The sequence below is a fragment of the Bos indicus genome, chromosome 1 (genome assembly GCF_029378745.1).
Source record: "Bos indicus isolate NIAB-ARS_2022 breed Sahiwal x Tharparkar chromosome 1, NIAB-ARS_B.indTharparkar_mat_pri_1.0, whole genome shotgun sequence".
Taxonomy (NCBI): domain Eukaryota; kingdom Metazoa; phylum Chordata; class Mammalia; order Artiodactyla; family Bovidae; genus Bos; species Bos indicus.
Genome location: NC_091760.1, coordinates 23,440,310 through 23,512,398, shown reverse-complemented (window position 1 = coordinate 23,512,398; position 72,089 = coordinate 23,440,310). Strand labels below are relative to the sequence as shown.

General features: G+C 38.1%; 1 long non-coding RNA gene across 1 annotated transcript; it reads right to left on the bottom strand.

Annotated features, from left to right (window-relative positions):
• Nucleotides 1-28,959: 28,959 nt before the first annotated feature.
• LOC139178239 (uncharacterized) lies at nt 28,960-58,071 on the bottom strand. Its single transcript, XR_011562684.1, has 3 exons — nt 57,969-58,071; nt 57,532-57,664; nt 28,960-30,793 (listed from the first exon to the last, which is right to left on the bottom strand). It is a non-coding gene; the product is annotated as an uncharacterized lncRNA (long non-coding RNA).
• Between the last annotated feature and the right edge of the window lie 14,018 nt (nt 58,072-72,089).

Sequence of the window (72,089 nt, the reverse complement as noted above, 5' to 3'; positions counted from 1 at the left end):
CCAAACTAAGGCAAGAAAATTATGCTCTTAATTAGTGTTTGTTCTCTTAATAAATTAAACGCACTTTCAATTTAGTGATTAGAGGTAGGTACTATTTAAAAATACTAGGTAGAGTGAACAGAAACGGCAATGGCACCCCACTCCAGTACTGTTGCCTGGAAAATCCCATGGATGGAGGAGCCTGGTAGGCTGCGGTCCATGGGGTCACTAAGAGTCAGACACGATTGAGCGACTTCACTTTCACTTTTCACTTTCATGTATTGGAGAAGGAAATGGCAACCCACTCCAGTGTTCTTTCCTGGAGAATCCCAGGTACGGGGGAACCTGGTGGGCTGCCGTCTATGGGGTTGCACAGAGTGGGACACGACTGAAGTGACTTAGCAGCAGCAGTAGCAGCAGGTAGAGTGAAAATTGTCTACATATCCCAATAATTCACATTATTACTTCATGAATGTGCATTAGGAAAATCATTGCAAATAATAAACTGTTACAACATATCAATGTAATTCAAAAGACAAATAGCCCTTGTTGTTGTTTAATCCATACTTATTTCTCTCTCCCCTCATCTATATAAGAAAAATTCATTGAGTGGAAAATCGATCCAGTTCTCTGCACATTTATTAAAAGAGTAAGTGTATTGAAATTACAACCTAGTGTGTATAACATTTTTACATTGTATGAAACACTATAATATTTGAATATAAAAGATTATTCCTATGTTAAAAGTATGCTGTTAACAGGACAAGTCTCATTTAATGAACCAGAGTATGCATATCTTTTTTTCCTTGTGCTATACTGTTATGGTTCCATTTATTTCTATCTTCTGGGCACTAAAAATTTATTACATGAAGGTTTTTCATGTAGAGATATTGGTAAGGAATAAATTTGGTTTGTAACTATTAATAAAAAGTTGATGCCAATGTTTTTTTTTTCTAAGAATCTAATTATTATACTTCATGAGTTTTGAAGGATAAATATATTTCCTAATGAGTTTTAAAATATCTCATATTCTGGATATTGGCTGTAAGTTTTAAATGAATTTAAGTGGAAATATATGTTACATATGTCTGTAGTAAGTAATAAATATATTGCCTTTTAAAAATACGTTTCTGAGTAAAGCAAAGTGTAACAAAAACTTAAAGGCATAAGAACACATTAATACTTCTCACATGATCAAAAATATATTCCAAACAATAAATCAGTTCAAGACTTAGAATTATTACCAGTATAATTGAGAATGAGACAAGCATACCCATTACCTATTATAGAGCATTGCTCTGGAGTTAACAGCTAGTGCAAGAAAATAAAATAGAGATATAAGTTGGGAGAAGAAAATAAAGAAGCAACTTTCTGATTATTTTCTAATTATGTAACTATTGTATTAATTTAGACATTCTAACAAAATACCATAGACTGGCTAACTCAAACAATTTATTTCTCACAGTTCTGGAGACCGGGAAGTCCAAGGTCAAGGCACTGGCAGATTTGATGTCTGGAAAATGCCTGATTTCTGGTTCATAGACAGCTGTCCTGTCTTAACACAGAGTGCAAGGGACAAGGGAACTCTCTAGAGTCTCTTTTAAAGGGTATTAAGGCTTCTGTGATAGCTCAGTTGGTAAAGAATCTGCCTGCAATGCAGGAGACCCAGGTTCAATACCTGGGTGGAGAAGAGCCCCTGGAAAAGGGATAGGCTGCCCACTTCAGTATACTTGGACTTCCCTTGTGGCTCAGCTGGTAAAGAATCTGCTCGTAATGTAGGAGACCTGGGTTAAGTCCCTGGGTTGGGAAGATACCCTGGAGAAGGGAAAGGATACACACTCCAGTATTCTGGCCTAGAGAATTCCATAGACTGTATAGTCCATAGCGTCACAAAAAGTAGGACATGACTGAGAAACTTTCACTTTCACTTTTTCACTTTCAACCCCACTCAGAAGGATTCTATTCTGAAGATCTAATCACCTCCTAAAGTCCCACTTCATAGTACCATCACACTGGGGTTTAGTTTCTATATTTGAATGGGTGGGAGTGGTGCACAAACATTCAGTTTATAGCAATTATATATGAGCACACCAAAAATATCTGTGAAATAATAGGAATTGAATAGGTGGGTCCCTTTAATAATATTGCACACAAATACATTTTCTATTTGCAAACAATAGCAAGTTAGAAAAATATGGCAGGAAAGATCCCAGTTAGAGTAGAAACAAACAAACAAAAAAAGATAAAATCCTAATAGCCAGGACATGGAAGCAACCTAGATGTCCATCAGCAGATGAATGGATAAGAATGCTATGGTACATATACACAATGGAGTATTACTCAGCCATCAAAAAGAATACATTTGAATCAGTTCTAATGAGGTGGATGAAACTGGAGCCTATTATACAGAGTGAAGTAAGCCAGAAAGAAAAACACCAATACAGTACACTAACGCATATATATGGAGTTTAGAAAGATGGTAACAATAACTCTGTATACGAGACAGCAAAAGAGACACTGATGTATAGAATAGTCTTTTGGACTCTGTGGGAGAGGGAGAGGGTGGGATGATTTGGGAGAATGGCATTGAAATACGAATAATATCATATATGAAATGAGTCGCCAATCCAAGTTCAATGCACGATACTGGATGCTTGGGGCTAGTGCACTGGGATGACCCAGAGGGATGGTATGGGGAGGAGGGAGGAGGGTTCAGGATGGAGAACACATGTATACCTGTGGCGGATTCATTTTGATATTTGGCAAAACCAATACAATATTGTAAAGTTTAAAAATAAAATAAAATTAAAAAAAAATAAAAATAAAAGGAGAAACTTTCAAATTTCCCTAAGACTAGAACAGTGTATTTAAGTAAATGAAAAGACAGTACTTTCTTGGACAGGAAAACTCAATCAGTTTATGATAGAAAATTTTAAACATATATAAATTGATTATCATGTACCTCATCCCAGGTGGTACTAGTCGTGAAGAATCCACTTGCCAATGTAGGAGACACAAGACGTGTGAATTTGATACATGAGTTGGGCAGATCCACTGGAGTAAGAAGTGGCAACTCACTCCAGTATTCTTGCCTGGAAAATTTCATGGACAGAGGAGCCTGGTGGGGTATGATCCATGGGCTCACAAAGAGTCGGACACAACTAAGCACACACACACACCTCATCCAGTTTCAGTAACTATCAGCTAGCGACTAATCATGTTTCATATCTGTTTCCACCCATTTCCCATCTCATATTAGCTTGAAGCATATAGGAGATAGATACATCGTTTTATCTTTAAATATTTCAATGCTCCTCTGTCCATGGAATTCTGCAGGTAAGAATACTGGAGTGGTTAGCTGTTCCCTTCCCCAGGGGATCTTCCCATCCTAGGAATTGAACTCCAGACTCCTGCATTGCAGGCAAATTCTTTACTGTCTGAGCCACCAGGGAAGCCCTAGTATTTCAATATGTCTTTAAAAATTAATAATTTTCAAATATACACAAAATAATGTCATTTTTGTTGTTCAGTCGCTATGTTGTGTGCAACTCTTTGTGACCCCATGGATTGTCGCTCATCAGGTTACTCTGTCCATGGGATTTCCCAAACAAGAATACTAATACTGGAGTGGGTTGCCATTTCCTTCTCCAGGGGATCTTCCCAACCCAGGAATCAAACCCACGTCTCCTGCATTGGCAGGAGAATTCTTTACCACTGAGCCATGAGGATACCTGAATATTAAAATAATTCTCTATTATTAAGAATATAGCTAGTACTCAGTGGCAGCCTCTTCAAAATTCATACTTGAGTGTTTTTAGCACAACCCTAGTAGGCTTTGCTTGTTTCCTTGCTATTTGCTCTGAAAAGATGCCTTGGAATCCCCTTATTCATTTTTTCCCCATACTAATTATTAGTCATACCTCCAAGCCATACCTGCACCTTTTGCTTGGATTTGATAGAGACATAACTTGTGTGCTAGGGGGTTATTACTTAAAGATGCCAGTTCTTCTTATATTTTTAATTTCAATGAAATATCAAATACAATGCTAGATGGATATTTTATAACTTGACAAAGTGAAAGGAAATCATTTGGAATATAAGAATAAGAGTTTAATGAGAAAATAACCTTTCCACATGTTAAAACAAATGACAAATCTACAAAAATCAAAACAAATTTGTACTACAGAGGAAATAGAAAATAGACCAAAGACGAAAGAGGCATTTCCTTTAAAAGGAGGGGAAAGGGAGAGATGGATTATACATTAAGGTTTATTGGAACAATTGGTTATTTATGTCATTAACCATAAAAAGAGATATTTAACATTAAGATAAATTGGAATTGGATGAAAGATTTAATTCAAAAAGTAGATGTAATTTTTTTCATTAAGTTGAGGTTGGAAGAGATATTTCAAATTAAAACTCGGTAATTATAAAGCAAAATGAAAATGACCAAAAAAAAAAGAGAAATTTGATTTAGAGAATTTAAAATTATTCATATATAAATATCAATTCAGTTCAGTTGCTCAGAAATGTCCAACTTTTTGCAATGCCATGAAATGAGTCAGGCTTCCCTGTTCATCACCAACTCCCGGAGCTTGCTCAAACTCATGTCCATCGAAGTCAGTGATGCCATCCAACCATCTCATCCTCTGTCATCCTCTTCTACTCCTGCCTTCAATCTTTCCCAGCATCAGGGTCTTTTCCAATCAGTCAGTTCTCTCATCAGGTGGGCAAAGTATTGGAGTTTCAGCTTCAGCATCAGTCCTTCCAATGAATATTCAGGACTGATTTCCTTTAGGACTGACTGATTTGATCTCCTTGCAGTCCAAGGGACTCTCAAGATTCTTCTCCAACACCATAGTTCACAAGCATCAGTTCTTTGGTGCTTGGCTATCTTTATAGTCCAACTCTCATATCCATACATGACTACTGGAAAAATCATAGCTTTGACTAGATGGACCTTTGTCAGCAGATTAATGTCTCTGCCTTTTAATTTGCTGTCTAGTTTGGTCAGAGCTTTTCCTCCAAGGAGAAAGCATCTTTTAATTTCATGGCTGCAAACACCATCTGCAGTGATTTTGGAGAAAAAAAAAAAAAAAGCCTGTCACTGTTTCCCCACCTATTTGCCATGAAGTGATGGGACTGGATGCCATGATCTTAGTTTTCTGAATATTGATCTTTAAACCAACTTTTCACTCTCCTCTTTCACTTTCATCAAGAAGCTCTTTAGTTCTTCTTTACTTTCTGCCATAAGGGTGGTGTCATCTGCATATCTGAGGTTATTGATATTTCTCCCAGCAATCTTGATTCCAGTTTTTGCCTCATCCAGCCCAGCATTTCACATGGTGTACTCTGCACATGAGGTAAATAAGAAGGATGACAATATACAACCTTGACATACTCCTTTCCCAATTTGGAATCAGTCTGTTGTTCCATGTCTGGTTCTAACTGTTGCATCTTGACCTGCATACAGATTTCTTAAGAGGCAAGTAAGGTGATCTGGTATTCCCATCTCTTTAAGAATTTTCCACAGTTTATTGTGATTCACACAATCAAAGGCTTTAGTGTAGCCAATAAAGCAGAAGTAGATGTTTCTCTGGAACTCTCTTGCTTTTCTGATGATACAACGGATGTTGGCAATTTGATTTCTGGTTCCTCTGCCTTTTCTAAATCCAGCTTGAACATCTGGAAGTTCATGGTTCATATATTGTTGAAGCCTGGCTTGGAGAATTTTGAGCGTTACTTTGCTAGTGTGTGAGATGAGTACAACTGTGTGGTAGTTTGAGCCTTCTTTGGCATTGCCTTGCTTTGGGATTGGAGTGAAAACTGACTTTTTCCAGTCCTGTGGCCACTGCTGAGTTTTCCTAATTTGCTGGCATATTGAGTGCAGCACTTTCACAACATCATCTTTCAGGATTTGAAATAGCTCAACTGGAATTCCATCACCTCCACTAGCTTTGTTCCTTGTGATGATTCCTAAGGCCCACTTGACTTCACATTCCAGAATGTCTTTCTCTAGGTGAGTGTTCACACCTTCATGATTATGTGGGTCATGAAGATCTGTTTTGTGTAGTTCTTCTGTGTATTCTTACCACCTCTTCTTAATATCTTCTGCTTCTGTTAGGTCCATGCCATTTCTGTCCCTTAATGTACCATCTTTGCATGAAATGTTCCCTTGGTATCTAATTTTCTTGAAGAGATCTCTAGTCTTTCCCATCTATTGTTTTCCTCTATTACTTTGCGTTGATCACTGAGGAAGGCTTTCTTATTACCTCTCCTTGCTATTCTTTGGAACTCTGCCTTCAAATGGGTATATCTTTTTCTCCTTTGCCTTTCACTTCTCTTTTCTCAGCTATTTGTAAGGCCTACACAGACAACCATTTTGTCTTTTTGCATTTCTTTTTTTGGGGGGATGGTCTCGATCACTGCCTCTGTACAGTGTCATGAACATCCTTCCACAGTTCTTCAGGCACTCTGTCTATCAGATCTTATCCCTTCAATCTATTTGTTACTTCCACTGTGTAATCATTAGGGATTTGATTTCAGTCATATCTGAATGGTCTAGTGGTTTTCCTTACTTTCTTTAAGTCTGAATTTTTCAATAAGGAGTTCATGATCTGAGCCACAGTCAGCTCCAGGTCTTGTTTTTGCTGACTGTATAGAGCTTCTGCATCTTCAACTGCAAAGAATATAATCTCTCTGATTTCGGTATTGACCATTGACTGATTTCAGTGATTTCCATGTGTAGAGTCTTCTCTTGTGTTGTTGGAAGAGGGTGTTTTCTATGACCAGTGTGTTCTCTTGACAAAACTCTATTAGCCTTTGCCCTGCTTCATTTTATATTCCAAGGCCAAACCTCCCTGTTTGTCCAGATGTTTCTTGACTTCCTACTTTTGCATTCCTGCCCCTATGATGAAAAGGACATCTTTTTGGGGTATTAGTTTTAGAAGGGTATCTTTCTACCATGAGGTATCTTTTTTGGGGCAGATCCAACATACTCCTGTCTATCATTGTTCAGCAGAGAGTTGTAATTTTGGAGTTCTCGCAGAAGATGAGCATTCCTTCTACTCCACCATCTTGTGAGTATACCGTATATAAATATACATGAAGTCAAAAGACAGATTTTAAACTGGGGAAATATTAAACCTGCACATTGTACAAAAAAGATTAACTTCCTTACTTAACAGAGAGCTCCTCTAAATATAAATATTTGCAACCTAAATAAAAAACCGTAAAAGCTATAAGTAGTCAATTAATAGAATGAAAATAAGAATGAAAGTGAAGAGCTGGCATCAGTGACCAGTGTCTCCTTAAATTTTACACTCTGATTCTGGCCCTCTGACAAAGTAGACTCTGAAGCAATAAGCATTATTAAATGTAACAATGAGTATTTCATGATAATAAAGGATAACAACCATCTTAAATTTGCATATGCCTAAACAAAGCTTTAAAATATATAAAGCTATAACTGATATAGCTTAAAAAACACATACAGGAAAAACATTAAAACCCAGAACCAGAGATGAACATTTTAGCATACCACTCTTAGTAACAGCTAGCTCATGCCTTTGTCATCATATGACATTTCTCTCTATGTCTTAGTGTATCTTTAGATGGTCATTTTCTTATAAGAACATCAGTAATATTGGATTGAGAAGTCATTCTACTCCATTGTGACCTCATCTTACCTAATTATATGTGCAACAATCCTACTCTCAGATAAGGTCACACTCTGAGGTACTGAAAGTTGGAATTTCAACATATTATTTTTGGGAGAGCAAACAATTTCCACTTAGATGGCAAAAAGATGTTACACTTTTGCTTTACATTTATTTAAATGTGATTAGAGTTTCTTTACATTTCCATCCTTGAACTATTGCTGTGTCATATTTGGTATGTAGTATATGTGGTTAGCCCCACAGTAGTTATTACTGTTTTTACATCATTAATATGCTTTTGATTTAACTTTAGTTTTTATAGTGTTCATTTCTTTTATGCTTTCATCTTTGACTATTTCAACTTGAAAATATTTCTTTAATATTTCTTATAATGCTGGTTCATTCGTAACACATTCTTTTAGGTATTTTAAAGAGAGGCTGAAAACATCTTTAATTCACCTTCATTTTTGAAGAATATTTTCACTGAATATAGAATTTTAATTGGCAGTTGTAATTTTTCTTCTCAATGATTTAAAAATGGCATTCCATTGCTTTTGTCTCTTATTGTTTTGGAAAGTCAGTCATAAATCTCATTTTTACTTTTTGACAGCAATGTCTTTTTTTTCTCTGCCTGATAAAAACATTCTTTTTCTTGATAATTTGAGCATTTTAACTGCGTTTTTCCATGTACAGTTTGTTTGCATTTATCCTTCTTGGGTTGACAGAGATTCTTAGATCTCTGGTTAATGCCTGCCATCACGGTTGGAAAAATCATCATATCTCTTCAAATATTGTCTCTACCTTTTCTTTGGAGATTCCAGTTGCACATATATTCATTCCTGATTATTTTCTGTTCTAGAGTCTAATATGAAATTCTGTTTTTCTTCATATTCTTTCTATGAGTTCTTCACTTTGAATTTTTTTTTCTATTTTTATGCTCACTATTTGTCTTTGCTGTGTAAGTCTGCTATTTACTGTGTGTCGTCTGCTATCGAGCACATTCCATAATTTCTTAAGTTCATATATATATTTTTTTCAGTTTTATAATGTCTCAATTTTATATTGATTCTAATTGTGTACTGGAAATCTTTTTTTTATTATTTCCCTTTTGTACATTATTTAAATTATTCTTGTTATTTATTTTAAAGCTCTTATCTGTTTATTCCAATGACATTGCAAGAATGGAGAATCTTATATCATTTAATTTTAATTTTTATTTTCAGTTACATTTTCCTGCTTTTTCAGATTTCTCATATTTGTTTTAGCATGCCATAAACCATAGAGAGAAAGGTTGACCTTATTTTTCCTCAGTCAGTATTTGGCTCTTCTGTTATACACATGGACCGAGGGCAGATTACCTCAGTTCAATTGGAAATTTAGCTTGATGGGGGCTGAATTGTAGGTTAAAATAAATTTAGTGGTTTGGGGGTTTCATATATTTTAGGTAGAGACATTTCTTTTGTTTTTGAAAATCCCTAGAAGAGCTTTGTCTCCTAAGTATTGCTTGAAAGCAAAAGTTTTTACACCACCCTAGCACTCATGCTACATTTCCAGTGACTACCCAAAGCTTTGTTTCTCTTTTCTCCTAGTAGAGTTCATCTACTCAAGTCTAATTGCATCTTCAAATCACAGATTTGACAAATGTCCTAATGAATAATTACTGCTGATCTCATCTTGCTGAGAAGACATGTTCCAACTCTGGAAATAGTCTTTTCTTCTTTGCTTCCTAACTGCTCTGGTGTCTTTATAAATTTTACTTACCAGTGAATGCATTTTTTCCCATTTGTTAACATGGTTAACATGGGGGTTATGGCTTGTATCTATAGTCTGCAATCTACTCACCAGATTCAATAGACAGATATTTTAGTTTGTTTGTTAACTCTAACTGATGAGGCATGACTGGTTTGAATATTGTGATGAAAAGTATTTTGACATCACATTCAAACTCTTGGGTAATAAGGGCCATAATTCTTTAACAGTTTCTACCATGGATCTGGATATGGGAGTATGGCACACATGCTAGTCCTACATCTAATTGCACTATTTATTACTGTGTTCTACTAACTTTGGTAGGTGGTATGTGTGCCCAAGACAAAGGAAGACAAGGAAGGAAAGAACCTACAGTAGAGACTATGAATGGTACCTCCATGAGAGAAGGGCCTATGATACCTTGTTCTCTGTTGTATTCCCAGTTTCTTAAACAGTGAATGCTAAATACGTTGTGGCTACTTAAAATATATTAACTGAATGAATAAGTAAATAAGTAGTAAATATGGAGTGGATATAATAGGATGTAGGTAAGATCCAACCAGTCCATTCTGAAGGAGATCAGCCCTGGGATTTCTTTGGAGGGAATGATGCTGAAGCTGAAACTCCAGTACTTTGGCCACCTCATGCAAAGAGCTGACTCATTGGAAAAGACTCTGATGCTGGGAGGGATTGGGGGCAGGAGGAGAAGGGGACATCAGAGGATGAGATGGCTGGATGGCATCACCGACTCGATGGACTTGAGTCTGAGTGAACTCTGGGAGTTTGTGATGGACAGGGAAGCCTGGCGTGCTGCGATTCATGGGGTCGCAAAGAGTCGGATACGACTGAGCGACTGAACTGAACTGAACTGAAGACCTTTTACTAAATTTTAGGAACACTCAACTGCTTACAGCCTATCATCATGTCTGGCTTATGTTCATATTTCCACAGCATACCATACCTCATTTTTAGATGCTTTTGAGTGAGTGATTGAATGTGTGTTGGAGAAGGTCATCATACATATTTTTAGCATTGATAAAACAATTGGATTTATCCATTCATTCCATGAAATTTTACCGATTGCCCATCTGTTGTCAAATTCTGCATAGATTGAGGGCAATTTTTACTTTTATAAAGTAATAATATAAAAATTTGTACAAGCAATAAGATATATCTTTAATTTTTTTCACCAAATGCTACATAAGCAGTGTATTCAACAACCTGATAAAATAATGTTACTCTTTTATCTTGGGCATTAGTGTCTTCTGCAATGAAGCCAGTCAAAGACTATACTACCTTGAACTTAAAGATTCAAAACAAGTAACTCTACTCATGAGAAATAAATCACTTTTTTCTGAAAAACCATTCATTATTGATAAATTTGTATGTAAATATGTATCATTTAAAGTCTTTTAAAGTTATAACAGTCTGACTTGCTAAACAATTTATTTAAATGATTTATAAATCAAAATAATAATTATCATTAATTCTATAATAACTGCTTTATAGTATTATAAGCTGCATTTCTAAAACTTGATTTGGGGATAGGTTAACAACTTTTTAAAGATAGGGAACTAAGATTTAGAGAGCTAAGGCAGAATTTGAAGATAGGTCTGTCTTACTGAAAGTAAGCAAAGAAACTATCTTATTTTAGTCAGTTTGGACTGCTATTAAAAAATACTATGGACTGGGTGGCTTATACAATAGAAATGTATTTTTGCATAGTGGTTCTGGCAGTTGTCCATGATCAAGGTGCCAGCCAATTCAGTTCCTGTTGAGTGTTCTCATACTGGGTTGCAGATGGTTGCCTTCTCACTGTATCCATACATGCTTGGGAAGCAGCGGGGGGATGGGGAAAGGCAGTGGTGGGTGGAGAGAGAGAGTGAGAGAGATCTTACTGTTCCTTTTAAGACCACAGTCCTTTTAGATTAGGGCCCCACCCTTCTAACCACATTTAATCTTAACCTCTTAAATACCCTATCTCTAGGTAAAGTCACATGGGGGGTTAATGCTTCAACTTAAGACTTTCAGTGGAACACAGCTCAATTCATGGCAGTTATTAAACACTATAATATGTAGTTTTGTAATTAACTACAGTTGTAGTTTTTTGTTGGTGTTTAGTTGCTAAGTCATGTCTGACTCTTTGCAACCCCATGCACTGTAGCCTGACAGGCTCCTCTGTCCATGGAATTTCCCAGGCAAGAATACCGGAGTGGGTTGTCATTTCTTTTTCCAGATCTTCCTGACCCAGGGATATAACAAGCATCTCCTGCATTTCTGGTGAATTCTTTACTACTGAGCTAACAGAAAGCCCCCAGTTACTACAGTTACAATTTTTAAATAACAATGAAATGATTCAGCATCCTGAGGTTCTTTTTTTCATTTAGTTTTACTCATCTTCTGGGTGTGATTTACTTTGTGACCTACATTTAATAATTCTATGAATAACTCCCTGGCACATAGTAATATGTTTTGAATTAATGAATGATTTCCATCTTCAAAAAACAAGTTATGGTCACACAGATTTGTGTTCTTGTATGGTTTTCAATTTTTTGTTTCCAAAGTATGAGTAAGTTAATATCTTATTTTTAATGCAGATGACATCCATTATTTATTCTTTCTAGTATTTTCTGAATTCAGATGATAGTTATAAACCTAAACTGTCTTTGGCTTCCTAAATTATATTATGCTTTATGATTTGGCACTTCAGTAGTCTAATCTTCTTTGTCGTCTTCAATGTTCTTCAACCCTCAAGAGTATGTAGCCACAGCAAGATCAACTTTTAGATATGGCTTTGGAGCACATGAATAAAACCATGTCCTTATAGTTAAAAATAATTTTCAACAGCTGGAACATTCAGTAAGGAGTTAATATGGATTCTAGAATCATATATCAATTTTCAGGTAGTTTTCTCTTTTTCAACAAAGAAAACCTTAAGAAGCATAGTCTTTTACAAAGAATTTATTTAGTTTTCCATAACAAAAATTTGGAGATGGAGGAGATGTGGGTTCTATCTCTGGGTTGTGAAGAGCCCTTGAAGTAGGAAATGGAAACCCACTGGAAAATTTCATGGACAGAGGAGCCTGGTGGGCTACAGTCCATGGGGTCACAAAGAGTGCAACACGACTGAGAGACTGAGCACACACACACCCACACATACACAAAATACAAAGTTTGGGGCTTAAATTTTTACCTGACATACAGAAAAAAATTTAAGAGAAGTGCAAAATAGCATTCTAGCCTTAACTACATAGAGGTTGAAGACAGAGGTGAGAAGGGGAGGGATGTGAAATGTTCAGAATTTCTGATTTAAATCTTTTAACAACAACTTATCTGAGATTTTAGTAATAAGTGTTGGAAGGTTTGTCTAATTTTTACCACACTGGCTCTACTAAGTATATCAAGATACTCTTTTGGTTCAGACTGGGATTAAGTCTATAAACTTGAAACAGAATAGCATCTGTTGCCTGGTAGAACAGGAATTATTCTGGGCCAGGTATTAGAGAGTTTCAGGGCCAGCTCTGTGAGGTTAATTACATCTCTTCCCACAGAGATGGCCTTGGAGAGTCACTTTTCTTCTAAAATGTTGTACCTGAATCCTCTCCCTCCATCCTTCCTTCTCTTTTCTGACCTTTTCTCTAAATTTATTCTATATCTACCATTTCTTACAATAAGGAACCAAGGTGAAAGAATTCTTTAAGTCAGGGAGCTTATAACTTAGCTGGAGAAGCCCAGATATTTAACAACTAGTTTCTAAAATAGTCATACAAATTTTAAGTGTGATAACTGCTTCAGAGACAGATTTACCTTAATGGAAAGGGGACATTTTAGATAATATTTTATGCCCTTTTTTCCTAACTGTTATTTCCAAGCATTAAAGGGAATGATTCAGCCTTTTATTTTCTTACTGCAATAAAAGAGAGATGTAGTTGCTAAGGGGCCAAGATTTCTATAAAGAAAATAATACTTGTATGCAGTCTACATTGAACTCTTTTTAGACTAACTTTAGGACTCTTTTAAATATATTCTTAACAAAATTAGTTGCACTTTTCCTAAAAATTTCTTTTGCACTATTCTAGGAAATAGATTTAAACTTATTTCAGTGCCATATATTTAAGAATTTCAAGTGTTAGCTATGAGTTGTTTTATTCATGAAGATGGTGAGCTCAGAGGATTAGGTGAAATACACTATTGCCCTAGATTTCTCATTTTTTTATGTGAAATTTTTTTCTCTAAATTTAATCCAACTGAAAATATTTTCTTCATATAGCTTGTTGTAAAACAAAATTAAACAATGCAGTAGTATGTAAAATTAGAAAACTTTCCCCCTTCAAACAATCCAAATTCCCCATAATGGTAGATTTTCTTGATTTTTTTCTGTAGACATACATAACTATACATTTTTTAAACAGCAGATTGATCATATATATTATTCAGTAATTTTGCATATTTTCCTTAATAATGTATACTAAGTATCTTTCTATGTTGTTATACAAATTCTGTTGCAGTCTAAAGCTATGTAATTATCTACTACACTAATGTTCTGTAATTTATCAGTCAGATCCTTGGGTATTATTGGATGGTTGTGTTTTTTCTAGCTTGCTGCTCTTAAAATTCTCCACTGAAATCTTTCTGAATCTATATTCCCTTTTTCTATGATTATTTCTGCATTTCACTTATTAGAAGTTAAAAACTTGAATTTTCAATAAGTATTTTGATAGGTGTTTCTAGTTTGTCCTCCAAAAATCTGTTCCAGTTTACCCTCCTGTATATAAATTTTTATATGCTCCTGCCCTTCCCTTGGAGAAGGAAATGGCTACCCACTCCAGTATTCTTGCCTAGAGAATCCTGTGGACAGAGGAGCCTGGTGGGCTGCTGTCCATAAGGTCACATAGAGTTGGACATGACTGAAGCGACTTAGCATGCATCCATGAGTTGGAGAAGGAAATGGCAACCCACTCCAGTGTGCTTGCCTGGAGAATCCCAGGGATGGAGGAGCCTGGTGGGCTGCCATCTATGGGGTCACACAGAGTTGGACACGACTGAAGCGACTTAACAGTAGCACCAGCCCTTCCCTGCCTTCTGGCCAGTGCTGCATATTATTAACATTTGCTAATCTCATAGGAGATTATTACATTATAGTTGCTTTATTTTTGCATTTATATGTTTATAAGTGATAAAATCTTTGTTAATGTTTATAATTCATTTATATATATGAATCCATTTATTCATATATCATTGAAGAAAGTAGGGAAAACCACTAGACCATTCAGGTATGACCTAAAATTCCTTACAATTATACAGTGGAAGTGACAAATATATTCAAGGGATTAGATCTTATAGACAGAGTGCCTGAAGAACTATGGAAGGAGGTTCATGACACTGTACAGGAGGCAATGATCAAGACCACCGTCAAGAAAAAAAAATGGAAAAAGGCAAAAATGTTTGTCTGAGGAGGCTTTACAAATAGCTGAGAAAAGAAGAGAAGTGAAAGGCAAAGGAGGAAAACAAAGATATACCTATTTGAATGCAGAGTTCCTAAAAATAGCAAGGAGAGGTAAGAAAGCCATCCTCAGTGGTCAATGCAAAGAAATATGGGAAAACAATAGATGGGAAAGACTAGAGATCTCTTCAAGAAAATTAGATACCAAGGGAACATTTCATGCAAAGATGGGCACAATAAAGGACAGAAATGGTAGGGACCTAACAGAAGCAGAAGATATTAAGAAGAGGTGGCAAGAATACACAGTAAAACTGTACAAAACAGATCTTCACGACCAAGATAATCATGATGGTGTGATCACTCAACTAGAACTAGACATCCTGGAATGTGAAGTCAAGTGGGCCTTAGGAAGCATCACAAGGAACAAAGCTAGTGGAGGTGATGGAATTCCAGTTGAGCTATTTCAAATCCTAAAAGATGATGCTGTGAAAGTGCTGCACCCAATATGCCAGCAAATTAGGAAAACTCAGCAGTGGCCACAGGATTGGAAAAGGTCAGTTTTAATTCCAATCCAAAGAAAGGCAATGCCAAGGAATGTTCAAACTACCACTCAATTACGCTCATCTCAAATGCTAGTAGAGTGATGCTCAAAATTCTCCAAGCCAGGCTTCAACAGTACATAAACCGTGAACCTCCAGATGTTCAAGCTGGATTTAGAAAAGGCAGAGGAACCAGAAATCAAATTGCCAACATCCACTGGATCATCGGAAAAGCAAGAGAGTTCCAGAAAAACATCTACTTCTGTTTTACTGGCTATACCAAAGCCTTTGATTGTGTGGATCACAAGAAACTGTGAAAAATTCGCAGAGATGGGAACACCAGACCACCTTACCTGCCTCCTAAGAAATCTATATGCAGGTCAAGAAGCAACTGTTAGAACTGAGCATGGAACAACGGACTGGTTCCAAATCGGGAAAGGAATATGTCAAGGTTGTATATTGTCACCCTGCTAATTTAATATATATGCAGAGTACATCATGTGAAATGCTGGGCTGGATGAAGCACAAGCTGGAATCAAGATTGCTGGGGAAAATATCATTAACCTCAGATACATGGATGACACCACCCTTATGGCAGAAAGCAAAGAAGAACTAAAGAGCCTCTTGATGAAAGTAAAAGAGGAGAGTGAAAAAGTTGGCTTAAAACTCAACATTAAGAAAACGAAGATTATGGCATCCAGTCCCATCACGTCATGGCAAATAGATGGGGAAACAATGGAAATAGTGACAGACTTTATTTTTTTGGCTCCAAAATCACTCCAGATGGTGACTGAAGCCATGAAATTAAAAGACGCTTGCTCCTTGAAAGAAAAGCTCTGACCAACCTAGATAGCATATTGAAAAGCAGAGACATTACATTGCCAGCAAAGGTCCGTCTAGTCAAAGCTATGGTTTTTTTCAGTAGTCTTGTATGGATGTGAGAGCCAGACTGTGAAGAAAGCTGAGCGCGGAAGAATTGACGCTTTTTTTTCCCTCATAAATGGAAGAATTTATTTCAGCATTAAAAAGAAGAAAAGAAATGCCATTATAATAAAAGACAGTCTTTGAGAATAAATCAAATTATCTTCATGAAAAATTCATGTGTTACATTGATTTTGAACTGTGGTGTTGGAGAAGACTCTTGAGAGTCCCTTGGACTGCAAGGAGACCCAACCAGTACATCCTAAAGGAAATCAGTCCTGAATATTCATTGGAAGGACTGATGTTGAAGCTGAAACTCCAGTACTTCGGCCACCTGATGCGACGAACTGACTGATTGGAAAAGACCCTGATGCTGGGAAAGATTGAAGGTGGGAGGAGAAGGGGATGACAGAGGATGAGATGGTTGGATGGCATCACCAACTCAATGGACATGAGTTTGAGTAAACTTCAGGAGTTGGTGATGGACAGGGAGACCTGGGGTGCTGCAGTCCGTGGGGTCACAAAGAGTTGGACACGACTGAGTGACTGAACTGAATTGAACTGCACTGGCTTGATAAAATGAATTCAAATTGTTTGTTAGAGTGATTTTACCAAATTTATGCTCCTGCTGCTGCTGCTAAGTCACTTCAATCGTGTCCAGCTCTGTGCGACCCCATAAAAGGCAGCCCACCAGGCTCCTCTGTCCCTGGGATTCTCCAGGCAAGAACACTGGAGTGGGTTGCCATTTCCTTCTCCAAGGCACGCACGCATGCTTAGTTGCCTCAGTCCTGTCCAACTCTGTGCGAACCCATGGACAGCAGCCCACCAGACTTCTCTGTCCACAGAATTCTCTAGGCAAGAATACTGGAGTGGTTTGCCATTTCCTTCTCCAATTTATGCTCCTATCCGTGCCATATAGTGCTTTAATTGAACCACATGGTTGTCAACACTTGGCTTTATCATTCAGTTCAGTTCAGTCGCTCAGTCATGTCCAACTCTTTGTGACGCCATGGACTGCAGCATGCCAGGCCTCCCTGTCCATCACCATCACTCCTGGAGTTTACTCAAACTCATGTCCATTGAGTTGGTGATGCCATCCAACCATCTCATCCTCAGTCGTCCCCTTCTCCTCTCGCCTTCAATCTTTCCCAGCATCAGGGTCTTTTCAAATGAGTCAGTTCGTCGCATCAGGTGGCTGAAGTATTGGAGTTTCAGCTTCAACATCAGTCCTTCCAATGAACATTCAGGATTGATTTCCTTAAGGATGGCCTGGTGGTATCTTCTTGAAGTCCAAGGGACTCTCAAGAGTCTTCTCCAACACCACAGTTCAAAAGCATCAATTTTTGGCATTCAGCTTTCTTTGTAGTCCAACTCTCACGTCCATACACGACTACTGGAAAAACCATAGCCCTGACTAGATGGGCCTTTGTTGGCAAGGTTTTTGCTTTTTCATATGCTGTCTAGGTTGGCCATAAATTTTCTTCCAAGGAATAAGTATCTTTGTTTCATGGCTGCAGTCACCATCTGCAGTGATTTTGGAGCCCCCCAAAATAAAGTCTGCCACTGTTTCCACTGTTTCTCCATCTATTTGCCATGAAGTGATGGGGCCAGATGTCATGATCTTTGTTTCTAAATGTTGAGCTTTAAGCCAATTTTTTCACTCTCCTCTTTCACTTTCATCAAGAGGCTCTTTAGTTCTTCTTCACTTTCTGCCATAAGGGTGGTGTCATCTGCATATCTGAGGTTATTGATATTTCTCCCAGCAATCTTGATTCCAACTTGTGGTTCATCCAGCCCACTGTTTCTCATGATGTACTCTGCATAGAAGTTAAATAAACAGGGTGACACTATATAGCCTTGACATACTCTTTTCCTGATTTGGAACCAGTCTGTTGTTCCATGTCCAGTTCTAACTGTTGCTTCCTGACCTGCATACAGGTTTCTCAAGAGTCAGGTCACTTGGTCTTGTATTCCTATCTCTTTCAGAATTTTCCACAGTTTATTGTGATCCACACAGTCAAAGGCTTTGGCATAGTCAATAAAGCAGAAATAGATGTTTTTCTGGAACTCTCTTGCTTTTTCAGTGATCCAACAGATGTTGGCAATTTGATCTCTGTTTCCTCTGCCTTTTCTAAAACCAGCTTGGACATCTAGAAGTTCGCAGTTCACATATTGTTGAACCCTGGCTTGGAGAATTTTGAGCATTACTTTGCTAGTGTGTGAGATGATAAAGTATGGCTTTATCATACTAGTTAACATTTTCTATTGTTATAAAACTAGTTATGCCTCATTGTGATATTTACTTACATTTTCCTTATTGTTAATGAGATTGAGTTTTTGCAGTTTTTAAACTAATATTTTACAGTTTTTAGTACTAATATGTGTTGCAAATATTTCTATGAGGTATCTTTACCTTTATCTTACCTTTAATGTTTTAGTGACATTTATTTTAATTGTAATATGGATCATTTTGTCAATCTTTTATGATTAATACCTTTTACATCTTGTTTAAAAACACCAAACCTACTCTGAGGTGTTTAATATACCTTCTTATATTCTGTTAGCTTTGAGACTAGGTCTTTAATCAAGCTCACATTGATTTGTTTTTGATAAGGATCCTATAGTATTTTTTCATATTTATAACTATTAGCTGAATATTATTTATTGACAAGTTCGTAATTTCAATGTTTTGCATGGCCATCTCTATTATACATCAAATTTCAATATTTATTGGTTCTATTTCTGAGCAGTCCGTTTTATTTTACCAGTCAATTGACCTAATACCATTTTTATTATTATAGTTTTATAATAGATCATGCTATTAATCAGGGCAAATACCTTTGCCTTATTCCTTTTCTTCAAGAGTTTGTTGGTTATTTTTATTCTTTTTTTTATATGAATATTAGAAAAAAAGTCTTGTTTTCATTTCTGTATTTGAGGAACTTAAAAAAGACTCCACTCTGTCCTACAACAGGAAAAAACAGAACAGACTGAAAAATCAACTATTCTAAGATTCATAAAATGGATAAATGGCTGGAGAAAAATATATCATGCTAACACAGTCAAAAGAGACTAGCTATATTAATTTCATGCAGAGCAAAATATAAAGTGAGGAAATGGATAAAGAGGACATTTCTTATTGATTGCTTGTTGATAAATAAGTCAGTCTTTGTAGAAGAAATAACAATCCTTAACATGTATGTTCTTAACAACAGAGTGTCAACATGCATGAGGGAAAAAGTGCCTTTATCAGAAATAGATCCAGTAGGTAGAAAAATAAGTAGGGACATAGTTGAATTCAATAACCCATCAATCAACTGGGTATAATTGACATCTATAGACCTTTTCCAGAGAAGGCAATGGCACCCCCACTCCAGTACTCTTGCCTGGAAAATCCCATGGATGGAGGAGCCTGGTGAGCTGCAGTCCATGGGGTCGCCAAGAGTCGGACACGACTGAGCAACTTCACCTTCACTTTTCACTTTCATGCATTGGAGAAGGAAATGGCAACCCACTCCAGTGTTCTTGCCTGGAGAATCCCAGGGATGGGGGAGCCTGGTGGGCTGCCATCTATGGGGTTGCACAGAGTTGGACACGACTGAAGTGACTTAGCAAAGACAGACCTTTTCGTCAAACAATAGCAGGTTATACATTCTTTGCAAGCACACATGGAACATTTATTGAGACAGACCACATTTGGGGCTATAAAACACACCTTAACAAATTCAAAGTAGTAGAAATCATATAGTATCTTCTCTCAGTTCACAATGGAATTAAATTAGAAGTCATAATAATAGAAAGATGACTGGAAAATTCCAAAATATATAGGTATTCAAACAATACACTTCTAAATAACACATGGATCAGAGAAGAAATCTCAAGAGAAAAATATTTTGAACTAAATGAAATTAAAAACACAGCTTATCAAAATGTAGGACATGTAGCAAAAGCAGTGCTTTGAAGGAAATTTATAGCATTGAATGCATAGATAAGAAGAGATGGAAAAAAAAAATCTAAGGTTTTACCATAAGAAACTAGAAAAAGAAGAGCAAATTAAATTTAAAGACTGCAAATAGAAGTAAGAGTTGTATAGAAATCAATGAAATTGTAAACAAGAACTCAACAGTAGCAAGAAATAGACAATCTGGACAGTTGTCTATCTATTAAATAAACTGAGTCAAAAATTAATAATTTTCCCAAACTGAAAGCAACAGGCCCAGATGGGTTCACTGGTAAAATCTGTCAAACATCTATAAATTATACCAGTTCTCTACTATCTCGTTCAGAATATGCAAATGGAGGAAATACTTCCTAATCCATTCTATAAAGCCAAAATTACTGTTATACCAAAACCAGACAATGACATTACAGGAAGAGAAAAATACAAACCAGTATCTCTCAAGAACATAGATGCAAAAAATTTCAAACTTGACATCTTTCACAAAATTAACTCCAAATGGATCATAGACCTAAATGTAAAGCACAAAACTATAGAACTCCTATAAAATAACATAGGAGAAAACCTATATGACCGTGGGTATTGATGATGACTTTTTAGATGCAACACCAAAGGCATGATCCATCAAAGAAGTGTTAAGTTGGACTTCGTTAAATTAAAAATTTCTGTTCTGCAAAAGACAGTTAAGAGAATCAGAAAATAAACCACAGACTAGGAGAAAATAGTTGCAAAAGACATATCTGATGAATACCTATTATGCAAAATATTATTATGCAAATAATAAATCTATTTATTACATATAAAAAATATTAACAATTAATAATAATTATATAATTAATAATCAATAATAAACAAATAAGTATATAAATAATAAATAATAATGAGTAAATAAATAATATAATTAATAAAATATATAAATAATTAGTAATTAATATTAATAATTAAAATATTAAATAAATAAAATATATTATGCAAGATATACAAAATCTTTAGAAAACTTAATAAGGAAACTAATGACCACATTAAACCATAGGCCAAAGACCTTGACACCTGAACAAAAAGATATACAGATGCAAACATTCATGTGAAAAGATGCTTTACATCACATATCATCAGGGAAATGCACATTAAACAACCACGCGATGCCACAGTACACTTATTAAAATGGCACAAAACCAGAACACTGACGACACCAAATCCTTGTGAGGGTGTGGATAACAGGAATCTGATTGGTAGGGAGAATGCAAAATGGTACAGTTACTTTACAAAATAGTTTGGCAGCTTCTTACAAAGCGAAACATATTATGCAGCAGTCTTGCTCAATGATATTTACCTAAAGGAGTTAAAAACTTAGGTCCATACAGAAACCAGCATGTGATTATGTATAGCAGCTTCATTCATAATTAACAAAACTTGGAAGCAACCACGAAGTGCTTAGGTAGGTGAATGTATAAATAAACTGGTACAACCAGACAATGGAATATTATTTAGTGCTAAAAAGAAACAAGATATCAAGCCATGAATAGAAATAGAGGAAATTTAAATGCATATTACTAAGTGAAAGCAGTCAATCTGAAAAGGCAACATACTCTGTATGATTTCAATTAAATGACATTCTAAAAAGAACAAAACTATGGGGATAGTAAAAAGATCAGTCATTTCAAGGGGTTAGAGTGGAGGCAAGGGATGAAAAGGCAAAGAAAGAGAACTTTTAGGGCAGTGGAAATTTTCTGTACAATAAATAATGATATATATGTGTTATTATACTTTATACAGAATGTACAAAACCAAGAGTGAACCCTAAGGTAAACTGTGGACTTTGGGTGATAATGATATGCTAATGTATTTTCATCAGTTGTAACCAGTCTGGTGGGGGATATTAATGGAGGAGGCTATACATGTACTCAGGAGGAGATCTATGGAAAATTTTTCTACCTTCCCTTCCATCTTATTGTGAGCCTAAAACTGCTCTCTCTTTTTTTTTTCAAGCACTTAGATAATCCACTTTGGTCGGAACAGTGGATCTGGGACCATTTTAGTCCTGTTCAAGACCCTCCTTGAAAAGTGAAAGTGAAGCCGCTCAGTCGTGTCCGACTCTTTGCGACCCCATGGACTGTAGCCTACAAGGTTCCTCCATCCATGGAATTTTCCAGGCAAGAGTACTGGAGTGGATTGCCTATTCCTTCTCCAGGGAATCTTCCCGACTCAGGGATTGAACCTGGGTCTCCTGCATGCAAACAGGTGCTTTTACCATCTGAGCCACCTTTAGATTATTTTCTGTCTTGCTACTAGCCAGAATTCCGAGTAGTGATTTTTGCATTTGCCCTCAGGGCATCTCTGCCTCCTGAGGATTCTGTTTTGGCCTTCGTTTTGAATTTCATCAAACTTTAAATACACACACACACACACACACACACACACACATATGTATTTTAGTCATTTAGAAATTTTCCTCAGATTTTCAGCAGCATATGATAAAAATAATATTTTACTGAAGCTTTTTTTCTTCACTAGTGACAGTACTAGTGTACCTAACATACAGTTCTTCCAGAAATGCAAGTCTTCCAGTTTTCTTATGCTGCAAACTTAAAAACTCTGAGTTAAAAATGTCAGAATTTAAGTTGACTGATGACTCCTGAAATGGCATTTTTTATTTGTGAATTAGGGTCAGTGAAAGTGACCACACACCTTAGCTTCTGCCATTAAAATCAACTGACCTGGATTCATATTCTCTTTCTCTGCTGTACATTATCACCAAAGTTGGAAAGAACTGTGTACCTAGATAGCTGAGAACTCTCAATCTTCTTTCTCTCTTATTTAAAAACTATAAACCAGAGATTATTTGCTCTCCAGATGGGGATATATTAATCAGTAAGAGTGAGAAACCATGCTGAAATGAGAGGAGAGGTCAAGAAAATCTCAGTATTAGGAGTTTGAAAGTTGCTCAGTCGTGTCCGTATATAGTCCATGGAATTCTCCAGGCCAGAATAATGGAATGGGTAGCTGTTCCCTTTTCCAGGGGATCTTTCCAACCCAGGGATCGAACCCAGGTCTCCCACATTGCAGGCAGATTCTTTACCAGCTGAGCCACGAGGGAAGCCCAACAATATTGGAGTGGGTAGCCTATCCCTTCTCCAGGGGATCTTCCTGACCCAGGAATCGAACCGAGGTTTCCTGCATTGAGGAGGATTCTTTACCAGCTGAGCTACTAGGGAAGAACTTTAGAAAAACAGTCCAGAAGTAGATACGTCTGGATGGTATTTCCAAAACTAAGAAGTCTCTGAAATAAAGACACAAAACCAGAAGATTATTTTGTTGACCTCTTATTCAATGTCAGGTTTCCTTATGACTCTAGGGTACTTCAAATTAATTTTAAAATTATGAATTGGAAGTCTGACACTTAAATTCTTAGCCAGACCTTCCTATCAATATTTGTGCTTTCCATGATCATGCAGTAGCAGTTCACTAACATTTTGGCATACTATAATTTGGATGTAGTTTGGCTTTTAGCTTTGAGATGTAGCTTTATAAGGCTGAAACAAGAAAGGAGTCATTTCCATGTTTCAAACAATGTCCTCACCAGACAGACTGGGTAGAAGGATGCCAAGAGTACAAGGTTTGGAGCCAGACACCCCTGACTTCACCTCCCAATATACAATCTGAGGGAAGTTCTTCTAGACCCTGTGAGCCTCAGATGGCCCAGCTTGCAAAATGGAGATTACAGGTCCTTCTTTGCAAGGGTTGTGTGAAAATGAAGTGAAATATACTTGACAAATAATAGGTATTCATTAATTTTATTTATTAGGCATTCATTTATTCAATAGGATGACTGACTCCCAATTTTATTTATTAGGCATTCATTTATTTTATACTTGACAAATAATAGGCATTCATTAATAGTAGCATATATTCTCCACTATAATTATTAGTATGTACTTCCTAGTCTTGTATAATTCAGGAGAAATCTACATTTTCTTAAAGAGAATTAGCTAATAAAAGGAGAATGATAATTATTCTTTCATCTTAAGCAATATCTACCTTTTATTCAAGGAATGAAGAGAAGGAGGTAAAAGAGGATGAGCCTGGGGATCTCATTTACTACGTTGGTCATCAATATGAATCAAATTTATTGCTTAACTTTCTTCCTCATTTATTATTGGCATAGACTTCAAGTAAATAATTTAATCATCGTATAGAATGTATGAAGTTATATATGAACTGCTTTCCCTGTAGCTGAAGTTTGAATCCAAATATTATTAGCAAAGTAACTCAAGTGGAGCCAATCTATTTTAGACCACTTATAGTGAAGGTTGCTGCCAAACTAATCTTTCCTAAACAGTGAATTTATCAAGTCACTCTTTGAATTTATCAAATCTCATCTTTCTTATGTCCTGATTCATCAAATCTAAACTTTCTGCCAAGCTTGAATCTCTCTACACTGGCCCTGCACTTTCAAGCCAAATATTCTTAGTTCTTCCCTTACACTGCTCTCTGCTTTAGCGTGACCTACTCCCTACCCACAAATAGAGTCTTACCAGGCTTTCCTCCCTTGTCATTTCTCATGTTCTCTTACATTCACTAAGACTTCTATCTACTTAGACCCAGCCCCGGATTCATATGTCCATTCAGTGCTTTTCCACCATGAGCATTCTACTATCTAACAATCCCAAAACTCTTGCAGAAACTTTTAGATGGCTTAATTTAGCTTATAACTGAATGCTGAATTTTGTTTACAATATTATTTTGGGTGAAATAAAGTGGTCTGTCCAATTAGAATATGGAGTCCTTGAAAATTGATTGTCTTACAGTTCTGCATCTCTTACAATCCTTTGAACATCAAGCTTTGATACATGTTCATTGATTAGCTATTTAATTATAACTAGCATTTTTATATTTGCCCACATTGTAACTTTACCCATGAATAATATCTAACTTACTCAGTTAATTATGCTACAAGCAAATTAAGATCCTGATTGCAATTTGTGGTTTTTGAAATATTTTTTAAATCTTGGTATTCAAAGCATGAAATTTGAGGGTGCTAAAGAAAATGCAAATTATATTTTGTTAGACAAAAGTATATTTATAGTATCTTAATTAATCTGAATTATTTAAGAAAAAATATATTCCCACTGAGTAAGTAAAAGTTCTCTCAGGGATAGGAGTCCCAATTTATCAGGCACAATCAGCTGATTAATCTTTATGCTGATGACTTTTAAGCACTGCTGTAGTTAACATCTCTCTTGAGAATTTTATAGCAGTGAGAGACAATAAACCAGTCTCTTTTACTGGTTTATAATACTATAAGATAATTTTTTAGTATTTTTATGTCATCATGGTTTACCTTCATTTTCTAAGACAAAATCGTAACTTAAAGTCTTCAAAATATTTGTTTTATACTTTTTTATCACTTTCATTAACTATATTAGTATTATGTTCTTTCGAATAGCAAAAATTGTTACAGTATTTTGGTAGAGTTGTATGGTATACTGGTATACTTTAACTTTCAGTAGGATATTACAGTACACAAAACAGGCTTCATGTGATTATATTAGGTGGCATTAGCAAAGTTATCTTGCTAGCCCAAATTTTGTTTCCAGATTCAGAGGGAAAATGCACTCCACTGATTTTTTTATCGCCTTTTAAAAATATGAATCTCTCATTGTGCTCATGCTGTGAAATTTTAATGGTTTAGTGAAGATCCACCTCATGCGAAGAGTTGACTCATAGGAAGACTGATGCTGGGAGGGATTGGGGGCAGGAGGAGAAGGGGACGACAGAGGATGAGATGGCTGGATGACATCACTGACTCGATGAACGTGAGTCTGAGTGAACTCCGGGAGTTGGTGATGGACAGGGAGGCCTGGCGTGCTGCGATTCATGGGGTCGCAAAGAGTCGGACACGACTGAGCGACTGAACTGAACTGAGTGACGATCTGGGCAAACAGGATACAGAGTGAAACAAGTATTAATTTTGAAGGCTTGAACAGTGAAATGCATAGTGACCAGCAGGTGTCGCTGTTACACAATGTAGTTGAGATTCTGGAGGCTTTTCTAACATTGACCTTATTTTAATCTAAATTGTTTTCAATTTTTTATATTTAAATTTCCTTTCGTCTTCCATACCACTTAAAGAAAGCCTTACTCCTTACGTCTTTAATCTTGGCCCTAATTTTTATTTTCCTTAATATGCTCTATCCAAAATTCATCTTTAGTGCCCAACTTCTGCCTTCTTTCTCTATCTTGTACCGTTTTTTGTTTTGTTTTGTTTTGTTTTTTAGAATGAGAATTGAATTAAGATCTTTAGAAGCCCTCAGGACTGAAAATATTGTGTATCGAATCTTCAAGTATGAATTAAATCAAAATACAGTAGATTGTAAAGTAATGGTAAGGAGGCTTGACTAAATTGCTCTTAAAAAAAATTAACTGAAAGTTCAATAATACCTGCAGCAATATGGCTATGTTTCCTTAATATATCAAATGAATGTTTTTCTTAAAATTTTAGGTCTATGTTGAGGGATTTCTAAATTAGGTCTGTGTTATATACAATCGGAGAAGGCAATGGCACCCCACTCCAGTACTCTTGCCTGGAAAATCCCACGGACGGAGGAGCCTGGAAATCAGCGGTCCATGGGGTCCCTGAGGGTCGGAAACGACTGAGCGACTTCACTTTCACTTTCATGTATAATCTTATCATTGTGTAAAAGAAAAGGCCAAGATGAAACCTAAAATTGGGCAAAGGCCTCAGCCAGGAATTTTCATGGACCAAACTGGAGTGGATAAGGGGGGACCAGGGAGAGCCATGTAAAAGCAGAGGAGGAGTAAATGTGCACACCAAGACGCTGCCAAAGGGAGTGTTGATTGTGCATTCTTTAAGATGAAAACCTAACATGTATCCGTTATTTAGTTGATAACGAATCCGTCTGTAATCCAGGAAACCTGGTTCGATTCCTAGGTCGGGAAGTTTCCCTGGAGAAGCAATAGGCTACCCACTCCAGTACTCTTGGGCTTCCCTTGTGGCTCAGCTGGTAAAGAATCTGCCTGCAGTGTGGGAGACCTGGGTTAGATCCCTGGGTTGGGAAGATCTGCTGGAGAAAGGAAAGGCTACCCGCTCCAGTATTCTGTCCTGGAGAATTCCATGGATTGTATAGTCCCTGAGGTCACAAAGAGCCGGACATGGCTAAGCGACTTTCACTTTCAAACTTTGTATGTATTCCCTCATTTTTTTCTTACTATAGCCCCAATCAGTGCTGTGATGAATCTCATACTGAAATGAATAAACTGAAGCTTAGAGACAAGTTTTGAAAAGATCTGCAATGAGGTTCGCTAGCATTCTTAACTCTATGCTACATTTTTAGAAGGCAGTTTGATATGGCTTTCCTTGTGGCTCAGGTGGTAAAGAATCTGCCCACAATGCAGGAAACCAGGGTTTGTTTCCTGAGTTGGGAAGATGCCCTGGAGAAAGGAATAGCAACCCACTCCAGTATTCTTGCCTGGAGAAATCCATGGAACAGAGGATCCTGGCAGGCTACAGTCCATGGGGTCACTCGCAGAGAGTCAGATGTGATTGGCACTTGACACTATATATATATATTTTTAACTTAAAATTTTGCATACTCTTTGGCTAAGGTTTAAAGACATAAAAGTGGATAAGTGCAAAATATATCTACAAGGTTTTTTTTTTTTTTTTTTCTTTAAGGGACTTTTATAACATTGAAATTCTTAATGTTACAGAAACAGATTTCCACAAAAGATTGTATCCAATGAGGCTTCTTGGGCATCTCCAGAGCGGTGGGAAGCTGATCTGACGGGGATCAAATTATCAAGAAGGAGGAGGGAGGAAGCACAGTTACTGTCCTGTGGCTGGCAGACCTGGTCCAGATGCCCTCACAACTCTAGAAGACATTACCACTGTCGGGATTAGCAAACTCTAGCATTTTCTTTCCACGTTTAATTCAAAGTTCCAGTTAGGAAGGCCCAGAAAAGGGCCTCTAACTGACCAGATTTAGGTCATATACCAACACCTGGCTGTTGAACCAGGAGAGATCATGTCTTTCCTTGGGCTTCTGTAATAAAAGACAGTCTCCTAGAATTTTTCTCCCTTAATGTTTAAAAGCAGGTTAAATAGCTACTTCCAGAAGAGTTACTTCACTCTTCAGAAATTAGGATGCTATTGGGGAGAAGGAATGAGGCTAGGAAGATTAAAAATAAAAAAAAGACAAATAAGCATGCTACTGCTGCTGCTGCTAAGTCCCTTCAGTCGTGTCCGACTCTGTGCGACCCCAAAGACGGCAGCCCACCAGGCTCCCCGTCCCTAGGATTCTCCAGGCAAGAACACTGGAGTGGGTTGCCGTTTCCTTCTCCAGTGCATGAAAGTGAAAAGTGAAAGTGAAGTCGCTCAGTCGTGTCTGACTCTTAGCGACCCCATGGACTGCAGCCTACCAGGCTCCTCCATCCATGGGATTTTCCAGGCAAGAGTACTAGAGTGGGGTGCCATTGCCTTCTCCGACAAATGAGCATAGGCTACTTTAAAATGGAAATATCCAGCAGTGGAGGATTGATGGATTCGTTATATCAAACTAATTCAAATGAAGTTGTGAAAGACTATTTCTTGACACTGAATGATAATCATGATGTACTAATAAATTAAAATTAAATTAAAATAAAACCAATATGTAATGTATTAATCTTTTCTTGTAAAAACATACAGAGTCATAATATGCATTTCTTTATTTGGAATTAGGAAACACTAATTCACAGTTAGTGGAACTAAGCACTTTCCTAAAATTCCCATCAGCTTTTTCTTTCGCTTCTCGTGACTTCTTTAACAGGTCTCCTATCACTGATCAGTTCCAGTTAATGCTGGGTGAAGAGTGCGGGGTGTGTGTGTGTGTGTGTGTGTGTGTGTGTGTGTGTGTGTGTATCTGTGTGATCTTTTAGAATTATAACTTTTCCCTTCCGTTTGTCATTTGGTTATGTGTTTCTGTGTCTGTGTAAATAGGTGCAGAGGCCGATTAAAGCCATGTGGACTGAGCCAGGGAATCATTTGAAAATCACTGAATAAAAATGATTATCATCTCATTTGAAATAATTGGAAAATTTGGGTGGTTCTAATTTCTTACCTTATTTCATAAATTTACATTAAGTTCTCTATGAGGGAGAAGTAATCATACTATTTACTGAACTTTATTGAAGAAATACTGAGACAATGAATAAGAACATTTTTTAAATGTGTTGTGTTTTAGGAAAATTTTACTATAAAAGCATTAGATAGTAATGATAAATTTCTGCTTGTAAAGATCACTAATTTTCCAGCATCTAATTTATAGCCATTTTTTGAAATATCATTTGATCTTGAAAACAAATCTGGAAAGATCTTGAGACACATCTAACAATTATGTGGGATCATGCCGATGTTTGTTGAATGTCTTCTAAGGCAGTCTGGACTACTAACCACTGTAATGCCTCATCATTTAATTATCACCCGCATCGTGCCGACATGTGACTTGTAGTTGTCTAGGTGTCTGATTAGTGTAAAGAATTATTTGTTTGGAGTAAATGTAATTTTGAGCCTTCTTGCTCTCCCTGTTCAGCTGAGAATGATCTGATTCACACAGACTTCCTTAGTGCACTGTAAGTTGTTCCACAAGTTACAGCTGAGCAAGTTTTGAAGTTAGATTATGATGTTAATGAGGTCAAGGATATAGACTTCATAGTCCAGTTAGTTTTGTTGCGTTCCTATCCCCAGTGCCTTCAGTTCAGTTCAGTCGCTCAGTCGTGTCCGACTCTTTGCGACCCCATGAATCGCAGCAGGCCAGGACTCCCTGTCCATCACCAACTCCCAGAGTTCACTCAGACTCACGTCCATCAAGTCGGTGATGCCATCCAGCCATCTCATCCTCTGTCGTCCCCTTCTCCTCCTGCCACCAATCCCTCCCAGCATCAGAGTCTTTTCCAATGAGTCAACTCTTCGCATGAGGTGGCCAAAGTACTGGAGTTTCAGCTTTAGCATCATTCCTTCCAAAGAAATCCCAGGGCTGATCTCCTTCAGGATGGACTGGTTGGATCTCCTTGCGGTCCAAGGGACTCTCCAAGAGTCTTCTCCAACACTACAGTTCAAAAGCATCAATTCTTCGGCGCTCAGCTTTCTTCACAGTCCAACTCTCACATCCATACATGACCACTGGAAAAACCATAGCCTTGACTAGACAGACTTTTGTTGGCAAAGTAATGTCCCTGGTTTTCAATATGCTATCTAGGTTGGTCATAACTTTCCTTCCAAGGAGTAAGCGTCTTTTAATTTCATGGCTTCAATCACCATCTGCAGTGATTTTGGAGCCTCAAAATATAAAGTCTGACACTGTTTCCACTGTTTCCCCATCTATTTCCCATGAAGTGATGGGACCAGATGCCATGATCTTAGTTTTCTGAATGTTGAGTTTTAAGCCAACTTTTTCACTCTCCTCTTTTTCCATATAATCATTTGTCAGATACCTACTCTAGGAGAAGTGGGTTGAAGTTTTCCTGTGGATTAGCAGAGATCAAATACCTGTAATAGAAAAAAGAATCAAGATGCACATTAACTTTCTTATGTGAAGCTCAAAGCATTTTGTGAAACAAATTATTCAATAATTTTGAAAAAAAAATTGCAAGAAAATCCTTTTCTTGCAAAAGTTAATACTGACTAAGAAGTGGTAGTTTAAATAGTTTAGTTGTTAGAACATATTAGAAACAATTCAAAAATCAAAAATCTAGTTCTTGAAATCTCATTTGGGCCATATATTCCTTTGTCTGCCTGGAAGCAACACAGAGTCAGTCATCCTAGGAATTTTCTCTCTCCTCCTTTATAATTCTGCTTTCATACTTCCCTAATAATACATTGCAGGAAAATAGATTCACGTTTTTGTTTTGAAAAGTTGTGATTAAAATAATGAAAAGGAATGAAATAGATTTTCACTCATTTTTGCATGTATGTTTCCTATAGTGTTTTCAGTTTATCATTTTTTCAGATTGCATTTTTTAGGAACATGGTAAAATGAATTCACAGAACACATATACTTGAAAGTAGTTACTAGTTTAAGCTGGGCACTTAACCAATAATGTGTAACTACATGTTTATATTCCAACTGTATTAATTAATATGTATATAAATATATTAAATAATGAGTCCAATTTGTACCACCTCGAGTGTGAATGAAATAGTGGAACAAAATACATTTTGAACACTTTTTTATTTTATATAATTTGGACATACTTTGTAGACTATAGCCTGCCAGGCTCCTCTTTCAAAGGAATTCTCCAGGCCATAATTCTGGAGTGGGTAGCTGTTCCCTTCTCCAGGGGATCTTCCCAACCCAGGGACTGAACCCAATTCTCCTGCATTGCAGGCAGATTCTTTATCATCTGAGCCACCAGGGAAGCCCAAGAATACTGTTGTGGGTAGCCTATCCCTTCTCTATGGGATCTTCCCAACCCAGGAATTGAACTGGGGTGACCCAGGAATCGAACCAGGGTCTCCTGCATTGCAGGTGGGTTCTTTATGAGCTGAGCTACCAGGGAAGCCCACTTTGTAGATAATTTCTGCAATCCTTATTCTTTGCTACTGCTAAGTTGCTTCAGTTGTGTCTGACTCTGGGCGACCCCATAGACGGCAGCCCACCAGGCTCCCCCATCCCTGGGATTCTCCAGGCAAGAACACTGGAGTGGGTTGCCATTTCCTTATTCTTTGCCACCATGTAAAATCCCTTCTTACAGTTATAATAGTTTGTATTTCAGTGTGGAAATAGGGAATGAATAGGTGTACCTCTTAAATTTCAATATGTAACAGGTAAGGAGGATGATTCCAGAAAGACTCCTAATTAAAATAAACAAATATGTGATTCTCCTCCTTTTGCAAACGTGGATAAAATAATTTGTAAATGCACAAATGAGTTCAAAAGAAGAAAGGGAAGTGCCTAGGTGCCAAAACTTGAGAGGCAACTGATCATTACAGTGCTAAGTGCACTAATTCACCATGCAGTTTATGAAGATCTCAATTCTGGTAGAAACCAATGAGCTGAATTTTAAGATTCATATGACAAATGAGTATGAGGCCTGGGATCTTATGAGCCGTTTGAGCCAATATCACTACAAAAGCCAATATCACTACCCTTGAAGAGCTATGCTATTGAGAGAAATAATATAAGAAGCGGGGGGAAAAAATCTGTATCCAGTAAGGAGCTGGAAAGAAAGGAGCTTTCTCTAAGACCTGAGTGAAAATAAAAGTGAAACACAGCAATAATAGTCTTTTCTGAGAAATCAAAATCTCTAGTTAATCATTTTACAAGTTAAAAAGTCAAATTTATACTCTATAGCTGACCCTGAAACTCCAAAATGAGAGATTAACATAAAAATTGGCCCCATGCTGGGGATACTCTTGACGATCTTGCAGAAGCCTTTACAAAATCACCCTAGAATTAGACTACATAATCGAGGTCACACAGAAATCCACACAAAAATGACAAAACACAGGAGATGACTAAAGAGAGGAGCAGAATCTCCAGAACTTTGTTTAATAAAACAATCTGAAAAGACTGAAAAAGAAATTATTTGGAATCATGAAAGAAATGGAAACAATAAGAAAAAATATGGTTTTAATAAAATTATATAATTATATATAATATTTATATATAAATAATAAAATTTTATAATAATAGTAATATAATAAAATAATAATACCAAATTGAACTTTTAGGAAAAAATGTGCTCCCTTGTTTATAATAATAACAGATAGGTAAAAGAAACAATTCACCAGAACACTATAACAATCTTGAACTAGTATGAACTGATAATATAGCCCCAAAATATATGTGTTTATTTCCATTTTTGTGTCAAGTATAATGAAGACTTTTAAGCCCAATTCAGTTAATAATATATTAAGCCAATGAAATATTAATTAGACTGTAGAAGACTTGAGCATTTCAATTAACCTCCTTAACCCATGGAATTTTATAGAACCTGTACTCGATATTTTAAAAATATATGTTCTTTTCAAGAAAACATTGAATATACCAAAATTAATTATATTCTCATCCTGAAAAAGTCTTAAAGATGCAAGTACATCAATATTATGCAGATAAATATTCCCTGACCAGATAAATAAAAATAATGAGGTAAATAAAAATTAATATCTTTAATACAAAAATATAATCAAAATACTTTATACATTAGGAAATTATCACAATGCATTTCTAAATTAATCATGGGCCAAAGTAGAAATCAAAATGTAAATTAGAAAGTATTTAGTACTGGATAACAATGAATATATTATATAACAAAACTTGCCAGATGCTGTTTAAGCACTAAAGGAAATGTTTGAGCTTAAATTCATTTGAAAAGGAATCAGAGTGATAAATAATGATTGAGGTATTCAACTAAAGAAGTTAGAGAAGTTAGAGAAAATTAAAATAGAAAGCAGCCTCATAGAATATAATAAAGATTAGAAAGTTAGTGAAATGAAATAGGAATGAATAATAAAGATCATCAAAAGTCATATACTGAGTTCTTAGATCTACACAGGTTTGTTTATATGAGTTCTAATGGTTTCTTCTTTTCTCTTTTTGACCTATATCTGACATTGTATTAATTGCACATTATTATAAAAGCTATTGTAAGCAAGACAAAGAAAGCATTCCAAACCAGTAGAACAAGGATGGACTATCAATAAATGGCACTGTAATGTTTCCATAGTTATACTTATAAAACTTCTTACCATGTACAAACATATGTTCCAAGTATATTATATACTACAAATAAAAAGCTAAATATTGTTTAAAGGAAAAGCTTTTATGGTATTGGAGTAGAAAATAATTCTGTAAACAAGACAAGCAGAAACTGCAAAAGAGTAACAAGTAAGCATATTCAAATACCTTCAACATCTTTGAGGAAATGCAAACATTAAAACCACAATGAGCACTTTTCTCCCACTAGAGTATCTAAAATTAAAGAACTGACATACCAAGCGTATATGGTTGCCCTGCTTATTTAACTTGCACACAGAGTACATTATGTGAAATGTCAGGTTGGATGAATCACAAGCTGGATTCAAGATTGCCAGGAGAAATATCAATAACCTTAGATATGCAGATGATATCAATCTAGGGGCAGAAACAAGAGGAACTGAAGAGCCTCTTGATGAAGGTGAAGGAGAAGCATGAAGGAGCTGGCTTAAAACATTCCAAAAACTAAGATCATGACATCCGGTTCTATCACTTCATGGCAAATTGATGGGGAAAAGGTAGAAACTGTGACAGACTATTTTCTTGACTCCAAAATCATTGCAGGTGGTGACTGCAGCCATGAAATTAAAAGACGCTTGCTCCTTGAAAGCAAAGCTGTGACAAACCTTGACAGCATATAAAAAGTAGAGACATCACTTTGCCAACAAAAATCCATATCAGTACAGTTCAATCACTCAGTTGTGTACGACTCTGCGACCCCATGAACTGCAGCACACCAGGCTTCCCTATCCATCACCAACTGCCGGAGTCTACCCAAACCCATGTCCATTGAGTTGGTGATGCCATCCAACCATCTCATCCTCTGTCATCCCCTTTTCCTCCTGCCCTCAATCTTTCCCAGCATCAGGGTCTTTTCAAATGAGTCAGCTCTTCGCATCAGGTCGCCAAAGTATTGGAGTTTCAGCTTTAGCATCAGTCCTTCCAATGAACACCCAGGACTGATCTCCTTTAGGATGGACTGGTTGGATCTCCTTGCAGGCCAAGGGACTCTCAAAAGTCTTCTCAAATACCACAATTCAAAAGCATCAATTCATCAGTGCTCAGCTTTCTTTATAATCCAACTCTCACATCCATACATGACTCCTGGAAAAGCCATAGCCTTGACTAGATGGACTTTTGTTGACAAAGTAACATCTCTGCTTTTTAATATGCTGTATAGGTTGGTCATAACTTTCCTTGCAAGGAGTAAGCGTCTTTTAATTTCATGGCTTCAATCACCATCTGCAGTGATTTTGGAGCCCCAAAAAATAAAGTCTGACACTGTTTCCACTGTTTCCCCATCTATTTATCATGAAGTGATGGGACTGGATGCCATGACCTTAGTTTTCTGAATGTTGAGCTTTAAGCCAACATTTTCACTCTCCTCTTTCACTTTCATCAAGAGACTCTTTAGTTCTTCTTCACTTTCTGCCATAAGAGTGGTGTCATCTGCATATCTGAGGTTATTGATATTTCTCCCGGCAATCTTGATTCCAGCTTATGCTTCTTCCAGCCCAGAGTTTCTCATGATGTACTCTGCATATAAGTTAAATAAGCAGGGTGACAATATACAGCCTTGACCTACTCTTTTCCCAATTTGGAACCAGTTTGTTGTTTCATGTTCAGTACTGTTGCTTCTTGACCTGCATACAGATTTCTGAGGACGCAGGTCAGGTGGTCTAGTATTCCCATCTCTTGAAGAGTTTTCCACAGGTGGTTGTGATCCACACAGTCAAAGGCTTTGACTTAGTCAATAAATCAGAAGTAGGTGTTTTTCTGGAACTCTCTTGCTTTTTTGATTATCCAGTGGATGTTGGCAATTTGATCTCTGGTTCCTCTGCCTTTTCTAAATCCAGTTTGAACATTTGAAAGTTCACAGTTTACATACTGTTGAAGCCTGGCTTGGAGAATTTTGAAAATTACTTTGTTAGCATGTGAGATGAGTGCAATTGTGCAGTAGTTTGAACATTCATTGGCATTGCCTTGCTTTGGGATTGGGATGAAAACTGACCTTTTCCAATCCTGTGGCCACTGCTGAGTTTTCCTAATTTGCTGGCATATTGAGTGCAGCACTTTCACAGCATCATCTTTTAGGATTTGAAATAGCTCAATTGGAATTTTATCACCTCCACTAGCTTTGTTCGTACTGATTCTTCCTAAGGCCTACTTGACTTCACATTCCAGGATGTCTAGCTCTAGATGAATGATCATACCATCATTTTTATCTGGGTTGTGAATATCTTTTTTGTATAGTTCTACTGTGTTTTCTTGCTACCTTAATATCTTCTGCTTCTGTTAGGCCCATAATGTTTCTGTCCTTTTTTGTGCCTATCTTTGCATGAAGTGTTCCCTTGGTATCGCTAATTTTCTTGAAGAAAATTATCTCTAGTTTTTCCCTTTCTATTTTTTTCCTCTATTTCTTTGCATTGATCACTGAGGAAGGTTTCTTATCTCTCCTTGTTATTCTTTGAAACTCTGCATTCAAATGAGTATATCTTTCTTTTTCTCCTTTGCCTTTCACTTCTCGTCTTTTCTCAGCTATTTGTAAGGCCTCCTCAGGCACCATTTTGCATTTTTGCATTTCTTTTTCTTGCGGATGGTCTTGATCACTGCCTCTTGTACAATGTCACGAATCTCTGTCCATAGTTCTTCAGGTACTCTATCAAATCTAATCCCTTGACTCTATTTCGCACTTCCACTGTATAATCATAAGGGATTTGATATAGGTCATACCTTAATAGTCTAGTGGTTTTCCCTACTTTCTTCAATTTAAAACTAAATTTGGCAATAAGGAGTTCATGATCTGAGCCACAGTCAGCTCTGGGTCTTGTTTTTCTGTCTGTATAGAGCTTCTCCACCTTCAGCTGCAGAGAATATAATCAATCTGATTTTGGTATTGACCATCTCTGATGTCCATTTATAGAGTCTTCTCTTATGTTGTTGAAAGAGGGTGTTTGCTATGATCAGTATGTTCTCTTTGCAAATCTCTGTTAGCCCTTGGCCTGCTTCATTTTGTACTCCAAGGCCAAATTTGCCTGTTAGTCCAGATATCTCTTGATTTCCTACTTTTGCATTCCAGTCCCATATAATGAAAAGGGCATCTCTTTTGGGGTGTTAGTTCTAGAAGGTCTTGTAGTTCTTCATAGAAGCATTCATTTCAGCTTCTTCAACATTCCTGGTCAGGGCATAGACTTGGATTACTGTGATATTGAATGCTTTGCCTTGGAAATGAACAGAGATCATTCTGTCCTTTTTGAGATTGCATCCAAGAACTGCATTTCAGAGTCTTTTATTGACTATGATGGCTACTCCTTTTCTTCTAAGGGCTTCTTGACCACAGTAGCAGATATAATGGTGATCTGATTTCAATTCATCCATTCCAGTCAATTTTAGTTCACTGATTCCTAAAATGTTGATGTTCACTCTTGCCATCTCCTGTTTGACCACTTTCAATTTGCCTTGATTCATGGACCTTATGTTCCAAGTTCCTATGCAATAATGCTCTTTATAGCATCAGGCTTTACTTCCATCAACAGTCACATCCATAACTGGGTGTTGTTTTTGCTTTGGCTCCATCTCTTCATTCTTTCTGTAGTATTTCTCCACTCATCTCTGTAGCATATTGTGCACCTACCGACCTGTGGAGTTAATCTTTCAGTGTCCTGTCTTTTTGCCTTTTCATGCTGTTCATGGGGTTCTCAAGGCAAGAATACTGGTTTGCCATTCCCTTCTCCAGTGGACCACGTTTTGTCAGAACTCTCTACCATGACCCGTCCATCTTGGGTGGCCCTACATGGCTTCACTTATAGTTTCATTGAGTTTGTGAAGACTGTGGTCCATGTGATCAGATTGGTTAGTTTTCTGTGATTGTGGTTTTCATTCTGTCTGCCTGCTGATGAATAAGGATAAAAGGGTTATAGAAGCTTCCTAATGGGAGAGATGACTGAGGGGGAAACTGGGTCTTATTCTGATGGTTGGGAGCCATGCTCAATAATTCTTTAATCCAATTTTCTGTGGATGGGTGGGGGGTGTTCCTTCCCTATTGTATATAGACATATAAAAGTGTATATCTTTTATATACCCTCCCAAGTATATAGATATGGAGAAGGCAATGGCACCCCACTCCAGTACTCTTGCCTGGAGAATCTCATATGGAAGAGCCTGGTAGGCTGCAGTCCATGGGGTCGCGAAGAGTCAGACAGGACTGAGTGGATTCACTTTCACTTTTCACTTTCATGCATTGGAGAAGGAAATGGCAACCCACCCCAGTGTTCTTACCTGGAAAATTTCATGGACAGAGGAGCCTGGCAGGCTACAGTCCATGGGGTCGCGAAGAGTCAGACATGACTGAGTATGCACACCACAAGTGTATAGATATATAAAAAGTCATTGATCTGTACATTTAAGATTTGTACTCTTTATATTTCAAGAAAAAATTAAAACCAAAATCTTTTATCATTGGGTTCAATAAAAAACTAAAAATACAAGTGACAAAAAAGGTGACAATATTTGCAACTATGTAAGCTGAAAGGTTTAGTATCAAAATTCTATAAAAAAAACTCCTAAAAAAAAAAAAAGCACAAGCAGTTCCAGAACAAATAAGCAAAATACTCAAATGGACAATGATTAGCCAGAGACTATCAAAATGAAAAGCTGTTCAAACTAACTAGTAATTATGAAAGTGCAAATTAAATTGAAATATTTGCAGACTATAAAGAATCCACCTGCCAATGCACAAGACGTGGGTTCTATGCCTGAGTTGGGAAGATCTCTTGGAGAAGGAAGTAGCAACTCACTCCAGTATTCTTGCCTGGATAATCTCATGTTCAGAGCAGCCTGTCAGGAAACAGTCCATGACTTAGTGAATAAACAACCACAATCCTAGAATGGTTTCTTCTTCTAGGGACAGTACAGTGACTGGGACCAGAATTATCTAGCAGCTTCTCATTCACCTGTTGCCCCTGAGCTGGCAAGACTCTAACAGCTGAGGCTTTTCATGCATCTCTCTTTGCGTTCTCCTGTTTCTGTGCAGTATGGTATCTTCAGAGAAGTTGGAATTCTCACATGGTCATTCAGAGCTCTGAGGCCATGTTCCAAGAAAGAGCTAGGTGGAAGTCTTATCTCTTTGTGACTGATACTTAAAATCCATGTAGCATCACTGATGCTTTTGTTGTTTAAACGAGTCACCAAGGTCAGTGTATATCCAACGGGAGAAGATTTAGACTTTGCTTCTTGATGAGAACACGTCAAAGAACTTGCTGACATGTTTTAAAATCACCAGAACCGGAGTCTGAACCATAGTAATTTTGTTACAGGAAGGGGGACCCCTTCCAGGGCCCGAAAGTGGGCTCTTGTCTAACACTCAGAAATGAATTGTCTGAGGTGACACATGTGCTGACAAAGCAAGAGATTTTATTGGGAAAGGGCACCCGGGTGGAGAGCAGTAGGGTAAGGGAACCCAGGAGGACAGCTCTGTCACATGGCTTGCAGTCTTGGGTTTTATGGTGATGGGATTAGTTTCCAGGTTGTCTTTAGCCAGTTATTCTGACTCAGAGCCCTTCCTGGTGGTGCACACCTTGTTCAGCCAAGATGGATGCCAGAGAGAAGGATTCTGGGAGGAGGTAGTTGGACATGTGGTGTCTCCTTTTTACCTTTCCCGAACTCTTCTGGTTGGTGGAGGCTTATTAGTTCCGTGTTCTTTACCAGGACCTCCTGTAGTAAAACAACTCATGCAAATGGTTACTATGGTGCCTGGCCAGGGTGGGCAGTTTCAATCAGTGTGCTTCCCCTAACAATTTTATTTTATGAGCTAAATCCCTAGAATCCATTGTTTTAGAAAAAGACATCTGGTGGCGCCCTATACTTCTGACAGCAGCCTTGTGGCCATTCTCACAAATAATTCTACAGACAGTCTCCTTTTCTGTATTTAAAGAGAGAAAATTCTCATTCTCAAATTCCTCAAAACTTTGTCTCTGCTCCTCTAAGCCTACAGCACTCCCCACGGACTGTTTCCATACTGGACTGGGGATAGAGTTTTTATAATAAAAATATTGTTTTTCTTGTTATATTTTGCTCTTTCATCAATCTTTAACATGAATTATCAGTGTCGGTCATTATTGTGCTGAACACTTTTTTGCTCCTTATTCAGCATACCCAACATATGGGTCTCTGGAATGCACTTCCTTTCTCCAAAGCCAGTGACAGAGGAAAGAATATAAATATCAGCACCATTGTCATCGTACTGCATAGACAGTTGTGCCTGAAATAGTGCTCCTAAATGAAAACAAACTACTGCTTACCTCAAAGTGGTGTACACCAGGCCTTAGGGTGCATGCTGATCAACTATTTTTGTTTCTCCTGTCCCTTTGAACTACTCAGTGAAATAGTTCAATTTTTTTTACCCTATTTGCTATCTCAGATTCATCTTCTAATTCTATTCTTTCTGAGTATAAAAGAATCCCGATGTTTTCAAACTTAAAAACTGCCTCACATCAGTGACAGATTCCATCCATTGTATTCATACCAATCCTACATTTAGAGCTAAACAACCTCTCTCAGCTCTGGCCTGGTCAACAGGTAAGACACGATGCGGAAGAGGTGAGGCATCTGTTGGTGGAGTTCTCTCCCCTTTCCTGCTTTGAGCTTTGCTCTCTCCTCCACTGGGTTGTCTCTGGCTCTTCAAGGTTGGGAGGAGGTAGGGAAGAAGGTGAGGAGGAGGAATACATGGGTGCACTTCACTGTTGGGGTTTGAGGGTACTAGTGTTACACTCTTTCTCCTTGTATTCATGTCACTGTTTTCATTCTGAAATCTTCCTGACCTTTGTACACAACTAAAATTTCACGTTGAATAATTTGTGAAATGATGGATTTAAGGAAGTAGAACTTCTAGGCCCTATGGACATGGTGCTCCCTAAGCACCTGGGAATTTAGATAAACATGAAAGAGAAGAAAGCACAGGGTAAAATTTTTTTTTAATTAAATGTTTTAAATTGGAATATAGTTTATTTACAATGCTGGGTTACTTTCTGCTGTATCTCAACATGAATCAGCTATATATACACATATTCCCCTCCTTGATCCTCCACCCCCATCCCACCCCTCTAGGTCATCACAGAGCACCAGGCTGGGCTCCCTGTGTTAATACGGCAGCTTCTTTACTAGTTATCTGTTTTACACATGTTAATGTATATATGCCAGTACTACTCTCTCAATTTGTCTTACCCCCTCCTTCCCCTGCTATGACCACAAGTTCGTTCTCTATGACTGCACTTCTATTTCTGCCCTGCAAATAGATTCATCTATATGGTTTTTCCTGTGGTCATGTATGGATGTGAGAGTTGGACTGTGAAGAAGGCTGAGCGCCGAAGAATTGCTGCTTTTGAACTGTGGTGTTGGAGAAGACTCTTGAGAGTCCCATGGACTGCAAGGAGATCCAACCAGTCCATTCTGAAGTAGATCAGCCCTGGGATTTCTCTGGAAGGAATGATACTAAAGCTGAAACTCCAGTACTTTGGCCACCTCATGCGAAGAGTTGACTCATTGGAAAAGACTCTGATGCTGGGAGGGATTGGGGGCAGGAGGAGAAGGGGACGACAGAGGATGAGATGGCTAGATGGCATCACTGACTCGATGGACTCCGGGAGTTGGTGATGGACAGGGAGGCCTGGCATGCTGCGATTCATGGGGTCGCAAAGAGTCAGACACGACTGAGCAACTGAACTGAACTGAACTGATACCTTTTACCTAGATTCCATATATATGTATTAATACATGATATTTGTTTTTCTCTTTCTGACTTACTTCACTCTCTATGAAAGATTCTAGGTTCTGACCACCACCCCCTCCCCCCATTGTAAATGGGTTTGGATCACTGAGATATTGGGTTCTCGAGTAAAAGAATAACGGGTCCCTAGAGGAGAGGCTTTCCCAGACAAGAGTCCATGGGGTTGCTAAGAGTCGGACATGACTGAGCGACTTCACTTTCACTTTTCACTTTCATGAAGTGGAGAAGGCAATGGCAACCCACTCCAGTGTTCTTGCCTGGAGAATCCCAGGGACAGGGGAACCTGGTGGGCTGCCGTCTATCGGGTCGCACAGAGTCGGACATGACTGAAGTGACTTAGCAGCAGCAGCAGCAGCAGAAGAGAGGAAGCACAGGGTATGAAGAGTGAAGCCTGAGTAGGCCAGCCCTGGGTGCGGAAGTTGGGCACGCTGCCTGGACCCACAATATTCTGCTTTCTGTCAGCTCTGGGCTCCCTCAGTTATGGCCATAGTCTAGTCTGGCTTCTGCTTATTTCCTCTTTCATGTAAGAGAAAAGATCATGAATATGATGAGAATTCATCATAGCCAAGTTTTATATGATGCCTAAACTTAATAAGGAACAAAATATTTTTTATGTAACTTTTACACAATTAGAAGCAAGGCTTAAATGCAAATTTCCCAAGAAAATTATAATGATTAAAATCATTCATAGTCAAAGGTCAACAATTAATACACAATCAGCCTTTGAAACAATGGTGGAAGGAGAGAAAGGCCACTGGACTTCTAACTTCCCCATGGGTGGGAGATAACAACGTCTAACATCTAGGTGGGAAAATGACTCACAGATGTTTAAGGAGACCAAGACTGGCTCCTTTTACCTCAACTGCCTCTGGAGAAGTAAAAGCTTTTTTTCTGAGCTATGTGATATTTTACATGGGTCATGCCTCCAAATGTTTTGTCTCAAAGTACACAGAAAAGGACTTAAAAGGAACAGGGGATCTGGATTCCCTGTGGACTGTAATTCTGATTCTGAAGAACACATGCAGTTGCTCAACCACACTGCTGGATTGAGAAATGAGGTCTTGAGAATTAACCAAAGAAGTGCTTTCGAGATAATAGAGCTTTGCAGTGTTCCATCACCTGCAGGGGAACAGCAGGATAGATGGCTTTCCCTCTAAAGGACTAAACCTCTAAAACCCAGCCATGATGGAACTGAGGCTTTGGAGTTGTTTCAGGGAAACACTATAAAAAGTAAAACTCCTGTCACAGTTCACATCACTTCAGCACTGACATTACTTGTGTGCATTTGTTTTATATTTAGTTTTGGTGACGTTGGTACATATCACTGGAGGGATCCAGCTTTCGTATCAGGAGAAAAGTAGAGAAGCAGTTACTATGTGAAGAATTTGGCCAGATTTCCAGCTCCTGCATGCATTAGCACAAGCATTTCATCCCAAGAAGTTGGTAAGAAACTGACAGTGCAGAGAAACTGCTGTTGAAATAACTATGAAGTAATTTGTTCTTCTTTTTTTTTTTTTTTAACTTCCAGACTTTTCATGATTATTGGTTTCTTTGTTATTTGTGATTTCATTTAAAAATTTCAAAAATTGCAGATATTACAGCTCATTTAAACTTCTAAATTTTTTCACCTTCAAGTCAGGCCTCTTCTAATGCCTACTTACCTGATGGAAAAGCCAAACTTTAATTTGAGGGACATTGTCTTTTGTTGGTCAGGGGTGGCAGCCGAGAGGAGCAACCCCACATCCAAGGAGTGGTGGCTGCGTGGGTGCAGGAGGGCTGAGAGGAGGGGCGAATGTGAATCTCCACATTCAAGGTCAGGAGGGGCAGCTGTGAGGAGATACCCCTCGACCAAGGTAAGGAGCAGTGGCTGCGCTTTGCTGGAGCAGCCGTGAAGAGATACCCCACGTCCAAAGTAAGAGAAACACAAGTATGATGGTAGGTGTTGTGAGAGGCATCAGAGGACAGACACACAAAGCATAATCACAGAAAACTAGTCAATCTAATCACACGGATCACAGGCTTGTCTAACTCAATGAAACTAAGCCATGCCGTGTGGGGCCACCCAAGACAGGTGGGTCATGGTGGAGAAGTCTGAAAGAATGTGGTCCACTGGAGAAGGGAATGGCAAACCACTTCAGTATTCTTGCCTTGAGAACACCATGAATAGTAGGAAAAGGCAAAATGATAGGATACTGAAAGAGAAACTCCCCAGGTGGGTAGGTGCCCAATATGCTACTGGAGATCAGTGGAGAAATAACTCCAGAAAGAATGAAGGGAGGGAACCAAAGCAAAAACAATACCAAGTTATGGAAGTGACTGGTGATAGAAGCAAGGTCCGATGCTGTAAAGAGCAATATTGCATAGGAACCTGGAATCTTAGGTCCATGAATCAAGGGAAATTGGAGGTGGTCAAACAGGAGATGGCAAGAGTGAACGTCAACATTCTAGGAATCAGCGAACTAAAATGGACTGGAATGGGTGAATTTAACTCAGATGACCATTATATCTACTACTGTGGGCAGGAATCCCTTAGAAGAAATGGAGTAGCCATCATGGTCCACAAAAGAGTCTGAAATGCAGTACTTGGATGCAATCTCGAAAATGACAGAATGAACTCTGTTCATTTCCAAGGCAAACCATTCAATATCACAGTAATCCAAGTCTATGCCCTAACCAGTAACACTGAAGAAGCTAAAGTTGAACGGTTTTGTGAAGACCTACAAGACCTTTTAGAACTAACAACCAAAAAAGATGCCCTTTTCACTATAGGGAACTGGAATGCAAAAGTAGGAAGTCAAGAAACACCTGGGGTAACAGGCAAATTCGGCCTTGGAATATGGAATGAAGCAGGGCAAAGCCTAATAGATTTTTGCCAAGAGAACGCACTGGTCATAGCAAACACCCTCTTCCAACAACACAAGAGGAGACTACACATGGACATCACCAGACGGTCAACACTGAAATCAGATTGATTATATTCTTTGCAGCCAAATATGGAGGAGCTCTATATAGTCAGCAAAAACAAGACTGGGAGTAACTGTGGCTCAGATCATGAACTCCTTATTGCCAAATTCAGACTTAAGTTGAAGAAATTAAGTCTGGGAAAACCACCAGACCATTCAGGTATGACCTAAATCAAATTCCTTATGCTTATACAGTGGAAGTGAGAAATAGATTTAAGGGACCAGATCTGATACAGTGCTTGATGAACTATGGACGGAGGTTAGTGACATTGTACAGGAGACAGGGATCAAGACCATCCCCTTGGAAAAGAAATGCAAAAAAGCAAAATGGCTCTCTGGGGAGGCCTTACAAGTAGTTGTGAAAAGAAGAGAAGCGAAAAGCAAAGGAGAAAAGGAAAGATATAAACATCTGAATGCAGAGTTCCAAAGAATAGCAAGAAGAGATAAGAAAGCCTTCCTCAGCGATCAATGCAAAGAAATAGAAGAAAACAACAGAATGGGAAAGACTAGAGATCTCTTCAAGAAAATTAGAGATACCAAGGGAACATTTCATGCAAAGATAGGCTCGATAAAGGACAGAAATGGTATGGACCTAACAAAAGCAGAAGATATTAAGAAGAGGTGGCAAGAATACACAGAAGAACTATACAAAACAGATCTTCATGACCAAGATAATCACAATAGTGTGATCACTCACCTAGAGCCAGACATCCTGGAATATGAAGTCAAGTGGGCCTTAGAAAGCATCACTATGAACAAAGCTAGTGGAGGTGATGGAATTCCAGTTGAGCTATTTCAAATCCTGAAAGATAATGCTGTGAAAGTGCTACACTCAATATGCCAGCAAATTAGGAAAACTCAGCAGTGGCCACAGGACTGGAAAAGGTCAGTTTTAATTCCAATCCCAAAGAAAGGCAATGCCAAAGAATGCTCAAACTACCACACAATTGCACTCTTCTCACATGCTAGTAAAGTAATGCTCAAAATTCTCCAAGTCAGGCTTCAGCAATACATGAACCATGAACTTCCAGATGTTCAAGCTGGTTTTAGAAAAGGCAGAGAAACCAGAGATCAAATTGCCAACATCTGCTGGATCATGGAAAAAGGAAGAGAGTTCCAGAAAAACATCTAGTTCTGCTTTATTGACTATGCCAAAGTCTTTGACTGTGTGGATCACAATAAACTGTGGAAAATTCTGAAAGAAATGGGAATACCAGACCACCTGATCTGCCTCCTGAGTAATCTGTATGCAGGTCAGGAAGCAACAGTTAGAACTGGACATGGAACAACAGACTGGACATAGAAAAGGAGTACGTCAAGGCTGTATATTGTCACCCTGCTTATTTAACTTACATGCAGAGTACATCATAAGAAATGCTGGGCTGGAAGAAGCACAAGCTGGAATCAAGATTGCCGGGAGAAATATCAATAACCTCAGATATGCAGATGACATCACCCTTATGGCAGAAAGTGAAGAGGAACTAAAAAGCCTCTTTTTAGTTAAAAGTGAACGAGGAGAGTGAAAAAGTTGACTTAAAGCTCAACATTCAGAAAACGAAGATCATGGCATCTGGTCCCATCACTTCATGGGAAATAGATGGGGAAACAGTGGAAACAGTGTCAGACTTTATTTTGGGGGGCTCCAAAATCACTGCAGATGGTGATTTCAGCCATGAAATTAAAAGACACTTACTCCTTGGAAGGAAAGTTATGACCCACCTAGATAGCATATTTAAAAGCAGAGACATTACTTTGCCAACAAAGGTTCGTCTAGTCAAGGCTATGGTTTTTCCAGTGGTCATGTATGGTGAATGTAGGACTGTGAAGAAAGCTGAGTGCCGAAGAACTGATGCTTTTGAACTGTGGTGTTGGAGATGACTCTTGAGAGTCCCTTGGCCTGCAAGGAGATCCAACCAGTCTATTCTAAAAGAGATCAGTCCTGGGTGTTCTTTGGAAGGAGTGATGCTAAAGCTGAAACTCCAATACTTTGGCCACCTCATGTGAAGAATTGACTCATTGCAAAAGTCTCTGATGCTGGGAGGGATTGGGGGCAGGAGGAGAAGGGGAAGACAGAGGATGAGATGGCTGGATGCTATCACTGACTTGAGGGACATGAGTTTGAGTGAATTCCAGGAGTTGGTGATGCACAGGGAGGCCTGGCGTGCTGCGATTCATGGGGTCACAAAGAGTCGAACATGACTAAGCAACTGAACTGAATTGTCTCTTGTGCTCACTTCTGTTGTCAGAGCCTTTTTTGTTGGTTCTGTGGCCTCAGTCTGCTCTGGTCCCTGGATCCTGGCAGAAATTCTGTCTAGGATACTATTCTCAAGTAGTTTTTTTTTTTTCCCCCACTCAATAAATAGGTATGGGAAATGGTGGTATTTCTATGTTTATCACTAGGTGAGAATGTTTATATTTCATTTGGGAACCCCAAAATAGAATTTTGATGCAAAGATAGATAGTGATAGAAGTGGCAGATGAAATTACATAGAGTCCTACCTGACATCCCTTTAAACAAATACACAGTTAAAATCCTCATCCTCTTATTGGAGCTTCCCTGGTGGCTCAGAGGGTAAAATATCTGCTTGCAATGCGGGAGACCTGTGTTCCATCCCTGGGTCGGGAAGATCCCCGGGAGAAGGAAATGGCAACCCGCTCCAGTACTCTTGCCTGGAAAATCCCATGGACAGAGAAGCTTGGTAGGCTACAGTCCATATGGCCGCAAAGAGTCGAACACAACTGAGAAACTTTACTATATCCTCTTATTAGTTTATTGGAGAGGAAACCCGATTCACTATTTTGTTGTTTGGCTGTGACTTGTGGTTATCTAAAAAGACAGAGAGATTCTCATTCTTCATTTAAGATAAGACTATAGTTGTAATAATTAAAAAGTACTAGAATATGGTTCGGAGAAGGCAATGGCACCCCACTCCAGTACTCTTGCCTGGAAAATCCCATGGACAGAGGAGCCTGGTAGGCTGCAGTCCATGGGGTCTCGAAGAGTCAGACACGACTGAGCGACTTCACTTTCACTTTTCACTTTTCACTTTCATGCATTGGAGAAGGAAATGGCAACCCACTCCAGTGTTCTTGCCTGGAGAATCCCAGGGGTGGGGGAGCCTGGTGATCTGCCATCTATGGGGTCACACAGAGTTGGACACGACTGAAGTGACTTAGCAGCAGCAGCAGCAGAAAATGGTTAGAGTATATTAACAAATCAAACATTTGGAATAAATGTCCAAATATGATAAGCAGGAGGTCTCCTAGAATCATGCAGATAACCTCTTCAAGATTCCACTTCTTGTTATGATGACTTGGCCTCATCTATTTGAGAATGTTACCAAACAAAACAAACAGCCATGAGAATGATTGTAGTAAAGCAAATTCTTTGTGTTACAATTGTCACTTGTTTTATTAAAATCAGTAGAGGTAGACTCATGCTGAATTAAGTCTTTTTAAGATAGAATTATGAAACGTATTCTGTTTACTTGGCTTTTACTTCTGTTGGAGAATAGAATAGTAATCCTAAGAGTTAGCAAAGATTTACCTGATCTGGGTTCCCTCAGTTCAGTTCAGTTCAGTCGCTAAGTCCTGTCCGACTCTTTGTGACCCCATGAACCACAGCATGCCAGGCCTCCCTGTCCATCACCAATTCCCAGAGTCTACCCAAACCCAGGTCCATCGAGTCAGTGATGCCATCCAACCATCTCATCCTCTGTCGTCCCCTTCTCCTCCTGCCCTCAATTTTCCCCAGCATCAGGGTCTTTTCAAATGAGTCAACTCTTAGGATCAAGTGGCCAAAGTATTGGAGTTTCAGTTTCAGCATCAGTCCTTCCAATGTCTGTACCCTAGAAAGATAATTGTAAGATTTTCAGTTCAGCTTAGTCACTCAGTCATGTCCAACTCTTTGTGACCACATGGACTGCAGCACGTCAGGCTTCCCTGTCCATTACCAACTCCTGAAGCTTGCTCAAACTCATGTCCATCGAGTCGGTAATGCCATTCAACCATCTCATCCTCTCCCCTTCTCCTCCTGGGCATTCAATCTTTCCCAGCATCAGTCTTTTCCAATGAGTCAGTTCTTTGCATCAAGTGGCCAAAGTATTGGAGTTTCAGTTTTAGCATCAGTCCTTCCAATGAATATTCAGGACTGATTTCCATTTCCTTTCAGACCAGGGGCAATGGCACCTCACTCCAGTACTCGCCTGGAGAATCCCATGGATGGAGGAGCCTCGTAGGCTGCGGTCCATGGGGTCACTAATCGTGGGACACGACTGAGCAACTTCACTTTCACGCATTGGAGAAGGAAATGGCAACCCACTCCAGTGTTCTTGCCTGGAGAATCCCAGGGACAGGGGAGCCTGGTGGGCTGCTGTCAATGGGGTTGCATAGAGTCAGCACGACTGAAGTGACTTAGCAGGAGCATCAGTCCAAGGGACTCTCAAGAGTCTTCTCCAACACCACAATTCAAAAGCATCAATTCTTTGATGCTCAGCTTTCTACATGGTCCAACTCTCACATCCATACATAACTACTGGAAAAACCATAGCTTTGACTAGACAGAACTTTGTTGGTAAAGTAATGTCTCTGCTTTTGAATATGCTGTCTAGGTTGGTCATAGCTTTTCCTCCAAGGAGCAAGCATCTTTTAATTTCATGGCAGCAGTCACCATCTGCAGTGATATCAGAACCCAAGAAAATAAAGTGTCTCATTGTTTTCATTATTTCCCCATGTATTTGCCATGAAGTAATGGGACTGGATGCCATCATCCTAGTTTTCTGAATGCTGAGTTTTAAGCCACTTTTTCACTCTCCTCTTTTACTTTCATCAAGAGGCTCTTTAGTTCACTTTCTGCCATAAGGGTGGTGTCATCTGCATATCTGAGGTTATTGATATTTCTCCCAGCAGTCTTGATTCCAGCTTGTGCTTCATTCAGCCTGGCATTTCGCATGATGTACTCTGCATATAAGTTAAATAAGGGGGGTGACAATATGCAGCCTTGACATACTCTTTTCCCAATTTGGAAAATTGTTCCATGTACAGTTCTAACTGTTGTTTCTTGACCTGCATACAGATTTCTCAGGAGTCAGGTGAAATGGTCTGGTATTCACATCTCTTGAAGAATTTTCCACAGTTTGTTGTGATTCACATAGTCAAAGCCTTTGGTATAGTCAGTGAAACAGATGTTTTTCTGGAACTCTCTTTTCAAATTTTGTGTGTAACGTGATACTTTGTGTTACACACAAAAATTTAAAGTCACTCAATGTTTAACCATTAAAAGGCTTTTCTTTATCCATTCCCACCCCCCTTCAATTCCACTTCACTGTAATCACTGTAATTGTGATTATATACTCTCAGATATTTTATTCAATGGCTTTCTTTTTATCCTCTTCAGGCTTTTCTTCTGGAAATCATACTAGATAGATTTTGGCCTCTTGGTAATTTTCCTCCCTGTCTTTTAATTCTTTTTTCTATTTTTAAATTTTATGCACTTTTGAGTTGTTCTGGGAAAGTTCTTCCATCTTTTTTTCTACTGGGTTTCTCTTCAGCTATGGCTATTAAGGCTATATATCAAACGTTTTTTTAATTTCAATAAATATATATTGTTTCTTTTTCATAGTCACCTGTCCATACATCCTAGATGAAATACCTGCATCATATTAAGAGTAATTAAATTTTATTTTCAATATCTTTTCTGATTGCATAAATAATTATTTTTATTCCACATCAATTTCTTTTGTGTTTTGTTTTTCTTTCTCTCATGGTGTTGGTTTTCATCAAAGCTCATCTGTATGGTTGAGAATTCCAATTAACTTGTCAGTATCCAGCCTGGAATGAAGGGTAAAATATGCCAAGGGCCTATACTTCACTTGCTTTCAGCTAATGTGAGGTGTTGAGAATAATGTCCTAGAAACTGTTTTTCTGGCTCTAACATCTCCTAGTTCTCTATAGTGTCATCAGTTAATTGGGTTACTACCCTGTCTGTTTATCCACACACTGTTCATTACAAGCCTTGACATAACTGCAGAGGCATGATGCCTGGCGATAGAGGGTTGCGTAATCATCCAGTCTCAATGCTCTCCTTGCTGTAACCCAGCAATCATGTCAACGGGACCATGCTCTATGTAATAATTGGAAGATTGCTCTTAGCATTTAACAGGATATTCATGGTGTATTTCCAGGTTATCCACCTGATTGTTTTTAATGACTGCATATTATTACATTGTGGAGACATGTTATGATTTAATTACAAACAAACAAGATTGTTAAGTTGTGGATTGTTTAGTTGCTTCCAGTGTTTCCTTATTGTAAACAAATTTTTAACAGCATATTCTTGCTATCATTTTTAAAGAATAGATTCTTAGAAGTATGATTGCTGGGTTAAAGAGTATGAACATTTTTAACAGTTTATGCTTCCATAAACAATATAAGAGACTGTCTGTTTCTCCACTTTTAAATCAACCTTAAACCTTTTCAGTTTTGTAAAACCAATAGATGAGAATGGTATCTGACTTATTTTGACTCATATTGATTCTGTTATAAAAAGTTCTCCTATATTTTTTCTAGTACGGTTATAGTTCTGTTGTTTTTACATTTACATCTTAAATGATCTGTCATTTATTATGGTACAAGTGTGATGTAATAATTCAACTATTCTTTTTCGTATGACAATTAGTTACTTTAAAACTATTAACTGAATAAAACATCCTTTCTCCACTGATGTGAAATGCAAAATGTATCATATGTAGATTCCAATATAAACTTGCATTATACTGAACTCTATTCTAGTCCACCAAACTACTTCTCAACTCTTGTGTGCCTATGAGATTTTATATTTATAATAATAAGGAGATACATTTTAATATCTGGCAGGACACATACTTTCTCATTTTCTCATTATCTTTTCCAAAATTTTCTTAGTTTTTTTGTATCCACTTGTCAGATTGAAAAAAGAAAAAAATGTCAAACTTCTGTTTGGAATACTATTAAATTTCTCTAATAATACTCCCATCTAGCAAAGTGCTATATTTGTTACTATATGTTCTTTAGTTAGACAGTATAGGTTTCTTCTTATACTTTTTATTATTTCCTTGTTAAATCCATATTTAAGCATTAACAAATTTTGTTGCTAATATTTCTTCTTTTCTCTGATATTATTTTCCAACTTAATCTTTTATTCATAAAGGAAAACTATTAATTTTTGTGGTTTTCCCCATATAGAGCCAATTTATAGAACTTAATTGTTAGTTTTAAAATTATTTTAGCACAGCAAAGGATAACATATTTACAAATCATATTTCTGAGAAGGGGTTAATATTCAAAATATATTTAAAAACTCACACAACACAATAGGAAGAAATAAACAAAAACCCAAACAAATAATCTAATGAAAAAATGCAAAGAGGATCTGAATAAACATTTTTCCAAAGAAGACATAGACTAACAAGTATATGAAAATGTGTTCACCATCATGAATCATCATGAAATGCCAAATCAAAATCACCATAACATATTCTGATACTTGTTATAATAGCTATTATCAAAAAGACAAGAAGTAAGTGTTGGTAAGAATGTGGAGAAAAGGGAACCTTGTGTACTATTAGTAGAAATGTAAACTGCTACAGCCACTATGGAAAATAGTATGGAGGTTCCTTAAAAAATTAAAAATTGAGCTGCCAAATGATTCAGCAATTCTGTTTCTGGATATTTATCTGAAGGAAATGAAAGCACTAGCTTGAAAAGAGATGTGTACCTTGATGTTTATTGCAACATTATTTATAATAATCAAGACACAGAAGGCCTTCCCTGGTGGCTCAGACAATAGAGAACCCGCCTGTAGTGCAGCAGGCCTGGGTTTATCACTGGGCCAGGAAGATCCCCTGGAGAAGGGAATGGCAACCTACTCCGGCATTCTTGACTGGAGAATTCCATGGACAGAGGAGTCTGGTGGGTTACAGTCTTTGAGGTCGCAAAGAGTCGGATGTGCCTGAGTGACTGAATACACTTTCAAGACATGGAAGCTACCTAAGTGTCCATTAATGGATGAATGGATAAATAAAAAGTGATAAATGTGTGCGTGTGTGTGTATGTGTATGTGTGGTATAAGTGTGACACACATACACATATATCAGTGAAAGTGAAGTCACTTAGTTAGTCATGTCCGACTCTCTGCGACCCATGGACTGCAACACACCAGGCCTCCCTGTCCATCATCAACTCCCAAAGACTGCTCAGACTCATGTAGGTTGAGTTGGTGATGCCATCCAACCATCTCATCCTCTGTCGTCCCCTTCTCCTCCTTTGAATCTTTCCCAGCATCGGGGTCTTTTCTAATGAGTCGGCTCTTTGCATCAGGTGGCCAAAGTAATGGAGCTTCAGCTTCAGCATCAGTCCTTCCAATGAATATTCAGGACTGATTTCCTTTAGCATTGACTGGTTTGATCTTCTTGCAGTCCAAGGGACTCTCAAGAGTCTTTTCCAAAACCACACAGTTCAAAAACATCAATATATACCACATTTTAAAAATCCATTTATATATATATATGTGTGTGTATATATATATATTTATGTTATATATATCATACAATGAAATACTTTCTGCTATAAAACAAGAATGAAATCTTGCCATCTGCAACAACGTGGATGCTCCTTGGGGATATTACACTAAGTGAAATGATTCCGATAGAGAAAGACAGATACCATATGATACATTTATATGTGGAATTAAAGAAAATACAAAACTGAACTCGTAGATACAGAGAATAGATTGGTAGCTAGAGGTGGGAGGGTGGGAGTGAGCAAAATGAGTGAAGGTTGTCAAAATTTGCAAACTTTGAGTTATAAAATAATTAGGTCCTGAGATAAGGGCTTTCGAGTTGGACCTAGCAGGAAAGAACCCATCTGCCTATGCAGGAGACATAAGAGACTCAGGTTCCATCCCTGGGTTGGGAAGACCCCCTACAGGAGGGCATGGGAACGCACTCCAGTATTTCTTGCCTGGAGAATTACATGGATAGAGGAGCCTGGTGGGCTACAGTCCACAGGGTCATACAGAGTCAGACACCACTGAAGTGACTTAGCATGCACGTACAAGATATAATGTACAGCACAGTGAATATCATTAACAATACTGTGTCATATATTTGAAAGTTGCTTAGAAAGTAGATTTTAAATTTCTCACCATAAGAAAAAAAAGGTAACCATGTGTGGTGATGGAAGTTGACTAGATAGACTCTGTGGTGATCATTTCATAATATGTACAAATATATTGTTATATTGCCCCTGAAACTAGCATAATATTTTATGTCCACTGTGTCTCAATTAAAAAAAAAATCAACCCAACAGCTGTGAGTATAATTGGTTAGAAGGGAAAGAATGGAGTTGTGGCAGTAACCCAGAGAGGACCAGGCTCATGATCCAGGTTAAAACTTTATTCTTTGATATCTCCTTCTCCCTTGCTACCAACATGCAATCAATCGTGAAATCTGATAGGTTTTAACCTTTATACTTTCTGATATATGACATCCTATTTCTAGAAACAAAAAAATATGTTTTTAAAAAAACAAAAAGATTTTAGTTATTTATTTTGGATTCCCTAGACATAAATTTATATCATTTGCAAATAATACTAGTTTTATCTTTTTCCCCAAAATTTAATTAACAAATTATTTTCTGAAATTGGTTTACATAAGCTAAATTCTCCAAACTATTGGTGCCCCTCAATTATCTTTCTCCTGGCTTTATTAGGGGTGGTTTTAGTATGTGATCTTTTAATATTTTCTGTTAGTTCCTAATAAATGATATAATAAATGCTTAATGACTTTAGGAAATTATCTTTTTTATTTTCAGATTAGAATAAATTTTTAAAAAAAAAATTAGAAGTAACTGCCACATTTTATTAAGATTTCTCTGTGAGGAAGAGGGGATGATTCTCCATCATCTGGGGAAATACTTCTAGCTTGGCATGGAATCTTTTTCTGTGTGCCTGGTTTTTCTCTTGCCCCAAGTGATCTTCACTGGAATATTTGCTACTTGAATTTTCACTATTATCTTTTATTATAAGCATATGTATTTAATCAGAGTACAAATATACTGAAGCATTCTCAACTGATTTTCAGAATACTTGCTTTTGTCCAAAAATCTCACCAAACCCTCTCTGAGGCCGTGTGGTAAACTGTCACTGTCTCCTGCCTCAATCTTCAATCTGGATCTATGCTCTCTTTGGCAATTCTGTTCTCTCGGTGGTAGTAGCAACCTCAGTGGCAACAGGAGAGGGGAGATTTTACATCGTCTTTGGCAAGAATCAACACTTGCTGCCTGGAGTCCAAAATGAGAATAAATTACCCACTGTGCAGAAACATGGAAGTCATGATATTCCCAGTGAAACATGTTTAAATAGTCTCTGGGCAGTCATGTTTGGGGTCGTTACTGTCTACAATACCGTCGGGGTTACATTTCCATGAGATTTTGAATAATTTAGAAATAAAATACAAATTGTTCATTCTGTAATGTCTATCTTTCTTTTGCACTGTTTACACTTTAGCATTTTAATAGCTTTGAGGGATGGTGTCCAGGTAATTTTCATCTTTATTTCTGTCTTTCATGGAAGGAAAGAAAGCACAGAAGTGACTTGGGGAAATCAAGCAAGTTGGCATTGTGGATGATTACAGTTATGATCCTCAAGATAATTCTTAAAAATGGGACCTTTTTGCCCTCAAATGGAACTGGATAATTGGTATGTCGCCGTGTATTTTCTTTTGTTACTGTAGGTTCTACCAGCAAGAGCTTTAACGCGTCGTATTTTATCCCTGCTTGCTATGTGAAATGGTTCTAAGTTTACTATCTTCCCTTGACCTTTTACTGTGCTAGTTATTTTGCTTTTCTCTTAACTAAGATTTCCCCATCCTCCCAACCCTTCTTTATTTACTCAACTTTTTAATTTGGTAGCTATTCTCTGAATTTCTTCCAATTCCTTGGTGTATTAATACTTCAACAAAGAAAACCCAGAACTCTGAACGGTGAGGGCTTTTAAATGCCAAGTACGGCAGAAAAATTGCCTCATTTGTTTTCACATGTGATACTCTTATTAACAACAGTTCAATTCAGTGTTTATTTTTCTGGCAAGAATATTCATTATTGACTCATCCACTGTATTCCTCTCCTTATAAACTTGAGGGCAAAACACAATGAACAGAAAATAAAACTTAAAGCATGAAGCAGAGATTGGGGGTCATGGGAATGTGGCATTATACTTTCTTAAATTAGTTTAGCTTTTGTGGTATTTGTTAGGCAAATAAACTTTGGGTATTAAATCAACAATATATTGGCAATTATACAAAATTCAAATGCCAATCTGCACCTACCTGACTTCAGCAGTGATGTAAATAGGATCCTATTAAACATTACCATTGCTGATGTTCTAACGTTAATTTAGTTCCTACAGGTAGTTTTCTAGCTTTTATTTTTACACTTTCAGCTAGTCACCTGCTATTGTCCCTTTACTTTTATTCCAGATAGAAGTCTATACTTCCTCACCATAAATATGAATTCAAGGATATTTTATAGCACTTCATAGTTTGCTAAAAAAGAAAGCTTTCATGTATATGATCTCACTTGATCTTATAGCTTTTTAAGGTGGACAGAAAGTAAATTTCTTATTCCATTTTACAGATGGAAAATCAAAGTTCAGATTACCAAGAAGCTCTCTGATGCATTAGCACATGTGGCTAATTGCATGGATACTCATTAGAACTTAGACTAGTGCACAAGTCTTTTGACTCCTGGTCCATCATTTGTTCAAGTTAGAACTCTACCAGAAAAGTTTAGCTATTATTTTAACTCTGCTTTATCATTGAGCTTAGACTATGCCCACAACATATCAATAGCAATACCCAAAGGCAGATGGAATGAATATGGATCACAGAAGTTAAGAAGGCAGAAATAAAGAATGTGAGTCAAGAGAGGAGGTAGAGGGACTTCCCTGGTAGTCTAGTAGTGAAGACTCTTCGCTTCCACTACAGATGGACCAGGTAAAATCCCTGGTCAGGAAACTAAATTCCTACATGCCCCAGTGTGCAAACCAAAAAAAAAAAAAACAAGAGATGAGGTAGAGAGAGTAGTGTCATGAAAACTGTCTCTGGACATTTCATGGTACTGTTGTTGTAGATCATCAATCCAAATTTTGTTTTTAAACAAAACAAAACATCTATCTGAGCCATTTAATATTGATTAGGGCTTCCCAGGTGGCTCAGTGGTAAAGAATCTGCCTGCAGTGCAGGAGACACAGATGTGGGTTCAATCCCTGGGTTGGGAAAATCCCCTAGAGAAAGAAATGGCAACCCACTCCAGTATTTTTGCCACGGATAATCCCAAGAGGAGCTTGGTGGGCTTCAGCCCATAGCATCACAAAGAGTCAGACACTACTAAACGCACACACATACTATTCACACATGCTATAAATTATGCTAACAAGGGCATATATGGGTATCTGTTACTCATGTAACTAGTATTTCCAGTGTTTGTGTATGTGTGTGATTTGTGCTTGTATTTGGAATAATAACAAAAATAACCATTGCTACAACAATTCCTTCCCTCTGAACCCTAGACCTCAGAGATCCCATCTCTTCCTTTCTCAAAGGCCTCACACTCACCTTGCTGCCTCAGTGAGAGTGTTCCTCCCCCTGGGACAGATGCCGGCAAAGTTGGGCAACGAAGCTCTTGCCATGGGGCTTCATTGCTATATGATAGACTGCCCAGCCTCACCCCACATAATCTTTCAGCTTACCTTGTGAGTATAGACGTTGCAAACTTGGAATCAAAAGGAAAGTCATGACCCATAGCAGGCAGTGCTCTTATTTTTAAAAGTGTTTAGAAATCTGAATCCAGAAAGTCAAGTGCTGAGATTTCCTGGAAGTAAACTGTAAAATGCAATAACAGAAATGTGAGGTTTTTAACTTTTCTCTCATTGCTGTTTGACTTCTGATCCTATGATACTTCCCTCAGAATAGTTTAGAATTGTCAATGCATCTAATACATTTCTCTAGTACTAGCATTCTAGCATGGAGTAAGTTATAATTATGGGATACTGTGGTATTAGACAGAAATTCACCCTCCCTCTACCATTCTGGCTTCCATTTCTGGCTCACTGCCACTCTCTCCTATGGCAAAGACCCAGAAGCCTGGGAACGGAAGAAATACACTATCAGTTCTCTTCACACCTACCTGGCTTTTTGCCACATTCAGCTGAGAGCACCTGAAAAATAACAACTAGGTTAGCTGCCATTTTATTGACTTGTGGAAAAGGAGGAAGCCAAATGGCTTAGTATTCCTGATTTAAACTGAATTCAGTTCAATGCATCACATATTTCTGAGAGCACCCTCTGTGACTGGCACAAAGCACACAGAAGTGAATAGGAGTTTGTTTCAGATGAGGCAGATGCTTACAATATATTGTGATAAAAGGACTATTATTTGTAGGTATGAATAAGCAATAGTGCCGGGTGGGAGGGCATTTATTGCCCCAATGAGAGGCTTATCCATTTGCATTAGACCCCTCAGCCCCTAGCCCATCTCTGAAAGTGGCAATGGACTCCAAGTGTTCGCTGCAACTCCCTAGGAGGCGCTAGGACCACCCATGGGAAGTAGTGGGCTGTTGTAACCATCTTGCCCCCTTGGAATAGCTGACAGCCAATGGCATTAAAGGTATTAAAGGTCTAACCCTTTTAAGTTGTGACTTGGCAGGGGACCATTTTAGTAAAAAGAGCAACTAGCACAAAAACTTTTTTTTTTTAATTATTAGCAGCAAACCAATGTTAAAGCCTGTCATGGCAGTAAGACATCCTTGCAGACCAGGGAACACAGTAAGTAGACTGAAACATATTGAGATAATATTGTAGTATTGAATTACACCAGAGATAATAGCATTGATTCATCCCAGAAGGATATTGTAAATAATGAACAATTAATTGTTGCAGAAACTTTGAAAATAAATCGATGAAAATCAAGAAGACAGATCTGGGTGACTCAAGGAATCTGTTTTTTTTTTTTAGAAAGCTCAGGGTTAATGATATATTTGCAGTTCTGTCTGCTAGGAGCTTTGAGAAAAATTGTGGTACTGTTGTGACCTGGGTGTGGACTCTTCTGAAGTCCCTATGCTTTCTTCTTTGCTCATTGTTGTTCAGTTGCTAAGTCATGTCCAACTCTTTGCAACCCCATGAACTGCAGCACACCAAGCTTCTCTGTCCTCAATTAGCTCCCAGAGTTTGCTCAAACACATGTCCATTGAGTCAGTGATGCCATCAGTCATCTCACCCTCTGTCACCCCTTTCTCATCCTGCCTTCAGTCTTTCTCAGCATCAGGGTCTTTTCCAATGAGTTGGCTTTTCATGTCAGATGGCCAAAATATTGAAGCTTTAGCTTCAGCGTCGGTCCTTCCAATGAATGTTCAGGACTGATTTCTTACAGAAACCTTAAAAACAACAAGGCTGACAGAAAGACACATGTAAAAACCTCAAGGGAAAATTTTTTCTTTAATATTTATTTTGATTGAGGAAACAGCCAGAGGTCTCTGGTGATGAGGTGGAGAGCCGGGGTCTATCGGTTTAGAAAAGTGGCCAGGAAAGATCTGTTTTTCTGTCTCCTGCATAGCACTTCTGTCATTTGCATTTTCTTTTTCTCAAAATGCAAATCACATTCATTGCCTTCTCTGACCCTCCATCTCTGTCACTCCTGTGGGCATGTGGAGAAAATGACATCTTTAGAAAAGGTCAAGTATTTGTCATGTAAGAAAACTGCATTCCTCTTTCCCAGAATTATGATTTCAAGAAACAAAGGCAAGGAGTTAGGTTACCACAATCCTTCAGTCAAGTTTATTTGTTTGAGTCATAAGGAATGTACCCACTTTATGGAAGCTTTAAATTATTTATGTGGAAGTAAACCTTTACTGAAAGTTTTCATCCTTCTTTGCCTGTTATCTCTTTGATCCCCTAATGTGCGTTCAGAAACCTAAGCAGTTTTCCCCCTGCTTGAGATTGTTTTCAAGATATAGTGAAGTTATGAGGCAGTTATTCCAAACAAGTGAAAAATAACTATCTTCAAAGACATGTGGATGTAAGGGAAGGTGATGGTTCAAAATTAAAAAATTACCACCCCTCCATTTTTTTTTTTTTTTTTTTATTTTATTTTTTTTCTTTTTTCTCCAATTTTATTTTATTTTTAAACTTTACATAATTGTATTAGTTTTGCCAAATATCAAAGTGAATCTGCCACAGGTATACATGTGTTCCCCATCCCAAACCCTCCTCCCTCCTCCCTCCCCATACCATCCCCCTGGGCCGTCCCAGTGCACCAGTCCCAAGCATCCAGCATCATGCATCGAACCTGGACTGGCAACTCGTTTCCCACATGATACTTTACATGTTTCATTGCCATTCTCCCAAATCTTCCCACCCTCTCCCTCTCCCACAAGGTCCATAAGACCGTTCTATACATCAGTGTCTCTTTTGCTGTCTCGTACACCAGGTTATTGTTACCATCTTTCTAAATTCCATATATATGCGTTAGTATACTGTATTTATGTTTTTCCTTCTGGCTTACTTCACTCTGTATAATAGGCTCCAGTTTCATCCACCTCATTAGAACTGATTCAAATGTATTCTTTTTAATGGCTGAGTAATACTCCATTGTGTATATGTACCACAGCTTTCTTATCCATTCATCTGCTGATGGACATCTAGGTTGCTTCCATGTCTTGGCTATTATAAACAGTGCCGCGATGAACATTGGGGTACACGTGTCTCTTTCTCTTCTGGTTTTCTCAGTGTGTATGCCCAGCAGTGGGGTTGCTGGATCATAAGGCAGTTCTATTTCCAATTTTTTAAGGAATCTCCACACTGTTCTCCATAGTGGCTGTACTAGTTTGCATTCCCACCAACAGTGTAAGAGGGTTCCCTTTTCTCCACACCCTCTCCAGCATTTATTATTTGTAGACTTTTGGATCGCAGCCATTCTGACTGGTGTGGAATGGTACCTCATAGTGGTTTTGATTTGCATTTCTCTGATAATGAGTGATGTTGAGCATCTTTTCATGTGTTTGTTAGCCATCTGTATGTCTTTTTTGGAGAAATGTCTATTTAGATCTTTGGCCCATTTTTTGATTGGGTCGTTTATTTTTCTGGAGTTGAGCTGTAGGAGTTGCTTGTATATTTTTGAGATTAGTTGTTTGTCGGTTGCTTCATTTGCTATTATTTTCTCCCATTCTGAAGGCTGTCTTTTCACCTTGCTAATAGTTTCCTTTGATGTGCAGAAGCTTTTAAGGTTAATTAGGTCCCATTTGTTTATTTTTGCTTTTATTTCCAATATTCTGGGAGGTGGGTCATAGAGGATCCTGCTGTGATGTATGTCGGAGAGTGTTTTGCCTATGTTCTCCTCTAGGAGTTTTATAGTTTCTGGCCTTACGTTTAGATCTTTAATCCATTTTGAGTTTATTTTTGTGTATGGTGTTAGAAAGTGGTCCAGTTTCATTCTTTTACAAGTGGTTGACCAGATTTCCCAGCACCACTTGTTAAAGAGATTGTCTTTAATCCATTGTATATTCTTGCCTCCTTTGTCGAAGATAAGGTGTCCATATGTGCGTGGATTTATCTCTGGGCTTTCTATTTTATTCCATTGATCAATATTTCTGTCTTTGTGCCAGTACCATACTGTCTTGATAACTGTGGCTTTGTAGTAGAGCCTGAAGTCAGGTAGGTTGATTCCTCCAGTTCCATTCTTCTTTCTCAAGATCGCTTTGGCTATTCGAGGTTTTTTGTATTTCCATACAAATTGTGAAATTATTTGTTCTAGCTCTGTGAAGAATACTGTTGGTAGCTTGATAGGGATTGCGTTGAATCTATAAATTGCTTTGGGTAGTATACTCATTTTCACTATATTGATTCTTCCAATCCATGAACATGGTATATTTCTCCATCTATTAGTGTCCTCTTTGATTTCTTTCACCAGTGTTTTATAGTTTTCTATATATAGGTCTTTAGTTTCTTTAGGTAGATATATTCCTAAGTATTTTATTCTTTCCGTTGCAATGGTGAATGGAATTGTTTCCTTAATTTCTCTTTCTGTTTTCTCATTATTAGTGTATAGGAATGCAAGGGATTTCTGTGTGTTGATTTTATATCCTGCAACTTTACTGTAGTCATTGATTATTTCTAGTAATTTTCTGGTGGACTCTTTAGGGTTTTCTATGTAGAGGATCATGTCATCTGCAAATAGTGAGAGTTTTACTTCTTCTTTTCCAATTTGGATTCCTTTTATTTCTTTTTCTGCTCTGATTGCTGTGGCCAAAACTTCCAAAACTATGTTGAATAGTAATGGTGAAAGTGGGCACCCTTGTCTTGTTCCTGACTTTAGAGGAAATGCTTTCAATTTTTCACCATTGAGGATAATGTTTGCTGTGGGTTTGTCATATATAGCTTTTATTATGTTGAGGTATGTTCCTTCTATTCCTGCTTTCTGGAGAGTTTTTATCATAAATGGATGTTGAATTTTGTCAAAGGCTTTCTCTGCATCTATTGAGATAATCATATGGTTTTTATTTTTCAATTTGTTAATGTGGTGTATTACATTGATTGATTTGCGGATATTGAAGAATCCTTGCATCCCTGGGATAAAGCCCACTTGATCATGGTGTATGATCTTTTTAATGTGTTGTTGGATTCTGATTGCTAGAATTTTGTTAAGGATTTTTGCATCTATGTTCATCAGTGATATTGGCCTGTAGTTTTCTTTTTTTGTGGGATCTTTGTCAGGTTTTGGTATTAGGGTGATGGTGGCCTCATAGAATGAGTTTGGAAGTTTACCTTCCTCTGCAATTTTCTGGAAGAGTTTGAGCAGGATAGGTGTTAGCTCTTCTCTAAATTTTTGGTAGAATTCAGCTGTGAAGCCGTCTGGACCGGGGCTTTTGTTTGCTGGAAGATTTTTGATTACAGTTTCAATTTCCATGCTTGTGATGGGTCTGTTAAGATTTTCTATTTCTTCCTGGTCCAGTTTTGGAAAGTTGTACTTTTCTAAGAATTTGTCCATTTCTTCCACGTTGTCCATTTTATTGGCATATAATTGTTGATAGTAGTCTCTTATGATCCTTTGTATTTCTGTGTTGTCTGTTGTGATCTCTCCATTTTCGTTTCTAATTTTGTTGATTTGATTTTTCTCCCTTTGTTTCTTGATGAGTCTGGCTAATGGTTTGTCAATTTTATTTATCCTTTCAAAGAACCAGCTTTTGGTTTTGTTGATTTTTGCTATGGTCTCTTTTGTTTCTTTTGCATTTATTTCTGCTCTAATTTTTAAGATTTCTTTCCTTCTACTAACCCTGGGGTTCTTCATTTCTTCCTTTTCTAGTTGCTTTAGGTGTAGAGTTAGGTTATTTATTTGACTTTTTTCTTGTTTCTTGAGGTGTGCCTGTATTGCTATGAACTTTCCCCTTAAGACTGCTTTTACCGTGTCCCACAGGTTTTGGGTTGTTGTGTTTTCATTTTCATTCGTTTCTATGCAAATTTTGATTTCTTTTTTGATTTCTTCTGTGATTTGTTGGTTATTCAGCAGCGTGTTGTTCAGCCTCCATATGTTGGAATTTTTAATAGTTTTTCTCCTGTAATTGAGATCTAATCTTACTGCATTGTGGTCAGAAAAAATGCTTGGAATGATTTCTATTTTTTTGAATTTACCAAGGCTAGCTTTATGGCCCAGGATGTGATCTATCCTGGAGAAGGTTCCATGTGCGCTTGAGAAAAAGGTGAAATTCATTGTTTTGGGATGAAATGACCTATAGATATCAATTAGGTCTAACTGGTCTATTGTATCGTTTAAAGTTTGTGTTTCCTTGTTAATTTTCTGTTTAGTTGATCTGTCCATAGGTGTGAGTGGGGTATTAAAGTCTCCCACTATTATTGTGTTATTGTTAATTTCTCCTTTCATACTTGTTAGCATTTGTCTTACATACTGCGGTGCTCCCGTGTTGGGTGCATATATATTTATAATTGTTATATCTTCTTCTTGGATTGATCCTTTGATCATTATGTAGTGACCTTCTTTGTCTCTTTTCACAGCCTTTGTTTTAAAGTCTATTTTATCTGATATGAGTATTGCTACTCCTGCTTTCTTTTGGTCCCTATTTGCATGGAAAATCTTTTTCCATCCCTTCACTTTCAGTCTGTATGTGTCCCCTGTTTTGAGGTGGGTCTCTTGTAGACAACATATGTAGGGGTCTTGTTTTTGTATCCATTCAGCCAGTCTTTGTCTTTTGGTTGGGGCATTCAACCCATTTACATTTAAGGTAATTACTGATAAGTATGTTCCCGTTGCCATTTACTTTATTGTTTTGGGTTCGAGTTTATACACCGTTTTTGTGTTTCTTGTCTAGAGAATATCCTTTAGTATTTGTTGGAGAGCTGGTTTTGTGGTGCAGAATTCTCTCAGCTTTTGCTTGTCTGAAAAGCTTTTGATTTCTCCTTCATACTTGAATGAGATCCTTGCTGGGTACAATAATCTGGGCTGTAGGTTATTTTCTTTCATCATTTTAAGTATGTCTTGCCATTCCCTCCTGGCTTGAAGAGTTTCTATTGAAAGATCAGCTGTTATCCTTATGGGAATTCCCTTGTGTGTTATTTGTTGTTTTTCCCTTGCTGCTTTTAATATTTGTTCTTTGTGTTTGATCTTTGTTAATTTGATTAATATGTGTCTTGGGGTATTTCTCCTTGGGTTTATCCTGTTTGGTACTCTCTGGGTTTCTTGGACTTGGGTGATTATTTCCTTCCCCATTTTAGGGAAGTTTTCCACTATTATCTCCTCAAATATTTTCTCATGGTCTTTCTTTTTGTCTTCTTCTTCTGGAACCCCTATGATTCGAATGTTGTAGCGTTTAATATTGTCCTGGAGGTCTCTGAGATTGTCCTCATTTCTTTTAATTCGTTTTTCTTTTATCCTCTCTGATTCATTTATTTCTACCATTCTATCTTCTAATTCACTAATCCTGTCTTCTGCCTCTGTTATTCTACTATTTGTTGCCTCCAGAGTGTTTTTAATTTCACTTATTGCATTATTCATTATATATTGACTCTTTTTTATTTCTTCTAGGTCCTTGTTAAACCTTTCTTGCATCTTCTCAATCCTTGTCTCCAGGCTATTTATCTGTGATTCCATTTTAGTTTCAAGATTTTGGATCAATTTCACTATCATTATTCGGAATTCTTTATCAGGTAGATTCCCTATCTCTTCCTCTTTTGTTTGGTTTGGTGGGCATTTATCCTGTTCCTTTATCTGCTGACTATTCCTCTGTCTCTTCATCTTGTTTAAATTGCTGAGTTTGGGGTGTCCTTTCTGTATTCTGGCAGTTTGTGGAGTTCTCTTTATTGTGGCGTTTCCTCACTGTGTGTGGGTTTGTACAGGTGGCTTGTCAAGGTTTCCTGCTTAGGGAAGCTTGTGTCGGTGTTCTGGTGGGTGGAGCTGTATTTCTTCTCTCTGGAGTGCAATGAAATGTCCAGTAATGAGTTATGAGATGTCTATAGTTTTGGGGTGACTTTGGGCAGCCTGTATCTTGAAGCTCAGGGCTGTGTTCCTTTGTTGCTGGAGAATTTGCTTGGTATGTCTTGCCCTGGAACTTATTGGCCCTTGTGTGGTGCTTGGTTTCAGTGTCGGTATGGGGGCATTTGATGAGCTCCTGTCAATGAATGTTCCTTGGAGTCAGGAGTTCCCTGGAGTCAGGGTTTGGACTTAAGTCTCCTGCTTCTGATTATCGGTCTTATTTTTACAGTAGTTTCAAAACTTCTCCTTCTATACAGCACCATTGATAAAACATCTACATTAAAGATGATAAGTTTCTCTACAGTGAGGGTCACTCAGAGAGGTTCACAGGGTTACATGGAGAAGAGAAGAGGGAGGAGGGAGTTAGAGGTGACCCAAATGAGATGAGGTGAATCAATAGTGGAGAGAGTGGGCTAGCCAGGAGTCACTTCCTTATGTGCACTCCACAACTCGACCACTCAGAGATGTTCACGGGGTTATACAGAGAAGAGAAGAAGGAGGAAGGTAACAGAGGTGGCCAGAAGGATAAAAGGGGGGAATGAAAAGGAGGGAGACAGATCCAGCCAGTAATCAGTTCCCTAAGTGTTCTCCACCGTCTGGAACACACAGAAATTCACAGAGTTGGGTAGAGTAGAGAGGGGTTAGGGAGGAGACACAGGCGACCTGGTGGAGAAAAAGGAGGGTCCAAAGGGAGAGAGAGCAGTCAAGCCAGTAATCTCACTCCCTAGTGAAAAATGGGTCCTGAAGATTGGGTCCTTATAGGTACAAAATTGGTAACAAATACATAAAAGCAAAAATTAAAAATCTAGAGTAGAGTTTGGAATTTCAAAAATACGATGTTAAAGAAAAGAAGAAGGAAAAGAAAGAGAGAAAGAACGAACAAACAAAAACAAACAAGGTCGCAAAAATTATAGAGAAAGTACAGGTACAAAATTGATAACTAATACCAGAAAGCAAAAATTAAAAATCTAGAGTAGAGTTTGGAATTTCAAAAATACGATGTTAAAGAAAAGAAGAAGGAAAAGAAAGAGAGAAAAAACGAACAAACAAAAACAAACAAGGTCGTGAAAATTATAAAGAAAGTACAAGTACAAAATTGATAACTAATACCAGAAAGCAAAAATTAAAAATCTAGAGTAGAGTTTGGAATTTCAAAAATACAATGTTAAAAAAAAAAAAAAAAAAAGAAGAAGAAAAATAAAGAGAGAAAACAAACAAATACGAACAATGTCACAAAAATTATAAAGAAAATACAGGTACAAAATTGATATCAAATACCAAAAAGCATAAATTAAAAATCTAGAGTAAAGTTTGGAATTTCAGATATACAATGTTATATAAAAGAAGAAGAGAAAGAAACAGAGAAGAAGAAAAAAAAAAAAAAAAGTCACAGAAATTATATAAAAAAAAAACTATAGGTACAAAATTGATAACATATACCAAAAAGCGAAAATTAAAAATCTAGAGTAGAGTTTAGAATTTCAAAAATACAATGTTAAAGAAAAGAAGAAAAAAACGAAAACAAACAAAAAAAAACCAAGGTCAAAAAATTATAAAATATATATATATGAAGTTTGCTGAAGAAGAAAAAAATAGGGTCTTTTTTTTTTTTTGCAAAGTAATAGGATATAAAGGTGAAAATTAAAGGAACAATAGAGGACTTAAAATTTTTTTTTTTTTTTAATTAAAAAAAAAGAAGAAAGAATGATCGTAAAAATAATAAAAATATATCTAGGACTTTTTTTTTTTTTTTTTTTTTTGTGGGTGTTGTGGGTTCAGTTCATTTTTGGCTAGTTCCTTGGTCAGATTTATATTTCTCAAGATCTATAGGCCCCTTTCTATGTAGTCCGTAGTAACCACAGGGTTTTGATCTATTGCCTGTAGCTTCCAAGACGTTTCCCTCTGTTATATCTTCTTCTGTTTGCTAGTCTCTTCAGTATCTGGTTTCCGCCCTGACTCAAAGGGCACGGTGGAGGACACTTTTTTTTTTTTTTTTTTTTTAGGCTTACTTGTTCAGTCGCGCTGTGGGGAGGGAGGGAGGGATGCTGCAAACAAATAACACTGGCGTGGGCTCGCAGTGCCTCAGCCACCCTGGGTCTGCCCCCGCTCACGGCGCGTGTAGCCTCCCTGTCCACACTGCTCGGACTCTAGGTTGTTCCACCGGGAACAATCCGAGGCTGGCCCTGGGCTGCATGCACCTCCCAGGTCCAAGCCGCTCAGGTTCAGGCACTCGGGTAGTCCTCAGAGGCGCAGACTCAGTTGGGCCTGCGTTTTGTGCTCTTCCCAGGTCCGAGCGCCAATTTGTTCTTCCCAGGCGAGCGCCAATGCTGCGACTTATCGCCTCCCCGCCACTCGGTTATCTGGATGTAAAACCGGCGCACCTTCTCAGGCAGATGTTGACCGTCCAGACCCCCAAGAAGTTTTAGTTAGCAAAGAAGCCTGCTTACAGTTTTATAGATAATGTCTCTCTGGGGCTGCAATTGCCCCCTTCCGGCTCTGGCTGCCTGTCACCGGAGGGGGAAGGTCTGCAGCCGGCTATCTCTGTTCAGTCCTTTGTTCCGTGCGCGTGCCTGGCGGTCTTAGGTTAGGGCTGGCTTTTCTCGTGGTAGGTATCCCACAGTCTGGTTTGCTAGCCCAAATTATTTCGCTCAGATAGCGCTCAGGGTATTCAGGCCAGATTCTTACTCTCAGCGATGCAGCCCACGCCGCGCCTCCCTGCCCAGCCCCGGTTTGCTAATGGCGGATGCAGGCGTCTGCCCTGCTTCTCTGCTGGGGGAGTTACCGTAGGGCTCGCAATCTGCGAGTTTTAAATTGTTTATTTATTTTTTCTCCCTGTTATGTTGCCCTCTGTGCTTCCAAAGCTCGGCACAGATTCGGCAGTGAGAAGGTTTCCTGATGTTTGGAAACTTCTCTCTTTTTAAGATTCCCTTCCCGGGACGGAACTCCGTCCCTCCCTCTTTTGTCTCTTTTTTTTTGTTTTTAATATTTTTTCCCTACCTCCTTTCGAAGAGTTGGGTTGCTTTTCTGGGTGCCTGATGTCCTCTGCCGGCATTCAGAAGTTGTTTTGTGGAATTTACTCGACGTTTAAATGCTCTTTTGATGAATTTGTGGGGGAGAAAGTGTTCTCCCCGTCCTACTCCTCCGCCATCTTGGCTCCTCCTCCCCATTTTTTTTTTTTTTTAACTCCCAACCAGTATAAAGAGCTTCACCTTCTGGTCAGTTTAAGAAAAAGAAGGGAAGTTTCTCAATTGTGTCCAACTCTTTGCGACCCCATGGACTGTAGCCTGCCAGGCTCCTCCCTCCGTGGGATTCTCCAGGCAAGAATACTGGAGTGGGTTGCCATTCCCTCCTCCAGGGGATCTTCCCAACCCAGGGACTGAACCCAGATCTCCTGCAATGCAGGCAGATTCCTTACTGTCTGAGCCACATGGGCAATTTAGAATGACTGCAAATCATTTTGAAATGCTTATTCTTGTATTTATCTTTGTGATAATAGCTTACACACATGGAACGCTTCCTATGTGCCCCTGATCTGCATTATCTTATTTGATTCTGACCAGGAGCCTGGGTGGTGATCCTTTTTAACCCCTCATTTTGTGGGAAAGTCAGCCATCCCTTCACCTCACTTACATCATCACCAGCCCTATTGATTTTATCCCAGGATACAGCACAAACTGTCCACTTAGCTCCTCATCCAGGGTCAACCTGCTAGTTTAAGGGACTATCATCCCTCACTTAGTCTCCTGCAAAAATGGTTCTCCTTTCCATTCTGGCTCTCATCCAACCTCCATAGTAGCCAGAATTACCTTTCAACAATGCATATTGATCACATCGCTTCTCCCTGAAAAATCCTGGTCTCTGAAGTTCTGTGGAAGCTGACCCCACCCCGTACCCTGCCTGTTCTGAATCCACCTGCTTCCCTAGCTCATCTTTACCATCCTCTCCTTGCTCATACCATCCAGGCTCATGACAGTCTTTCTCCTCTGGAACATGACTGCATGTCTCAACATCAAGTGTGCTGTTTCTACCCAAGCTGTCTAAGGCTTTCCTTCAAAATCTTCCTGACTACTCCTACTCCTCACTTAGGTCTCTGCTAAAACATTGCTTCTCAAATTCCCTCAACTCATCCATCTAAACAATTCTCTGTTCTTATAGCTGTTTATAACTATTTATCTCTATACACATCTCTCCCTCATTGCTGTGTTCATATCCATCTCTGTGTCTATCTGTGTCACATATACTGTCCTTTCATCTGTGTGGATAGATTTTGTCTCAGACCCTTGCTGACTTTTATGTAGGTCAAGACCTGTCATAATTTTTCACCAGTCCAAAATAACTTACCATTTATTGAAAATGAAACAAAAAAATTTATAAAAACAAAGCTAAACATTTTGGAAGTGCTTTTTAAGATTTGGAGACCTTTCTCCTTGACTCGTAGGTGGCTGTGTTCTCTCTGTCTTCACAAGGTCTTTGTTCTTCAAGTGTTGTGTCCTCATCTCCCCTTCTTAAAGGACACCAGTCACACTGGATTAGGGTCCACCCTAATGGCCTCATTTTTGGTGAGAGGAGGCACAATTCAGTCCAAAACACATAGGTAGTGAATTAAGGGTCTGAAGTTCAAATATTGGACTTTCCGACTCCAAACTCCAGGTCTCTTCTTCCACATCAAATCTGCCTCTGTGTCATTAATTCTCTTCTCCACTGACTACATTCCATCTTGTTAAACTCTGCTTCCCACCATCCCAAGGAGCTGCTCCTTGCTAGTAAGATTTTGAAGAAATTGAAGTCCTTTTTCACTAGAGAAGATGGAATGGGTGAGCTGTTAGGAAAGGAGTCAGCAGTCAGGAAGAAAAATGCTTGAAATATAGATTAATGAGGTTGTACAATTATCGGCCTGAAAAAAAGACACTCATTGAATGAATATGGATTATTTGCAAAAGATTAATTGAAATTATTCTCCATTAGTAGGAACTAATTTCAGGAGAAAATAATAGGTTTAGTCATTGCTTTATTTGCTCCTCACCATAACCTTGTTAGGTAAACAGTTTCTTTATTTTTATCATTGTAGAGAGTAAGGAGTTGAAGCTCCAAGAGTTTGTGTGACTTGCCCAAGGGGTGGAACTACGACTCAGTCGCTTCTTTTGATTCACAGTGCATGGTCTCTTACTTGGTTGGCTGCCTCCCTATTCAGTGTACCCACAGGATGCTGTGTGAAGTTCTGTAGGTAACTTGTAGATTCACCACAGGATATGCTCTCAGAGAACTTCCTTTGTGAAAGATCAAACTATCATGCTCCATGTGCTCTCAGCCCTGTCCCTGAGAGAAGCCCAATGACACACAACTGGACATGCTCATCCACACTCACAAAACCACATCTTGTACTTATGAGGGTGCATTTTCTGAATGTGGAACTTACCCAACGGGGAGTGGGCACTAACTGCCACACAGTATGACTGAGAAATTCACAAGTACACATCTACCCTCAGATATTTCTGTCCAGATACTATACTTCCTCCTCTTAACTAACACCTCATCTGTAAGAAGAGCTAATTTGGTAAAAGACAAAATGTTTCAACTGTCACCATAACAGTGATTTTCACTAGTGAGTTATGAAATAAATTTTGTGGGTCAAGACCAGCATTTCCAATATGAAGTAGAATAAAATAAAATAGAGAATATCAGAGTATACTGCATGAAAATGTGAGGGAATATTGTTTCATGAAATTTGTTTCCATTTTTTTTCTCTGTGTATGAGCCTATACACTGGATCCTTATGAAATTTATTTCTTGATCAATGGCAGTGAAAAAAGAGAAAAATAGTTCTTTAAAAGAAGCATCTTTTTATAGTTTTGAATTGAGGATTCTTTTGCTAATATGATAACAAATTGGACTCTTTCCCAAGATAAATGCACACGAATTTATATACCTATGTTTTGGGTGCCATTTTAAAGGACCTATGGACCATATGAATCTCACCTACTGATCTTGAGTTAAGAACACTTGTTCTTGTTAAAATGGCATTCTTCCTGGAAAGGGGGAAGTGGCCCTACAGATTGCTTCTGGGCACTTTTCTTCAACATTTCCATATTTTAACTTAAATACCTTTAGCATTTTAGAGCTAAGAATCTAGCCTAAAGAGGATGAGAGAATTTATTCAATATTTAGCTTATTGTCTTTTACTGAATAAAATAGATCTGGCAATATAAGGGTTTTCAGGCCGTACCATATCAGCTCCACCAAGCTTAAGTTCCGAAAGGGGAGAGAGCCAATACACACTGAAAGTGATGAATTCAGATAAAGTTAAGTTTTAAAGGAAATGATTAAGGTGATGTGATAGAAACAACTGGAGAGGAAATGGGAGAGATTGAGGAAGGTGGTTTATTTTGAATTGGGGTTCAGGAATGTGTCTCATTTATTAACTTGGATTGTTATATAAATATTTGTGGTTGTGCCTCCTCTATTATATTTCACCCATCAGCTTGCTTTACAATATTTCAAAGCACTTCATGAATATTTATTGATTGCTAATTTAATTTTTTTAGGGAGAGATGGAGAAAACAGGATGTTTAAAAGTATGGATTCTGGCATAAGAGAGCCTGAGCTTGAATCCTTGCTCTGTCCTTTCCTACTAATGTGGTTATGGGCAAGTAATTAATCTCATAAACTTTAGCTTCTTCAGGCTTATCTCTAAAATGGGGCGAATAGTATTCTCTGCGTGCTTAGACTGTTATGAGGCCTAAATAGGTTAATAAACATAAAGAACTTGCATAT